The following is a 66521-nucleotide window of genomic DNA, read 5'->3' as shown; positions in this document are numbered from 1 at the left end:
TTTGCCAAGCTGCTTCTTAGAGAGGTTTTCTTTTTCTCCAATTATTTTACTCTTAATGTATAGGTTGTTAAGCACTTGATAATGTTATTTTATCTAATGCTTATAACAATCCTGAGGGAAATCATATTATTTTAATTTTATAGATCCAGAAGCAGAGATGCAGCTAGAAAGAGAGCTACAAGGTGAGTAAGTAGCAGAGCTGGACTCTGAATGTGGCCATGTCTTCTCTGTCCCTTCGCTTTAAATTGCTGCCCTGCAGCTAGTTAGAGGCACCCTGGGGTGCATGTCAGTGGCCTTTCTTTCCTACAGTCCTCAGCCCTTTGTCTTCTGAGCTCAGTGTGGTTCTCACTGCCACTCAAGCAGAGGGATAGAGGAAGGGCATGAGGAGGTTGGAGAGGGCTGAGGACTTGAGACCAGGCAGAAGGAGGGGTCTCTTGGGTGCTAGGTGTACTCCTGGCCTTTTCACATTAATATTTTAGATAGGATTCTGATGTCCATAAATTAGCACGTTCCTTGTAGCTTTATATTTTCTTGGTTTGTCTTCCTCATTTTCTTTTGTGGCAGGCAGACTTCTCAAATAACTCCCAAGATTCCCACCCCCTTGGTGCACATATTCTGTTGCAATGGACCAAAGGTTTATTTCCCCCACATTCATATTCAGAGCCCTGATCCTCAATCCTCAGTGTAATGGCATTAGGAGGAATGGCTTTGGGGTAGGGGGGTGGGGTTATTAGGTCTTGAGGGTGGAGCCACTTGTGATGGGGTTGGTGTCTTTGTAAATAGAGAGATTAGAGATGATTCCGCTCAGCCTTGTGAGATTACAGCCAGGAAGCAGCTGTCTACAAAGCAGGAAAGGGGCTCTTACCTGGAGCTGAGCCAGCCAGTACTTGACTTGGCACACCCAGCCTCCAGATCTCTGAGAAACAAGTTTTTATTTACGTCATCCAGTCTGTTATTTTTGTTTTTATAGCAGTCCAAACTCAGATACCCATAACCCCCTCCCGTGACTATGATAGGATATTACTCCCATTATTAGGCTTCTTATCAGTGGGTTTTGAGTTAATCAAAAAGGGGATGATCTGTGTGGGTCTAATCTGATCAGATTTTGAAAGGATTTTGAAAGACTGACAATATGAGAGGGTTTCTGGAGGGAACCATGTGGCAAAACCCAGAGCTGACTGGGGTCCTTGGCCAATAGCTAGCAAGACTTTGGAGACCTCGGTCTTATAACCACAAGGAAGAGAATTTCTGATAATAATGTGGGCATTATTATTGTCAGAAGTTGGGAGTGGATATTTCCCTGGTGGAACCTCCAGATGAGGATGCAGGCAGTCGACACCTTTAGTTCATCTGTGTGACATCGAGAAGAGAACCAAGCATTCAGATGCCCAACTCATGGAAACTGTGAGATGAGAAATGTATGTTGCTTTAAGCCTCTAAGTTTGTGGTAGTTTGTTCCATAGCAATGGAAGATTAACACATCTTCCTGAAATTCATATAAAGGAAAAAAAAAAAACAGTCTCAGTGGAGCTTGGCAGGAAACAAACAGACCCAACTCTTGTTCAGATATTGTTTTAAAAGTTGAAAATCACAAAACAACTTAAAAAAACCCCAAGAGGTGAGACAAGCATTTCTATTTATCCAAGGTTTGTTTTTACACAGATGTTATTCTGTTGGTTTGCAAACTGACCCCTGTATATGGAGGGCAGGGAGAACAGAGGAAAGAGGCCAGTCACTCCAGATTAGAGGTGGCAGTTTCAGCAAGTGGGGACTTACTTAGGAGGCTTGTCTTGAGATCTGTACCCACCTGCCAGATTCTTCAGTTTATTAGAGACCTTAACTGGCTTAGTCACTCTTATACATCATTCAGATGGTTTCTACAACTATTACAGTCTCAAGGTTGTATCTCTAGGGCTTCTAGTTTGGGAGGGCAATTGAAATGCCCCCAGGGAAGGGAGTGAGGAGTCCCAATTGCCCAGGTCTAACTGGAGGGTCCAGCGTGGTTACATTTTGGTGACATCCTCCAAGAGTCCTTCACTGATGTAAGTTACCATCATTGATCAGTTCCTTCCAGGGGGAACTGTGAGGCAAAAGCTTTTTGGGGAACCCCAAATATTGTCACAAAATGGATAGAAACTAGTTAACTCCCAAAGTGTGATTAGAAGTTTTTAATGAGGAGGATCTGGGCTAGAGGGATATCCCCAAGCTGCTCCCAACCCTCTTTAGTGGACTTTTCTCTTGGGAAAGTGGTCAGTTCTTCAAAGATGCAAGATTTTTCTCAGAAAGAAGTGTAGTCTGAAGATTCCATGACAGCGCCAGAGGCATTTCCATCAGGAGAGGCTGGGTTGTCTTCCTTCTGGAACTTGCACCTCTTCTAGGGATTCAGGACACGGTTCATTCAATCATTTATCAAATTCCTACTGAGTTATTAATATAAAGAAGACTATGCTTTGTGTAGGGAGTGGGATGAGCTGGGGTGGGGGGTGGGGTCCAGGAATGCATCAATGCACTGTGCTGTTGGCAGGAGGAGGATATTGGTGTGGACAGAGGCACCTGAGAATAAGCACCACTTTCTGAAGGCTGGGCGCCTGCCAGGAGTGGGCTAACAGGTCTGCTTGTATGATCTTGCTCATACCCAAGTCACTCCTATTCAAATATGCACACCAGGAAGGCAGAGATTGGGCCCAATTGGATTGTCAGGTTATCCCCAGTGTAAAGGCAGGAACGGACACAGTGCAGGTTTTCTGATCCAGCAGACCGGGTAAAGGAGGAGCCAGAGTCCTCAGTGGTTTTACAGGTCTTTTATTGGGGTTCACCAGGCATATGGCAGGCAGAGGTGCTGGGGGTCCGGGAGGCTGGCAGGCCTCCCAGCCCCCAGCAGGTCTTCACTCTGTGGGCTCTCCGGCCTTCTCTCAGCTTCTGCTCGGCTTCTACTGGTGCTCAGCTTCTACTGGCGTCCCCATGACGCCACCCTTAAAAGCCCAGTCTCAGCCCAGGTGAATCCCATCTACCTATGCCCACACCCTACTCCAGGTGCCCGCCATCAGGCATGCACTCAGGACTGCAAGGATCCATCATCTATCCTGATGGCGGGAGGGCAGAAAAGCCTGACATTTTCCCTCACCCTACACCCAGTGCCTCTACAGTATTTGGTACATGGCAGGGACCTGAAGTTATAATTTTGAAATTTTTTACTGTCCACGGTATTAGTTAACTCTTTAGCAAAAGAAAGTATTCCTTAGCCCAAATATTCATGCTTCATAGTTCAGAAAAACAGGTCAGGGACAAACATCCATGGAAATCATCCCAAAGAAATTATTTACACTACAAAATAACTAAGCACTTTGAAAGATACCAACCTTTCTCATATCTTCAAAATATTTCAGGGACTCTTACTTTCTGTGGAAATCTGCATCCATCTTCTTTCCTGACTCAGTCACCTAGAACTTAAAGAAAGTTGCAGCCCTCCCCCATCCCTTCCCCATCCCCCAGGATACAATGAAAACTCCATCAACATGAATTCCCAGAAATTTGGCCAGAAGGCTGCACACCTGTTTCTCAAAGCATGGAAGCCAGGTAGTGATTCTCTTTGGTAGCTCAACACGAATGCCTTCCGGATTGAAGGAGAAACAGGTCACGGCACATCTGGTCTGAGTGAGCGTGTGAATGAATGAATGATTATTACCGATTACTGTGGCTTAGATAGATCCGTGTCATCACCATTTTCTTAGGTGAGGAACCCACAGCACAGAGAGCTTCAGAAACTCATGCGCTGTGTCTAGTGGTCAGACTCTCTTACCCATCAGCTCACACTGCGGGCTCCCTGGACCTCCTGGGTCGCGGCACCTGACCAGCTGAGGGCAATCTGCAGGCACCTGGCCACAGGAGCCTTGGAGAGCTCTGCCCGTGAGACCCGCCCCGGGCGCCCCCTGTCGGTGGCTCGGGGCCGCGGCAGGCGCGCGAGCGGGAGCGAGTGCGCGCCCAGGCAGGGAGCTGCCGGCCAGGGACCTCCGCGCAGGGCCTCACCTGCTCGCTTCACGTGTGGGGTGCTGAGTGGCCCCTGGAAATCACCTGTGAGTGTCAGAAGTGTCTTTCTAGGCCAAGGAATTGGGGTCGGGGCGGAGGTCGCTTTGGGAAGAATGGGCACGGCCAAGCTGCGAACTTGGGGAGTTAATTGCCCCCTTGGTTTATAACCTGAGGCCTTAGGAAGGTGGCAAGGGTGAGATGCTAGTAACTTGGTGCCCTTGTGGGGTTGGGACTCACGTTGCTTTTGGACTTTGGGGCGGAACCTGTGATGCAGCTGTGGCCGATAGTAGCCCTCATTCTAGAATCTACTTTTCCAGTCCTAATAGGCAACACAGGCCTGCGCTCTCAGTGCACAGCAGGGAATTTGCCTGAAGGCACATCCCACTGATATTTGGGTGTATTCTACACATGGATGGAGGGATAGTAATTACGCTGTTCCTATGCACCAGCCTTGCTTCATTATTTCAGTCTTTACTCACTTTTCTAAAAGACACAACATTCAGCCATATCCAAGACAAATTTACAGTCAAGAAAATGTCTTCATGCTCTTTTTTAAAAGTGGTGGTTTTGTTCTGGTTTGCACATCAAGAACTTCTGGGACTGTTCTGCTTTCGATATCCCCCACCTTCTCTGTCCCCTTAACTCTAGTCTTCTTTTATATATATTTTGCATATTGAAATTCCAAACACACAAATTCAATTTGATTATTTTCTAGCTCTGATAGGAAGTACTTATCTTTTACTTCTCCCACTGGAATATATTCCCTAGATTAGGAAACTAGCTGCATTTATTAGGAATGAAGTGTAAAAAGACAGGTCAAAAGAAAAATAAAGGAGACAGGTGGTGAATTAGTCCGAGAGGTGCATTTACTTAGTAGTCTAGAGGCTTCGCTGGCTCCAGGAGTGCTGGCCAGTGTGGTTTGAATTGGGTAGGCCATGTTCCCATGCAGGGTGCCAAACGAGAGTGAGGATATTTGATTTGGTACTACCGTTCTTTCTTTTCATAATATTCAGCACGTCCCTAATCATTGTATTCCAGATATTGAACACAAGCTTTTAATCCCTTCGACCAAAATGTTTTGCGCTCATTTGAACACTTCTAAATTGAAATTCTAAATTAGTATTCATTGAAAACTGGTTTGACACAAAGAAAGGAACATGAATGAAACCTTCTAAGCCTTCTTTGCATTTCCAAGTGCCTGCTCAATTCTTTAGGAAAGTCATTGTTATTGGTTTAGGGAAGATTTATTCAATTCCCAAGTGCACCTCCAGAGGGCACAGCTGTCTCAAAAAAAATTTTTTTTTTTTTGAAGTTCCTTCAGTTTTGCTAAGAGATGCTTTGATCTTTAATTGTGATGTCTGGTATCCACATGTGAGATATTTTTATCTAATATATTTTTATGTTCTTTTAGATGTTATGATACTCTGTTATTTTCAGCGATTATTTAACATTTCTTATTTTTTAATTTTTGTAAATCAAGATTTAAATGGTTTGTTATTGTTAACAGTCCCAACTTAAAAATCTATCTGATTCTCCCAGTTTTGATAACTCCTGACATATTCAAGCAGCACCCTTTAATTTTTTAAAAAATACACTTGGATGTTTATTTACTACAGCCTAACTTTGTATTCCCAATAGATTGCACTTAGTATCCAATCCATGGTCTTCATAAAAACAAAGTATGAAATATGCTGTATCTTCTGTCTAATATTATATTGGATTTCAGGCCCAGAATATTTTTGTAGAGTTTGCTATTACGTTCAGAGTAAATGCTTTGGGGGGTTCTTACTCATGAAACTATACTATCTGGGGGATTTATTTTTGCAGCATCAAAAATTATGGTGACTTTTTATTTAAAAATACTTTTATTCATCTGCAGAGGAGGGTATGTTGACATGTATTTGCTCAAAAAAGAATTGGGGTTATTTTCTTCTAGAATGTACATTAAATGATTCCCTCACTCCCTCCTTGGTCTCAACCATCCCTGCTATGTTTAGTGTGAAATTGAATCCTGTAAAGCTAAAATTTAAGAACAAGGAGAACTAGGGATTCATGCAAACCATTTACATCTATTTCTTTCCTGTGTTTTCTTCCAGGCTTTTGCTTGCTGCTCACTTTGGGCTATTTTTCTTTTCCTGTTATTCCCCCCCCCCCACACACACAAAGAAACTGGCAACAGGGTGTGAAAAGAACTGTTTGTAAGTATTTAAAACTGCTTAACATCTATTTATATGAAAATGCTTTTTAGGTTTTGGAAGCTTATTTCCATGCTGGCATAGGAAATTTTGGAAACTAATACAGGGTAGGTGTTGAAGTGTTTAACTTTCATATTTGCTTTGTATAAAATGGGAAAAAGCTAGAGCAGCCACTGAAACAGAGTGTGTTCTGTAAGATACCAGTCTTAGGATAGGGTGTCCGCTAAACATGCCTAGGAATCATGAGGGGACTTGATGAAATACTCCTAAAGTCAGGTTAAGCTGAGGATGAGCCATTCAGGGCTAATGTGTATGGCACTGTAGTATAATTAGCAAATCCATGAGTTATCCATCTTCTATTTCAATTCAAAAAACTAAATGTTGGTTTAACAATTTATTCCTTGGCCTTATGCATTAGTTCTGTATCCCCAATGGTCTGGTGGAAGACCTTTGATGGCAAAGAACCCCATCTGATATTTACATTTTTGGTTCCATCCTTGTTACTAGCCTAGGGTTAGAGCAAAAAGGCCTTTTGCAAATAGTTGTGAATTCATTGTTAGCCTATGGAGTGGTTGACCAAGATCTACTCCCAGTGGGACAATACCAGATTCTTGAAATTTCACAGCATTTATGAAACCCAAAGTCTTTTCTCCACTGTGTTTCCATGGGGTTCACGACACTCTCAGCATTTCTTAGGTGAATGGATATGCTACTATAATCCAAATTTATCACAAGGATTTGGATTTTTTTTTTTTTTTGGATGCTGCCATTGTTCTGACTGAGATAATAAATCTGAGGAAAATAGAGTGAAAGGGATTCAAATGCGGGTGAAGTTATGTAGAACATTCAAAATTAAAGTGTCAGGAGACGGAGATGGTTAAAAGGAAAATACTCTTTCCCCCTGGCTGCTGTGGGCTCACTCTCCCTGAAGGGTGAGAGTGGCTTTTCTCAATGTATTCAGAGGAAGGCCTCTTCCAAGACTTGCCACCTTGGTCCAAGGAACTGAAGGGTGAGGAGTCCATCCGGACCTTGGGAGGAAGTCTATTGCCATTCTTTAAAGAATGCGGAGGATTATAAGAATAGTGAAGGTCCTGGAGGCTGAGAACAGCTTTCAGTCCTTTGTCCTTTATTTCCTAATTGAAGAAGAAATCACTGATGCCCCTTCTTATGACTTAGAAGAATGTGGTCTGTCTGATGTTCATCCGATGAACAGATGAAGTGGGGGGATTTTCTCCTGTGCCCTGGCACTGCCCCTCCCTCTTCATATGTTATAGAACTTCACTCATTCATCTGTAAATGTTAATTGTTCCACCTGAGATCCTGAACACATCGGAGCCTTGAAAGATATTCATCTCCTGTCAGTGGATGTGCTTAAGCAGAGGTATCAGGAAAGTACCTGAGGGATCTCTAACCTTGGAGGAAGGTTAAATAAGGTGACCTCTTAAGTTACCTGCTAATGAAAATGTGATGTGATTCTGTGTTGAGCTGGCATTTACACTTATTTTATTACAATCAGAGACAGTTCTGCAAATGCTTGTGCCTCATAAGGAAATGTGAGATGAAGACCAGCTGAAAGCATGGCATCGTTACAAAGGGTGAATCTCCCCCACCCGGGGTCCTATTTCTAGGCCTGTTGGCCTAGGGATATGTGTTAATTACATGGGTAGTTGAGATTTTCTGTTTCTGACAGTTGAGTCTAGTTTGAAATGTTTAGAATTCTAATCCAATTAGAAATGCATTCATTGCGCTAATGTTATCTGCAAGAATTTAAAAGTAAATCTCTTTGTAAAGTAAATGGACCTTTGGTAAAGTGAATCATAACCTAGTTTTGAATGTCTGCATGTTGTTCTATCAGCTTTGCTCGAACTCTGGCAGAACTTGTAGGAGAATTTTGATGTGAATACAGCGTTCATCTGTTCTCAATTGTATGATTTAGTTTGGAATCTATGTTAAAGGTTTGTCTCTCCCAGTTGCCACTGCATTCTCCAAAGATGATTCATTTATTTAGAAAAGGTCTGTAACCTAAATAGTTCCTATTTTTTCCTTCTCTTTGTCAAGATACCCAGTCTGGTTGCCAGTACATTGGATAGATTAGTGAATTCCTTGTTAGGGGCCGTGTCTAATTTTGTGTTGCTGGTGGAGTGTAATGCAATATTGATGTTTGATAAATGTTCAGACAATAGTACTATCACCTTCCCTTGGTTACGTTGGGTGAGTTTTAGTCCAAATCTAGTCACAGGCTGACTTCATACAATCAGATCCTAAAAGTCAGGAGGATGGTGTTTAATCTAAGTGGCCTCCTGGTGGCACTAGAAGGACACTTGGTCTGCAGAGAGAGGTCACAATTTGGCAGGTAGAAAAGATACAGGGGACAATCTCCGGAAAGTCACATTGTACCTTTTCAAAGCCTGTTTGATTACATTTGCTGTGATGTGTACGGATTCCAACAATTTATCTTCAGCCTCAGAAAGTGGTTTGGGCTGGACACACATTCTGGTGTTTGTTAATTCCTGAGGTGACACTTTTAAGTCCCAATGTTTGATGTTGCACAGTCCCGGAAAGAATGATTTTTGACTCTTTGATCTTATAAGAAAAATTCAATTGTTTTTTATCTTGCAGTTCATGCCATTGGCTTTTTTGCCCCTTTCGTTTTGGTGCATATTTTCTTTTTCAAGCCAGAGTGATTGTTGGGGGAGGTCCTTTAGGATATTGTAATAATATAAATAACAAGCTGGTTAAATTATAAATATAGCAGAGTGAGCCTTAAGAGGTTAGAGCAAAAATCAGTTACGGTTATCAAGCTGGAGGACTCTTTTGCATGGTTAAGAGGTTTTTTTTTTTTAACATAATTTCTGTAGCATGCCTTACTATAAAAATCATCTTCTGTTTGCTAGAAGAGAAAACACAGGCTCTGGACATGTTTCACTTAGTTAAGTTCCCCCTCATCCACCTTCCCCCGCCCCGTCCTCCTGGTGGTTTTCGACCTCTCCAGCTCTCTAATGATGTTACTTAGAAAATTAATGACAACCCGAAAAAGCAAAAACAATTGCAAGGAAGAAGGGCAGGGACAATAACAATGAGCTGAATTCTCCAGACTGCTCAGAGAATAGCAGCAAAGACAAAGAACTTTCTTTTCTTCTTTATAAAAGCTGCCTTTACCTTTTCTTCCCTTTCAGATCTTTTTCTTCTTGTTCTTGGCTTCCTTGCAGCTTTCTGGGTCTTATCATGAATGGCTATTTCAACTTCTCCTTCTTATTAATGAATAAAATAATGTTATGTTGCTAATTTTCGTGAAGTAGAGACTTTAAAGTGGAGCTCTTGAAGATTTTAGAGTAAGAGTAATTTTTAAAGTCTTTTTCTTTTTTCATCCATTGAATCTGATTTTCTTTTCGCCAAAGTGTTTTGCCTATTCTTTATGACTGTTTTATTTTTTTTTAATTTTTTTTTAGTTTAAGGATAATTGAAAGTTGTTCTACAAATATAGCTTCAAGAAAAATCATGTTTCTCAGTGAAAAACAACAACCCTGAAATGAAAGCCAACTTAAATCATACCAGAACAGGCTCACAAAATGAAGCTGACATTCTGGAAGGAGCTGGAGAACACTAATGCTCCCAAGTAATCAGTTTGGGCCATTTCAGTGCTAAATGACAGGATCAAGAAGAAAAATTTTGAAATTGATTTTTAAGACTGTCTGAAAAATGAGACCGAAATGAATATTAAGTGATTTCTTTGGGGCTGTCAGAAATAATAATGGCAGACGAGACAAGCCCAGTCCTGCTGCTGATGGTTGCAGGATTGGGGAATTTAGAGTTAGTGCAGATTGGAGATGAAGTTCTGCACTCCAATTTTTAAGAAATGTTAATGAAGAGAAGGAAAAGGAAACATCAAAGGAACCTAGTATGTGTAGGTATGAACTGGAAAGGAGAGAGGAAAAGGTGTAGCATCCCTGTGGGAGAGTTAGGAAAGAGGTCCCAGATGGGTGCATGTGCTCTTGGAGTGTGACAGAGTCCCATTTCTACAGAATGGGCCACAGGCGGTATTCTAGGGCTGGGGGTGCTTATGTCTGCATGCACCATTCTCGTTTGTCTTTCCCTCCCTACTAGGCTCCATATGCTCCTCTCTATTGGTTGGCTGGTTGGAGGGGCCTCCAGGCTGGCTGTTGAACAAATCCATATGGTTGGGCGAATTGGATTCATGTCTTTGGTCTCATTAACACCATGTTGGAACCAACAGAGTTAACAAATTAATACAGAGATGCATTGAGTGTTCTCTGGAATTTGGAATCAGTTTCCCTTAAATTAACCATGTCAATTACCGCAAGTTTATAGATACCAAGATCTTGGAAAAAGATCTGGCAGGATATGAAAACAGATATTAACTATTCCAACATTGTGAAGGACTGATACAACATTTTGATGGATTACTTTTTCTGCTGTCTGTTTTCAGCAATATCATATGTTCCTTATTCATTGTTCTGTGATACATGGACTGGAGAACTTAACCTATTTCAATTTTCTGCTTACTAATGTGGAAATGGTCATGAGGTATGATGGGAATGCCCAGGGGGCTGTTGACTGAAATATAACAAGGGACCCCAGAAGATGATCAGTGGAATGCTTTGTTGATAAGATTGGAACCACGGCTGGGGTCTCAGGTCTGGTTTCAATTATAACACTTGGTCATCAAGCAGATAAGAATTATCTGGTCAGCAGACTCATGTCCCCCTGAAGCCCTAGATGACATAAGCACATTTTCAGTTTCACCCATCTTTTTCTCCTACCCCACACAACTGACAATGTATGATTATTCTATTAATAAAAAGGCCAGGATCTTGCTCATTGAGCAGCATCCTGCATTGAGCAGCATCCAGCATGCCTTCTCCACAACTCCCATTTCTTTATCAGTGTGGTGTTGCTGACTCAACAAACTCAAGAGCTGAAAGTTTGTTAGCACATAGGTGTGAAGTGACTAAATAGGTGATATCTCATAAAGCCTAGCTGTGGTTATGAAGTGACTGGTGGTCAACAGTCAAGTTATAGCAAGCAGGCAGTAGAACAGAGGGTCCCGTGTGTTGAGATCACTGAGTGCACCTACCACTGCAGTGGTAAGCAGAGCAGCAGATAGCTTGTGACCTCAGTGCCATAGGGAGATGAAAGTCTTCAGTTGGTGGATATCAATGGCAGCAGATCAAATGTAACTGTCAAACAGTAGGATTATTTTTTTACACTGATATCTTTATTTGGTTCTCCATATTCCTGCTATAAGTGAAACTATCTAACATTTTTCTTTTTCCTTCTGATTTATTTCACTGAACATAATTCCTTCTTGCTCCATCCATGTTGCTGTGAAGGGCATGAGTTTATCTTTTTGATTGCTGAATAATATTCCATTGTGCATATGTAAGAAAATAATAACAGTACAAAACACAACAAAGCAAAAACAGACAATTATAAATCAGAGACATCCTGCGGGGGAGGAGGTGGGAGAGGGATCAAAGGGAGGGAGGAAGGAGCACAGGGGACTGAGGTGATGGTGCACGGGTGCCTTGGGGAAGGAAACTCTATGGGGACTACACCTAAAGGGGTGGGGGAAGCAAATATTGTTTAAAAATGAACAATGATGTAAAAAAAAAATAAAAATAAATTAAAAAAAAGAGTAGGATTAAAGCAAAAAAGAAAGTGACCTCCTCTCTTTTAAACTATGCCTGTCTTTGACCTCCATGGGCTGCAGTACAGTGTCCACGCCAGGGGCTGAAGATGAATACTTTCTTATTAAAAAAAATCATTCTTCTCATTTCAAACCTCCCTTTAAAATAATGAAGGCATATATGGCATACCTTACTCCCAGGCATAGAAGTTTTCGTTAAAGATTTTTAAACTCAGGGCTGATGCTAGTGTGGTGCTAACACTGTTAGACAGGAGAAACTGTTCTTAAATTAAGCTGATCGGTGAGCAGAGTCTCTTGATTACTCAGGCTGGAATAGGCAAGAGTGGGTGATTGTTTGAGCATTTTAGCAGTGGGAGACCTTGGGGGCCACCCCGTAAAAAGACCAGTTTTGTTGGAAGCGTTTCTTGAGCTAAGTGCATGGGTTGGAATACGTTAAACTGTTCTCTGGTGAACAAAATCATAAAAGTATGTGAATAGACAAATAGAGGATTTGTGGTGGAGCTCTCATGAGGTTCATTGTACTTCTCAGAGAGGGTTTCTTTTTTTAAGATGCCAGCAAAATGCCATGGCATTTTATTTTTGTCTCCAGTAAATTAAACTTAAACAAATTAAACATCCTGTTTTGTGTTTCTGAGACTCACTGGGGAAATTTGGTCTCTCTAGTATGATGTTTCCGGTGGGAAGTAAAATATGTGTGTAATCACTTCTTTGAGATAGTTATACATGTGCCGCGCTAATTGGGGGTGTGGGGGTGCGCAAGAGCTGTTTAGTATCACCTGGAACACTGAGCATTTGTGTTTACTACCTGAAGAATAAAAAAGAAGTGAAGTTTTCGGAGGGATGAGTGATTGTGTGTGTGTGTGTGTCTTTTGTTGTGCTGCTAGATGAGAAATCTTTTGTGCTGCATTTTATGCTTTAGTAACTGATTCCTAGTACAAGATTTAGTGATATGCTATGAAATACTTTGCTGAAGCCATTTGGAAGCAAATTTAAAATAAATCTTAATAAAAATAGTAATGAATATTCGTCATTCAAATGAAGGCTGTGCACCAGAAATTAACAACTAAAAATTGAGAACCTCCCTTTGGAATTTAACAGGTCTCTGTTGTCCCGAGTGCCCAGTCACCCCAAAACATTGTGCTTCATTTCCAGCATTGGCAAATGGAAAGAGTTCTGAGATGCACAACCCGTTCCTCCACAATCTCCCCTCCACACATTTCCTTGGATTAAAGGATGGTTTCCTTGAAAACCTTCCTGCCAGGAAGCATGGAACAGTCTAGAAGGCTTGCGTCCTTGGGCCTGAGTGATAAAATTAGTCTGCGTGGCTAATTTGAGTGCTTCTTTCCCTCAGTAGGGTCTCTTTAACAATAGTTGCTGTCTGACTTTGTTTACTTTTCATGAAAACATCACACACACACCCTCATCCCTCTACCCCCATCACCATCAGCTTGAACTCTCAGTTGAAATATTACATTTAAAGGCCAAACAGAACCCAAATGAATGGATGGTTGCAAACACCTTTCAAATGTCACTTAAAAAAAATCTATGAAGCTCAAGTCCTTTGGGAAGGCACAGAAATGAGCTGTCACCCGTATCCTCCTTTGCTTCATATTGGCTCTCTCCCCGTCTGGCTCCCTGTCTCTGCTCCCTCCACTTCCTCCCCGACCTCCTCTCACACACCTGAGTTATATGAAATTCTGGTTTGGGTGTATGCCCTGGAGGCTGAACTATGCAAGAAGTGTCATCTGCGGAGGTGTTTTCTTTTGGAATGTCATTGTTTAACTTCAGGGTCCTGTTATTCTTGTGTGAATGAAATGTCAGAAATGAATTTCACTGGCATTGACAGGTCTTTGCCATCTGTCATCGGATCATGGTTTCGTGGTTTTTCCTTTGGTTTCCTGCCATGTTTAGGCTTTTGACCTATCCCTTTGAGTGGTAGTAATTTTACTTCTCAATATAGCCTCCAATGGAGGTCCCTGCTGCTAGGTGTGACTTTTGTAACGTTAAGGTATGGAGTAATTTCTTCCACCGGCTTTGCTTTTTATTATTTTTTAAACCTCAAGTGTCACATGAATCTTGTCACTTGAACAGGGCTGATTTGCCATTAATCCCGTGTGTATTATCTATTTTGGGCCTCACTCTTTGCTGATGAGGAGGACCCAAGTTGTAGGAGAGTCTCAGCCTTGCTTTTTGAAATAGGACTGAGTTCTGTTTGCTGTAAGCAGCAGTTTAGGGGAAAAGAATTGGGGTAGGAAGACAAAGAAAAGTGTAGTAGTTTTTATAAAGAACCCAAGTTTAATTGGAAAGAAGGAAAACTGAAGTTTTTCATTCCCTACATGGTGCAGATTTTGAAAAATCCTACTGCTCTGAAGTCAGAAGATGGATTTTATAAAGTACAAGCAGATTGTTTTTGAACTGAATGTTAAAGCTGTGCTGTCAGCGTTGACAAGTTCCCGAATTCAATTTTCAAACTAAAACTTAGAAAACTGAGGAGACACTGTGTCTCCTCGGTAGCTTATCAAAAGAAATGTGGTGGCAGGTTCTTACTGCTGTCTCGCTGGCCAGGTGGAGGGAGGTGGTGCCCCCCATCAAATTATCTCTGCTCTTCTGTGGATGATGCATTTTTGAGATGGGCTTCAGCAGTTTGAGCTTGTTGTGTTGGGGTGGCCATGACAAACGGCCCAGCTATTGTCTCCAAAATGAAGAGAATTACCATTTTTAGAGAAGCTTCAAGCACCAGTGAGTCTTGGCCAAGACTTATTGGTCTTCATGGCTGGAAGAAAGAGGATTAAGTGGTATTGATATTAGTGTACCAGTTATTGCTTTACAAGAGCAGTGTTCACCTCTGTAAAATTCCAGGCACATTATCTCATATGTCTTTCTTTGGGGAATAAAAATGGAGTAGTTAGGGCTCCAGAGTTCTCAAGATCTTCTTTTTGCATCTACACCAGGTTGTCCTAAAAAAAGAAGCTATGTTGCAACTAACAACTAAATTAATATGTTTTAAATATTGACAATATGTCGTATGCTATATTAGCGCCCATTTAAATTTCATAGCACCCATAGGTAAGGAACAGCATCTCCATTCTGCAAAGGGGAGAGTGAGGTATTTAGAAAGTGCATTTAGGACTCCCTGAGCAGTAAACAGAAGAGCTGAGATTTAGACCCACTCTGTTTAATGCCTAACCTTGTCCTCTTAACATTATACTATAAACACACCTCCAAAGTGATCACAATGATGAGCTCAGTGGTAGAATTCCTACAGACTTTTTCAAAAGTAAATAAATATCATGACCTTTTGAATACTCTTCAGGTTGTATGATTCTATTAAGTCTTAAATGTTCACAGGCTTTATTTGTATCCTTTTGGTCTTTGAAATTTCGGATGTGTTGGTTGCTATATTTCATTTTAAAATTTCTGTAATGGTTATAAAACCTTAAATTGCAATCTTACTACCTGGAACTCTCAACTAGCCAGATGCTTCTTTCTTCTATACTCTACTTTTAGAAAGAAGAAGAAAACCACAGTAAAATAAGCTCATATACCTAAAAGAATTCCTTTAAAGGTTAAATATTTCTTATGTTATATCTAGTCAAACATGAGCATATCTCTTCACGATATTGAAATACTTAATCATCAGCAAAATCAACTGAAAATGTTAAGGGGGTTGTGTTAGTAGGGGTAAGCTAATAGTAGTGACAGAGTCCCTGCATCTTAAGAACTTATCAGAGATATTAAAAATAAAAGTTGAGAAAAAAAGTAAATAAAATTTGAGGAATAAAATTTGATTTGTCAACCATCCCACAATGCAGTGGGAGTCAGTGGGGGTGGGGCAGGCACTTGCTCTGCTCCATACACTCATTCAAGTGCCTGGACTGTTTCTGCCTTGAGGCTCTGACATGCTTTAAAATCTCACATTCTTTACTGAATCCAGGGAACCTGTCTGGCAAACAAAGAAAGGCAACCAACCTGGATGTTTCTCTGGGAAGTTTTTAGGATTGACAGTGCTACCCAGTCCTTCTGTTTGCCTCCCAGCCTTAGAGGATTAGTTGAGATGGAATCACATCACTCCATCGAACTGCAAAGGGGCCTGGGAAATGGAGTCCAACTTTGTGCCAGGAAGAAAAGGATATGGGTTTGATATCCACATAAGTGACATTAAATTCTGAGATTTTTATGGACCTGACACTAAAACATCTGATTACCACCTAGATAAGTAGTTTACCAAATCTAGGTCATTAGCAGATATCTCTGGAACTTCACTTAGACCCACCCACAAAGAATCAGAATGGGAATGGAGTGGGGGTGGAAGCAGGTACAGAATATACATTTTTCGGAAGCTCTGAAGATGATTTTAGATAAAGCCATGCTGGCGCCCAGTGGCTGTTTGGGAATCACTGACCCAGGTAATGTACTTGATAAGGCAGGAGCATGGGTTACTTCATTTTAGGGAGATTCTTAAAAAGGACTAGGAGGAAAAAGAGTGCTACTTAAAAACATGAACCCAAATTCCTGCTATGCCAACCCCTCTAATCAGTCAAGACTTCAGTCTGTGGTCAGTTGTTTTGAATGTCCATGGGGGCGCTTCACATGCTTCCCATCAGAAGAGAGCCATCTGGATGCTGTGTACTTGACCAGCTGTATTTATTACCATTATTAAAGCATTTTTCTTCATGTCTCATTTCAACATTTTCCATCTCCCTGACAGGCACAGTTGTAGATGCCTCGTGACCTAAACTACCCCAGTAGATGGGAAGGTGATTGTAGTAGTAAGACTATTTTCTAAAGCAAACCATCATGAGGATTTAAAATCAAATTCTGTTTCCTGTTTTGGTCTTCAGTATATGGACTTGCTAGTTTGTTTGTTTTTCATCAGTATGCTCCATGAAGATTTTTAGTAGTGTGTGACTTTTGAGAGCTAAAGTTAACCTCTTTAATAGAGGTAGCAGTGGGGAAATTGGTTTCATCAGCTTTGCAGAGTCAGTCCATGGTTATGACCGCAAGTGAGTGTGGGAGAGCACAGGGTGATATTTCAGGTTTCCTAGTTTGTGTTTCCATCTTGTTGGATTTATGAAAGACAGTAGAAATTTATCACCTTTCCCTGCTATTCCAAAACCATAATTTTCTAGTCTCTTGGTTGCTTGTGAACATTTCTGATAAAATGTGCAGCTCTCTGAACCTTTGTAGCATAGATTTGTTTAAGATCTTAAATTATATATTGTTGCAACCCAAGCCAAGGATGAGAAACCTCCAGGGGCTACACATTCATGCTGGGGGCAGCATTGCAAACCATTCTGCAGAAGGTTTAACCATATCACCTCTACAGTGACTCTACACTGCATCCTGATAATTCTCACCTTGCATTCAGCCCCCACCCCCCAATGAATCTGACCTCTGTTCTCTATTTCAGACCACTGGTGAGCTTTCCAGCCATTTAACTGTAGTGCCCTTACTCAGATCTCTACCCTAGCCAGCTGGTCATCAGTCTCCGGAATATTTTGAACTTCCTGCCCCTTTATCTTTGTATCTCGGATTTCCAAACCAGTCCATGGTATTTTGCATGTTAGATTGTCTACTGGAGTGTGAGCTCCTGTAGATCATAGATCCTACTTTCTACATTTCTCTTTTCTTATAATGTTTTAACTATAGTGAGCACTTGGTGAATAAACCTTGCAACCTTTATTCACTTGGTGAATAAACCAGCATTCAGTTGAAGTTTATGATGCACAATGAAAACCCAACTTTAGACAATGAACCGAGAGCCTGGTTTCCCAAAGTGTAATAGTTACTTTGGGAAAAATTAATCCTGTTACATTTACCTGGGTTGCTTTACTGTAGAGCTTTTCAGAGCTCTATGGTATCTTAATATGGATATACAATAATGTGTTAATGCAAATTTCTAAGACAAAATACAGTAGGCATCATATTTCATGTTCTTTCGACCAGCTAGCCCCCCTTTTTTGGTGAAGTATATTGGTGAACCATGGTTTCTAGTAACTCAATTTGGGATAGAATGACGGAGTAGTATTTCACTAATTACAGTACTCTTGGTTTTGGAAAGTGCTTTCACTGTTATCTTCATTTTCTCTAATTATCATTGACCACTCATAAGAAAACAAAAAATGGTGTTTTCTAGGTTTTGCTTCTAGATATAATTATCTTGGATATTATATGGAAGTGTTTGTAGGCAGCTAAAATGCATCAAACAGATCAACAGGTTCGTCCTGGGGATCTAAAATGAGCCTGTAATAGTGAAGCCATCCACCTGAGAGTCATTCCCTTGTCAGACATTTTTGAAGATATATGCAAAGGCCTTTGTCTTAATCATTTTCCTGAAGGTCACTCACCATTCAGACTATTTATGTAAATCTCCATTAACACAAGGTTTACTTAATGATTTTCTGACTGAAAAGTAAATGATTAGATTTTTTTTCTTTTTCTGTCATTATGGATTTATCTGGTCCACAACTTATTTCTATGGACACGGATTTAAAAAAAAATCAGGTCATTGTGTGTTTAGATTTCTCTCTTTTAAATGAGGTCCATTATCATCAACAGTCATTTGGCAGGCCTGTAATTACATGTACAGTGAATAAGATCGAATTTCAGAGCAAGAGGAGTTAAAGGATCTTTTAAGTTGAAGCTAAACCTATGATTTTTTTATGAACTTTGGGGCACCTAATTAAGAAATTAGTAACAGGAAGGAGTTTCCAATTGTTAAGTGTATAATTATGATATAAACAAGAGTTTTTTCCAATAAACTTCTATGCTGTACTGTTACCTCAGTGGACTCCATCTAAAGTCTTCTGATAAGAGAACCATATTAGAAAGGGTTTCCTTTGCTGATGGCAAGATATCTTGTCTTCTGGAACAGAACTACTATATATGTATGGTAAGAGTAAGTTTGAATCTGGTCAATCTCTGGATGAATAGTAATTTCATCTCTCAAACAGTGCATTTTATTCCATTTTATTTATTTCTGTACCTTTTCTTTGCTCCCTTCAGACTCTAATTGGTGAGTTCATCACCACCACTTTCCTCTCACTTTAGAATTCAAGAAAGAGTTATTTTTTTAAATTGAAAGTGAATTAAAATTGGTGGGGGTGGGGAATAGGGGCTGTAAGAAAGGTCAAATATAATACTATTTATTTATTGAGAATAAAGTCTCCTATGTAAGTGGAGAGTGAGCAACCTTGCAGACTATAAAATACTGGAAAGTCATTGAGGACACGGGATTTCATTTCTTCAGTCCCCCACTCCTACCCCTTCATTTACTTTTGTTGTTTCTGTGTACACCCTCTGTGCTTGACTCATTCTCATAGACAGTCAGTTATTAGAACCAATAATATGTTAGGGAGAATACCAGACAAGCAAATTAAAAGTTCTTATTTCTGCCTCTGGGAAGTTTAAATAATTATTGAGGATATAGAGTACATACAGAGTAAAAATAATGAATATTTTTCATAAGTTTTACATTCATTCTTCTACTTAAAAATATCATAGTACACATGTGGGTTATATTTCTCAGATAAAGAACTTGGTAGGTAGATCAATTGGTCCATCTAGTTATTTTAACAACCTTCATACAGTGTGCTTTTATTTATTAATTTCTGCAACGATTGCCATTTGCAGGGTGTTCTTACTTGGTTGCATTAAATTGAGAAACCTAAATAGGAATTGTTTAAACAAGGTAGCTCCATGATGCCGGTAGATAGCCAGGCTTTTGCCAGATTTCTACCTTGGCAAGTCCTTGTTCTCATAGTCCAACATGGCTGCTATAGTTCCAGAACACCATCTGAATTCCAGGTAGCAGAACTGGAGGTATGAAGGAGAAAATATCCCTCATTCTTGTTGACCATAATTTTGTTCTGTGTCCATAGACCCAGCTAACAATTTTTATAATAAAGAAGAGAGAGAATAGAGGAGATTGGGAGGCAGCTGGCATCCTCTCAAATATTATTACCAATGTTTTACTGTTATAAACAGTGCAAAAGCAATCATTCTTGAACATAATGGTGCTGGCTCATGCTAGCAAGTGATGTGTGCCTCGTGAGTTACAGAGAATATCCTTAGGAGGGGTTTGGAGAAAGGTGAGATTATGGTGGGCTGGGGTGGCTGGGTGGGGCATCATCATTGAGAGACATCTGAGTTTCATCCTGAGAGTTGGGTGAACTGCACATAGGAGGCCTGGGGTCTAGCCACACCTGGTGGGTAGTACACACCAATTCATTCACTGATTCATTCAACAGCTGTTTATGGAGCACTTACTATATGTCAGACACTGGGCATATGGAGATGGGACAAAGGCCCTGCTCTCATTGGAGCTCAGAGATGAATAATTCATACCACTTTGATAAACAGGACATATGCCTTTGAGAGAATCAGTGAGGGATCTAGACTGGTAAGAAAGCTAAGTGAATACTTTAAGGGATAAATAAATAAATGCCTACAGAGAATTGGAGGCTTATGCAAAGAGATTATGGAGGAGAAATGTCTGCCTTTTCCTCACTGACCAAAATTTAGCCCTGTGGCCATATTAGCTGCAACGGGGAATGGGGTGTTGAGAAGTGATTGTTTTTCCTCTTTAATTGGATAGCAATAGATCCAGCTAAACATCAGAGATTTTATAATAAAGGAGAGGAAAGAAGAGATTTTGTACCACTGGGAAGCCACTGAAAATTTTGATAAGAGGAATGATCAAATGGTGTTTGAGGAAAAAGAACCTGATATACACAGGTTACCTGGAGAAGGACAAGGAAGATGGTGCATGAAGCTGTTACTGAGCTGATGAGGGCCTGAGCTGGGGAGCTGCCTCCGAGGGCCATGTAGTGTGGTCACATGCTTTCTGGAGAGTGTGGTTCTGGCTTTGGGTCCTACTCCGTCCCTTAGTGATTAGCTGGGCATAGCCCTTATCTTGCCTGCTCATCTTGCCACAAGAAAATACCACGGACTGGTTGCTTAAACAACAGAAGTGTATTTTTAGTTTTGGGGGGTAGGAAGTGCAAGGTCAAGGTGCTGACTAATTTAGCTCCTGGTGAGGGACCTCTTCTTGCCTTGTAGATGGTTGCTTTTTTGTTATTGTCTTTACATAGGTCAAAAGGGAGGGGGCAGGGAGGGAGGGAGAGAGAGGCATGCAAGTGCTATCTCGAGATCTGGTGTCTCTTTCTTCCTGGGGCATAAGCTCTATTGGATTAAAACACCTTCCCTATGATTCATGTAGCCTTTATCACCTCCTGCCAGACCCTATTTCCAAATACAGTCACACTGGGGGATCAGAGTTTTAATACATGAATATTGCTAGGCACACCGTCACTCACTCCCAGCCAGCCTTCACTGCTTTCTGGACCACAGTTTTCTCACCTGCAGAATGGGGGAAACACCATCAACTTTTTTATAGGGTTGTGATGAGAATGAAGTGAGGTGATGTGTGTGGAAGCCCTGAGCATGGTGTCTGACACGTGGGAAGTCTCCAAAACTGGAAGCCAGAAGAGACAGGTGGGTCAGCATTTCAATGGAAAAATTTTAAGACACAGAAGACAAGGGAGAGTGAGGGCACAGAGATGACTCTGCGAATCTAAGCCCGGGAGATGGGGAGAATGATGTCAGCTGACAGAAATAGGCGAGACTGGGAAGGAGCCAGCTTTGGGGAAGAGATTGATGGATTTGATTTCAGGTGTGTTGCACTTCGTGAGATGGCTGGATATGCAAGTGGAAATTTCCAGCAGACATTTGGGGTTTATTTACAGGAGAGGATATATGGCTGCTAACGACAGCTCCTGGGGGACACAAAATTGGTAGAAGCTGAAATTCAAGAGGAGAGAAACAGAGAATTCAAATGAGCTTGCACAGACCCAATAAAGTGGAGGCCCTTGTCTATGCAGTAGGAGCTTAGTGTTAAAAAGTTTTCTGGTTAAACAAATGACTAGTCTGAGGCAAACTTGGGAGTTGAATTTTCTGGATCATTTCCTCAGTCTCCCACTTTACTTTGCATATTGTAGACACAAGGAGATAGTTCAGGGTTTAAAGCCAAATAAGCCCGCCAAAAAGAAATTCACCTCTTGAGCTTCGGCTTGTGGATTTCACGGCAGAATGTGGTTTTCTCAGTAGTCGACAAAGTAGCTGGGAAATTTCTGAGCTAGGATGTTGTCTCTAAACACTGCAGTGTCTCGGGCAGTCTGAAAAGCCCTTAGCACTTCAGGATCCAATTAAAAGGGAATTATTTTCCCATTCCACAGCTAAGGAAATGGATCAACAAAGAGGCTGAATGACTGTTTTAAAACCTGACAGATGTAACAGGGCAGACAAGGGAATGGGATTTCGAAGACTCTCCCGTTCCGAGATGCTAAGTTATTTTCTTTTTAGTGTGGTCTGTCAGTTCTCCCAGCAATGAGTCAGTTGAAATCAATCTTTGATAGACTCATGGAGGTAAATAAAAAATAGCCCACCTATATCCAGTTGCAGGCAATAAAAAAGAGCAAGTACTTTGAATTTATCACACTTCCTAGTAGATTTTCATTTTCTATCTTTTTGTGCTCTTTCCACATAATCCCTCATATACGTCCAAATAAAAGTAAAATACTGTTTTCTCATTTCAGTATGCATCTGTTTACTCTACTGAAATTGTTCTTGCTAATAGCCCCGATGTCTTTTAATTACCAGATTCATTGGAACATTTCTCTTAGTCTCTTTCTGGATTATTTTGCTGTTCGACATTCAAAATCTCTCTTCTGTAGACTTCCATGAAACCTCACTCTCCTGTCTCTTCTTGGCTTTCTACAGGGGATCCCTAACTACTTACCAGCTAAATTCTGGCATTTTTCATCCTAAGAAAGCTGTTATTTTATTTTTCATTCTGCACATTCTTTCATCTGGTTGATCTAATTCACTCTCATTATGTCAGTGATCATTAATATACCCATGACTCTGGAATATTATATCTGGGCCAGATTCTTCTTCTGGGTTTCAGATTTACACACCCAATCAGACAGCTCTATTCAGGTGTCTCCTAAATATCTCAAGATCAAGATATCTGAAACCAAGAGAGTCTTTTCTCCTCAAGTTCTTTTTCTTCTCTCACCACCCGTCCATCTATGAAATTGGAAATGTGGGAACCAGGGTAATCTCTTTCTTCGTCAGCGTTCTCGGTTCCTACATAGTAGTTCATTACTGAGTAGGTAGTACAGACATTACTTTCTTTTCTCAACAATGTCATTTGGGGAAGATAAATGTAGCATGGTTTATAAGGAGTGGAATAAGAGACCTACCTTTTTTTTTTTGATGAAGAAGAAATAGTAACTATGACAGTTAAAAAAAAGGAACATTAAATTTTGTATCTGATAGGGCAAGGCCTTCACCCATTTCCAGAGGAACATACAGGAATCCAGGAGAGTGGAATGTGTTGCCCAAGTTGGAGTAGACTCGGAGGTGCAGTGGATTTGGAAGTCTTTTGATTTTCTATTCTCTACTCTTTCTCCCACCACTTCACAGCTCCTTTTGCAACACATGGTGGTCAGCACCTAGTAATAACATAGGAAACATTCATAGTTTAGATTCACTGGAAGCTCTAGAAGTTTGACAGCTGGATTTCATTCAATCCTTTAGATTGTTGATGTTGATTATCAAAGTGGAGTTTGGGCCGGACCAGATCTGGCCAGACAGTGCACATATCCTGTTCTCTTCCATCCCTAAGCCTGGTGTCACTGATCAGTTTAGCCAAGTAGTCATAGTGAAGCCAGAAACAGCCCCAGAGTCCCGAACACAGGGTTCTAACAAGTGGTGTCCATTGGAGTTTGTAAGAGAATTGAACCCACTTTTTATCCCTGCAGGAATTGTTTATGCCACCATTTCTTTGTTGTAAAGACCATTGCAGTAGGCAATGCTGCTTGTCCTCCATTCTTCTCTATAGGTTACTGGTCCATTGAGACGATCCATTGTCTCAGTAGCACCTGCTTTTCCTGTGCTGCACTTCTAATCACCTGTGAGATGGAATGCTGAGGAGTTTTGCCTACCTATTTTATTCTTCCCCCACCCCTGCCTCAGTCCAACTCTATGCTGAAGTCTGTGCTGGGTTCTGGATTTCTGAAAATTTGTCACACCAGAGTATTTCCCCTTAATAGACAGAACAGTTCAGGCACCAAGAAAGAAAGTGAATCGGTATAAGACAGAGAGTCAATGAAATTTGAGCTCCTGGACTTCAGGTTTAATTACCAACATGATGTACCTTCTTAACACGTACAACTTGGTATTTCCTGAACTACTTCTCAGCTTTAATATGCAATTCTTTCTTTCTTCATGTTAACTTTTTTGAAAGTATGAGAAAAGTGATATTTCTAAATTGATAGAGTCTCTGGGACTCGAGATAACTGAGCCAGATGGCAGGAGCAGCAGGAACCACACCCCATCAGGAGTAGAGAGGTAATTGTGGGGAATGGAGAGAAGGTGGGAGGGACTGTGAAATGATAATGAGCAACTAGTGAGGAGACTAGGTTATTATAACGATTTTAAAAAGAAATTCCTGTTGGATTTCATGACATTTAATTAATTGGTCCTAGGTATTCATCATAGGATTTCTTTACCTTCACTGCTGTTCTAGGTTTCTTAAAAAATGTAAATGCCATAGCTCCTTTTTTTGAAGCTTAAAATCTTACCAGCGAGATAAATACAGCCATCTGTTACTTCATGACATTTTGTTCTGCAATGGACCGCATATGCAAGGTAGTTCCACTCAGCTATGTGGGACTACGTGTTATGTATATGTGGACAGCTTTGGTGTGGCGTAGGCCAAACCATCTGGGTTTGTGTCTTACACTATGATGTTTCTGCAATAACAAAAGCACCTAATGACACCTTTCTTAGGACGTGCCCCTGCCATGAAGGATGTATGCTTATATTTAGGAAGAGATTAAAGAAAAATGTGAGTTTTCACCGCAGCAGCTTACACATCTGGAATTAGTATCTTGCCCTTCTGATTTAAGTCTGGGATGACACCACTTCTAGTCACCTGGACACCACCTTGGTGGTAAAATCGCTCAACTTCATTTTCATCTTGTTGGTGATTTGTCACCCCATTTAGGTTTTATTTATCCTTTCATCCTCAGCCCCTTGCACCATTCCGGGCACACATAAAAGATACTCAGCAATTGCTGAATTGTTATTTCTCTGTATTTTTGGCTTTTGTAGCTCTTCTTTTCAGTTCAGCTATTTGGCAAACTTAGATTCACCCCCTCCAGATCTCACACCTGGATTATTCGATTTTCTTCCAATTTTTCACTCCTGCCAGACCAGACTTTCTAAAATGCCTTTTTTCTCAATGTGTTGTTTTGCTCAAGGATTTATGGGCATTCCCCTTTTACTCCTTCCTAGCCAACTCTGTGCTTCTCAGCTTAAGATTTTAAAGTGACCCATTTATTTCCATTTATCTCCCCTATCTATGATTTATCACACCTCTATCTATGATTATTCTCCAAACAAGCCTGGGGCTTCATTAAGGTTAATCTTTTTCTTAGTTCCTGTGTATAGATGTGTTAAATCCAGTCTCTGCATATGTAGGCCTGTTACTCTGCTTGTCCTGTGTAGCTTCCATTTTACTGGTCTATAGTCTGCTGATTAAGCCCCATATCACCCACCCAGGCTCCTCTGGGAGTAAGTTAACCAACAAATTCATTTTGTAAGTTAACCAACAAATAATTTTTTTAAAGATTTATTTATTAATGTGTATACGAACTGGGGTACAGGTCAGAGGTGTGGGGGTTGAGAGGATTCACCAGAGACAGAGTGGGGAACAGAACAGGCAGATTGACTGAAATACATTGCTGAGGGGAGCAGTGGGCGAGTCTGGAGAGTCTGCTGCACCATGTGGGTAGCTCCCTGGCTGGGGATCATGTTCCAGTGGCTGTGGACAGCTTCATAGGTTGTGTCTCAACCCCTTGTGCCACTAATAAGCAAATGTTAATAGACTGTGTGACCTGGACATAAATATCAGGAAGATGGGACTTCTGCCCTTAAGAATTTCACAGTACAGTCCAAAAATATGCACTCTCACATTGTCTTACAACAGTTTTGTTCTCTCAAGTAGCCTGGAAGCTTTGGAGCAGGTTCTGCCCTTGCTCTGGTGGTGCTAGCTTGGTGCCAAGGACAGGGGTCTAGGAGGCTGCTCTTAGAAGGCTCTTGTGGGTGAAATATAAACTCATGTGGGACCCTCCATATCTTCTGCCATAGCTGGCATGGAAAAAACTCTGGGAAAAGAGTGGATTGGTCTCCTCTGAGAGGTAGGCCAAGCAGGACAAGGAGGAGAGTGAGTGATTATGAAGGAGAGGACATTCTGAACTTTTCTGAGTATCCAAGTTCACATTAAAAGGGTTGTAGACAAGAGACAAATTTTGAAATTCGGGTAAAGATTAAGAACCTTTGTGGAGTTCCTCCAGTGTGGGAGACTCTGGGCTACTGCTTTCACATGCACCATCACATTTATTCCCCACAACAGCTCTGAAGGGCCAATATCCTTGTCTCTAGTTTGGGTTGGGGTACTGAGATTCAAAACAGGTGTTTGGCTGGCAGAAGTCACACAGGGAGTAACTGGCAGATTTTTCTGATACACTTTAGTGTGTATGATGTTTGTATTCTGTGACAATTTCCAATAAAGTTTTGGAATGTTTGTACCAGTTATCAAATTTAATGGGGACACATACATAATGTGGCAGATAACCTATTAGCAGCTTCCACTCTGTTACGCATGTGCTCCAAAGAGTTCACACTCTGCCTTCCTTCAATCACTTTACCTCTTGGCATCTCAATAATGGATAAGTGAGTGAAGAGGCCTTGGTGCATGTGAAGGGGGTAGTAAAGACTCTTGGCTGGACATCCCTTCCCCAGGGCAAGTGGATCAGGGATGATTTGAGAAACATCACTCTTCTTTCTATTCCATCAAAGACCATGCTGGGCTATTTGGAATTTCTCTATTACTTGGGTAAAGATATTGGACCTTTTGAAATTATTGGGCCTTTTTAAAAATAGTTGTGCATCTTAAGGGCAGCCACATGGAGCGATTATTAGCCACCAGTATCCTGGCTCAGTGAGTGAACCTGACACACCAGGTCTGGCTGGGATGGGCATAAAGACAGGTCTTTTTATTGCAAAGAGAAAAATGGGGAAACATGGGCACTAGAATTGGGATCCTGCTTGGCCAGGAAAAGTAGGAGGTTGCCACACACAAAGAGGTGGTGATATAATGGAAGGTGGACAGGTAGCAAAGATAAGCTTTAAATGCTTTATGTTCTTTAACTTGGCACAGACCCTGATCACTGAAGGGATAAAAGCTACCATTACTGGGCTCCCTGGCTTTTTGGCTGCAGATTGCTGGGTAAAGCCTGACTTTGTTTTGTTGAAGGATTCTTTTCCTTAGAGCCATTTTTCATGAAAGCCATGCTGTTCTGCATTGCATTAGGATAAGAGCATCTTCTTTAATCTGGAACAGCCTGCTGTGTGTGTTCTCTGGAGATGAGGCTCATTAACTGTCACGGTAAAGGGATTCTCGACGCCTCTCCTGTAGGTCAGAAGGTCCTCCTGGGCCCACGGACTGTTTATGAGTGTAGGAACAGTGAGGACAGTGGATACAAAATGATGCCCTCTCCCGCACCAGAAATGCACCCTCCATCACACTTCAGGATTAAGACAGTAATTAAACAAACCATGCAACTGTTAGGTTAAATCAAACCATACAACTCTGGTTTCCAATTTCCTAAAACCCGTGCTGGGGCAGAGGAAGTAGAGAACATGAAAGCAGTCCTTTGAAATCTAGCAGCTGCACATCTGTTTACCTGGGACATGATAACATATACAATTATCAGCCTTGTTTCTACTCCCAATTATTTTGTGACATAGATTATGGGGTGGGGAATGCAGGGAATAAAACTGAATGTGTTATGTTCTATGTAACATGATAGCCCATTATTTGAGGATCTGATCTTGTTAAGACTTGGAGCTGAACAAAACTAAGTTACTGCATAAAAATCCTTTGCAGTGGAGTGAAGCAGGATGTAAATCTTGCCCATCCTTTCTTCTAGAGGAGGAGACAGAATGAGCATACCACTGCCCTTTGCAAGCCTTGGTCATTGATTAAAATTTGCATTCTAAATGTGCTCTAAGGGGTTCTTCTGTGAAAGTATGCCATGTAGGCTTTAAAGAGGTTGGAGGTAGTCCTGTTCAGCTGGGTAAAGAAGATCAGAGGTCGGAGCACACAATTATTCTAGAAATCTAAATAGATTAAAAATGGGCAGCAAGAGAATATTGTCAGAGGATGAGTCAATCTTCATTATGAAAAAACTTTTTAGCATGTATGTGCATCTGTGCATTTCATTTAGGCCTGTATGTAATTCGTATTTCAGGAGGCTCTTTGTTTTATGAGTTGCTTCGTTTACATAAATAATCACACTATCTCAAAGTGAAATGTGACCCAATACAACTTCTTTGGAAATTCTTGAGGAGGAATTTCTTGGAAAAACTGATTTATTTTTGTAGCAGAATTAGAAGGCAATATGCCTGGAGTACAGCTTGTCATCTTTACCAAGAAAAGGGGAGAAAGAAAACCTGTGCTGTCACAGATTCATTTGCATTTCTAAATAATAATCTCATTCAATAATTGTCAACATTAAATCATTTTTTAAATTTTTAAAATTTTTATTTTCCCCATACAATTGCACCCTCCTTATTAACATTAAAACATTTTTTAATCTCTTAAGATTTTTTTACTTTCTATATTTCTTTTATACAATACCAGTAAAATTTCTTTTCATTTCTCTTTACAATTACTAGAAGCTCTTTGAAGGTCTCTCTATAAGGCTTTCCCAAGAAATAAAGCATTAGAGTATGGACTTTGTTTACCCTGATACCTATAATGTAAAATATAAAGCAATTTATAATATTAAATAATGTACAATATAAAAATTATATATTTTTTCTTCACTAAAGACTGCATTTCAAATATAGTTCAAAAACTTACCTGATTGGCAATCTTGGCTCCTTTTCTAAGATACTTTTGTCACAAGAGAGAGCTCTTAGAAAAGGGCTCTTTCCAGTGAAATCTTCTTTGGTAATGCAAGTATATTTTGCCTGCAGTGTTCAGTATAGTAGCAGATAGCTACATGTAGCCATTGAGTACTTGGAATATACCTAGTGTAACTAGGAACTATTTTTTTTACTTGGTTTAAGCTCATTTAAATTTAAACTGTCATGTGTGGCTAATAGTACTGTATTAGACAGTATAGTTCTGATGCTAGAGGCATGGCATGGAATCCTAGTTTTACTGGATTCCTGTGATTTCAGATTTATGACTTTATATAAGTTGTTTTATGTCTCTGTGCTTCAGCTTAGTAGGCTTTCATTAAATTCAAAATACTTAACGTAAGTTTAAAAAATTCTTTGTTCATTCCACACCTAACTTGACTTTTCAACCATATCACTTATTACTATCTTCTGTGTTCCTTATTTTCACACAAGTTAGACTACTCTGAAAATGAGTCATATTTCCCACATACTTTAATAAGTGCTCTCAACTCTAAGTTGCAGAAAATTCACATTTATTTAAGAGAATTTATTGCCTCAGATATTAGGCATGACTGGATCCAAGAAGTCATCTTAGTTCATCTTATTCTCTTTCCTACTTTCCATTGAGTGTTCTTTATTATGTGGATTACAGAGAAGTTATGCACAGCCAGCAGGAGTTGCAAATATATCCTACTGACTTTGGAACACGAGATAGGTGAAAACAAACACCTATCACTTTCTTGTTAACTTATGCGAAAGTCTTGAACATGAATCTCAGTAGCGAGTCCTGGTTCCTTGCCTACTCCTGAATTAGGAAAGTGGTAGGAAGTAGAATGTAACCACTTAAAATCAAGCCTGGTTTCCAAACCCAGCCTTGATATTAATCCTGACAGATCACCTGGAATAGGAAGAATGATGGTTAGCTTCCAAAAGGAAACAAAATCAAATGCAGACAAAAACAACAAATTGCAGTTACCCTGTACACCTTCCAATGGTTCCTTCAAATCTTTGATTACCTAAAAGTGTACATGTTTAAATCTTAGGCAGGAACAGATAGCTGTCCATGTGATTTGGACTTCTCTCTGATGGGAAAGAATTCTTGCCTCACCGGGGAATAAATGTAGCAGGATCTCTTCCCCCATCTCCCTACTTTTAGGAGGAGCTATGTGACTCATTTTTCTCAGTGGGATGTGAAAAGAAGTATCTGTTCCATAAGTCTTTCCTATACACATTTCTCTCTTTCTCCATCTGCTGACTGGGTGTTGAGCTAGAACAATCTGGGAACCTAAACACTGATGATAGTAGGACCCTGACAATTTGGATTCCTAAATGCTAATGATTATGTAGAGCAGAGTGTACTTCAACTTTTTCTCCTAATCTTCCCATAGGATTGGTTTTTCTTATGTGTGAGATATAAGCTTCTATTGTTATTCCACCAAAAACATCACATTTATTTGTTGCAGTATCTAATTTTATCTTAACACTGAGGCTCACTTCTAATTCCAACACCTTAATTATTATTATTATTATTTTGTTCTTCCTAAATTCTGTTAAACTGCTTCTTAACCCTCACAGCTGTCCTAAAAATCTTTGATTTTTTGGACTCTCTTAGCTCAGGGTATGGTTTACACTTGCCATCTTGACTTATGTTATATTTATGTGTGTACCTTTGTCTTCCATTATGTTATATAGAAAACAAGGTAGAGGGCCTCCCCGGTGGCACAGCGGTTGAGCACTGGGTTGCGAAGCTGCCCGCAGCCTCTGAAGTGCTGGTTTGATCCCCAGCCACCGGGCGAAGGTCCTACATGGTGCGCAGACCTCTCCTGCCATGCCCGCTGCTCCCCTCAGCAGTGTACTTCGTCAGTCTGCCTGTTCTGTTTCCCACTCTGTCTCTGGTGAATTCTCTCACTCTCCCGCGCTTCTGACTGCACCCAGTGCTTGTATAAATAAATAAATAAATCTTAAAAAAAAAAAAAAAGAAAACAAGGTAGAACTCAGAAGAGACAAGAAATAAAATAAGTTTATTTTTTCTTTTTGCATGAATACGATTTTGTTGTAGTGTTTTTTTTTTTTCCACCTTTGTCTTAATACTCACCTGTCTCATTCAAACCTGTACAGTCAAGCCAATAAATGGTTGTATCTTGAGTACAAGAAATGGAAGATATTACCTAACCTCTCATTTATTCCAACCGAAGCTTTGAGATGTTATGATTTAGCTTTATTAGCTGGAAATAGGAACTGGTTCATTTTACCCCTCCCTGTTGGTTTTTCTATCAAACTTTGTAATGACAATATATAAAATAAATTGTAGGTTTAGATCAGAAAATATGATTGGGATGCTTATGATGAGGGGGATTAGGCACATAGAAACTGGCTCAATGTTAAAGAAATGGGGCAAGATAACCCACACAGTCTAAGTAATAATAACAAATTAAGTTTTTTGAATTATAAATAGTGAGAATTTGTCCCTTGTTTGTTTGAAATGGAAACATTGTAGTTTATTAACCTGTTCACCTGTAAGATGTGACTTTGTGTTTCAGTCTGATATGAATGTATCTCTTAACTTTCATGTTTGGAAGAAGAAAATATTCTCATCATCTCAACCCAGGTTGACTAGTAAGAACAATATGTGGATGGGCTAAACCCTTCATTTAGAGTATTTGGCAAAAGCTTGAAATCTTATTAACTTAAAGTGGCAAGCTTAGTGGTAGAAAAAATGGTGGAAAACTCACAACTTTACTAACCTGGGGTTGTAGTCTTAATTGGGTGATAGATCAACCGGATTTTTAACTGAGGAAACCTGGACATTATAGGACAAAGAAGAACTTAGATAAACTCTCTGTGTATGCTAGTGAACTGGGGCCAGTGCAAAGTAAGCTTTAAAGGCATCCCCTACTTCATACACACACTCTACCCCTAATAGATATTGTGGAAGCTTTATAATTTCAAAACATTTGACCACAATCTCTACCCAAGTTATTAGCTCTTCAGTAAGCTAAATTGACACAAGGATGGGCCTAGGAACTCAGATTAAAAAATGCTAATAAGAATTAAGAGCTGAGTAGTGATATTTTCAGCTATATGCTCTAGGGGGAAAGATTCTATACTGTAAGTACAGGCAACTAGCTATAAAAATCCCTTAGAAAAATAACCATAATCTATACTTGCTATGATATATTATCTATAATGTTCAGTTTAAAGCGAAAAAAAAAATATGAGTCAAGTAAAGGCCAGTATGATGTATATTTAGGGGAAAAAATCCATAGCAACTGATCCTGAATAGGCTGAAATAGTGGATAAAGACTTCAGAGTAACTACTATGAATATGTTCAGCTAATTAAAGGAAAATACGATGGCAATGATTCAACAAATAGGAAATTGCAATAGAGAAATAGAAACTGTATTTATTAGATTGGAAATTTTAGAGTTAACGTAATATAACCAAACTGAAAGATTCACTAATAGACCGAGTGAACATATTTGAGAGAGCAGAAAAATCAGTGAACATGAAATTAAACCAATAGAAATTATCCAATTTAAATAACAGAGAAAATATTGTAAGGAGAAGTGAACAGAGAATCTGAAATCTAACATACAGGTAGAGGGAGTCCCACAGGGGAAAAATGAGAAAAAAAGTCACAAAAAATATATAAAGAAATGATGGCTGACTTCCCAGATTTGAGAAAACAGTTTATTTATTGATAAAAGAAATGCAGTATTCTTCAGAAAGGAAAAATAGAATGTGCTCTACACTTACATGCATTATAGTCAATGTATGTTAAGTGGCCCAGAAATTCTGGAATCCATGGAATGACATAGAGTGCTAAAACAGGAGAAAACTTTCAGCAGAATTCTATTGTTCAGATATGAAAATAAAAGTCATTTTCAGGTAAGGCAAAACTGAGAAAGTTCCTTAGTAGCAGACCTGTTTCATAACATATACCGAAGGAAGTCCTTCAAAATGAAAGGAGATCGTACTCACAGGAAGGAATGAAGATATTGAGCTGGTCTCAGCTTGTTGATTGTGATGGTCTCACCTAGGAAGGCCTGAAGCACTCACCTAGGAGCATGGGACTTGCAGTGAGTCCCTACAAGTATTTCTTCCACTGGGACTAATGCTGTGGCTGAATTGGCCCTGGTGGTTGATAGTACAGCCATAGGATGCACTTCCAAAAGAAAAAAAAAAAAGATCTTCCAGGAACTTCAAGGAAGAAGATATATTATGCGCAAGTCCTGGAGGGTATATGGCAAGCCTGAGGCCACACAGCAAGGTTACAGGTAGAGAGACAGAGAGAACATCGGCCTGGAACTCTGCTTTTATTAGAGGTCTAGGTTGGGGTGTCTTTGGTTTCTTGGGTTCACTCTTCATTGACTAATTTAAAATATAAGAGTGGGAACTGGGGTACAGGAGGAGAGAGGCAGGTCATTTATCTAACTTACCTAGGGCTTCTTGGGTGGGGGTGCCTAGTTCCTTACCTGGTTGTTTGGTTGGTAGCTGTGTCTGTATCAATATCTTCTTTGTCTTTTATTCTTCTAATTTCTTTTTTTTAAAGATTTATTTATGCATATAAGAACTGGGGTACAGGCCAGAGGTGTGAGGGGTGAGAGGATTCACCAGAAACAGAGTGGGGAACAGAATAGGCAGATCTACTGAAATACACTGCTGAGGGGAGCAGAGGGCAAGGCAGGAGAGGTCTGCTACGCCATGTGGGTAGCTCCCTGGCTGGGGATCAAACTTATGCTACAGTGTGCAGCTAACTTCATAGGTTGTGTCTTAACCCCTTGCACCACCAGGGAGGCCCTTCTTTTAATTTCTTTAGAATGATATGCTTGTTTAAATCAATAATTGTAATGCTGTATTATTGGATTTATAAAAGAGAGATGTAATATGTCTAACAGTAATAGAATAAAGTATCAAGGATGAAATTAAGCTGTAATGAAACAAAGTTAACTTATGAAGTCACCATTAACCTGAAGTAGATTGTGAGTAGTGAGAGATATGTACGTACAGCCTAGAGCAACCACTAAGAAAATAACTTAAAATATAGGGCTAAAAAACCAACAGAGGAATTGAAATAGTATCCTATAAAAAGTTAACGGAGAAGAAGGCACTAAAGGAGGAACATAGTAACAATAATGGTAAGCCATTGAAAATAAATTAATCCAACCATATCAATTACACTGAAATTTTAAAATGTGAAGTCTGAAGCAAATAAATTTAGCACATGGAAGAACATCTCTACCCATAGCAATAATTTCATTAAATGTAAAGGCAGTAACGCTCTAATCAAAAGGTAAACACTATTAGATTGGATAAAATAGCAAGACCCAACTACATGCTGTCTTCAATACACATACTTCAAATTCAAAGAAGCAATAGGTTGAAAGTAGAAGTATAGAAAATGATATGTCACACAAACAGTAACCATGGGAGAGCTGGAAGGGGTATATTTATATCAAAAGTTAACTAGATGATTCTGATGTACAGTCAGAAATAAGAACCCCTCACTTTTACTCACACTGTGACAACAGAGCATCAAGGAAGCCTTCTAGGATGAGGTAATCCTTGAAAGAGAAATTGATATCAGGTAAAGAAGGTAATGAGTTGCAGGGAAGGGAAAAGATGCATTGTGAGTCATCATTCAGTGTTCAGTGAGTTACAGTTGGGGATTATTCAGGATAAAATGAGGGGTGAGGGATGGTGGGAGGTGGCACATCTCCGAAGTTGATAGGGGCCTGATGATCGATGGTGTTGCCTATCACCTACATAAAACAAAAAGTCTTTTAGGTTGGCATATTAGATTTAGAGTTTAGTCACTATGGAATGTGACAAGGTGTTTTGTGTGTGTGTGTAGGGGGGGGATCTCTAATCACATAATGGCAAAGGACTAAGAATAGTGCCAGTAGAAAGGAAGAAGGCCAGTGGACTAGTTGCCTTAGACCCAGAGACCCCTATTAGTTTTCGTACATTTGTTAATTTGCTGCTTTGTGTAAAGGTGTGGGTAGGTTAATCTGGCTTATCATGCTTCCTATCAACAGTGACATACTTCAACCTATTTTTTCCCATAAAAATAATTTGTGAATTTGTACAGAGAAAGTCTAGTCAGTTTTATCTCCATCTATTTCAAATTTAAGACTTCAGTAACTGGAAGTGACCTTTTTTGGAACTCTTGGGCTATGAATATGTGCACATGTTTGAGTCTTTACAATACCACTTTATGGGGAATTGTCTGTGGTGGTCATTCCTGAGCTTTTGTGTTTAAAGTGTGGGTAACAGGTCCCATAGCTGGAATCAGTATCTCTGGGTCAAGATTCAGGAACCTGATTCTGATGTAGGAGGCTGTTGGACCCCATTTTGAGAAATACTTAAATTCAGAACTTTCATCCTTGGCCCTTTTTTCTGTGTATGATAAGGTGGCCTTTTCACTTGCGAAGGAAACTCTTCTTTATAGTTACGACTCTGTTCTGAAATTCAATGACCTAAAATTTTCAAAAGGCGTGTGGAACTTAATTTAAATGTCAGCAGATCAACAAAATCTTTAGCATACTTAAATATTGGAAATGTTATCAAACAGAAGTGAATGTTACACCACAAAATACAGATCAGTTACTTGAGCAGCTGCCAACACTATTTTCAGAGGTAAGAGTTGGAAGATGTTATTCAATGCCAAATTCAATTTCCTTAGCTTGTGAGGAAATCTGTGTCTTATCAGCCTCCACGGTATTGAAGAAAGAACAGAGCCTTTAGCATTCAACCTGAATTTGAATCCCAGATCAATTTTTTACAAGTGTTTCTTTGCACAAGGGTCTTACTTGGCTGTTCTGAGTTCTGTGTGTCTCCTATACATAGATGGATCGAGTACAAAGTCAAGGAGTAGGGAGGGAATTAAACAAGAAATGCACATAAAGCACTAGGTCCAAGAATATTCTTGAGATCCATTGGTTTCCTTTTATATATATCCCTAAGTTAGCACATATGAAGCTAGACCTGGAGTGACCATGAAAAAGGACACATTCTAACAGCCCAGATAATTTATTAGTAGTTGGTATAATAGTCCTGGTAGTATAAAGGTGCAGTTCAAGGTGCTGCCATTCTTTATCTGCTTCTCAGAGCAATAGTTCTCCTTCCTCGATAGTGAGAAAGGAAGCTGGAATCCTGGTCTTTTTGGGGTGGGTTTGGTGAGGGACATTCCTGTCTATCTCGGGGCTCTTCAGTCCTGTGACCTGAACCAGCCACCCCCACCCTGCCCCAGCCTTCAGCTCCAACTTTAGACCTCTATCCCTTTTGCTCCCCTTCCCCCAGACTTCTGCCCCTCAAGTCCCTGACAGGTTTTAAGAAAGACTTTAATTACTGTGTTCAAGTGCACAGGAGAATTGACAAAAAGGCAACGAATCATGAGTCTTACATTTTAAATATGGCAATCCGAGGCACTCTAATAAATATTCTTTCAGTAATAGAATTTTTGACCTACCTGATTTCTGACCAGATTCAAGCAGCATAAGAAAATGCAATAAAGTGAAAATGTAATTACTTAGGTGTCCACTCTGAGAGTAGTGTTTATTGCATTTAAACTTTTTTGGGGAAAAGAGTTGATAATGATGTTTAGAGTAGAAAGTTCTATAACTTTTAATAAATTCAGGCTTCAAGGCAGAACCAAGCATTTTCTTCACTGAACAAAGCAAACAAACTTGGCCTTGACTTTGGGGCAGCTCCAGGGGGACTGGAAGAGGAGAGGTGATTCATGGGATCAAATAGACTAAAGCAGGGTGCCGTTAATTCATTTTAGTTTCACAGACATATTTTATGTGTGTCTTGAAATTTATTTAAGTATGAATTTATTACTGAATTTACATATTGCAAATTTAAAATCATATATTTTCATTTTAGAGAAATAAGCATTATCTACAGTCCCACTTATTAGAAACACACTAGGCAGTATTTGCTAATTTTAATTCAGAGATTTAATTCTGAAATATAACCTGATTGTTTTCTGCATGAGAGATTACAAAAGAAAACAGGTTTATAGTCTGTCTTTTTCTCTCTTTCATTTATTACCTGATTCTGAGAAATGGAGATAATTTTAGGCAAACAATTTAAAAATAAACCTTGCTGGAATAAAGAACATCACCAATCAAATCATAGCAGGCAAACAATTAATGCTTTTAGAAAATTTTATTTTAAAAAATCTAGCTAACTTTATGTCATGTCTTTATTACGTGAGTATTACATACTTAAGGGAGTGGGAGGGAGCAGGTATGTATGTATATAAATCTATCTGTGTTTTGAGTCAACACAAATTTCTGTGATAAGACGTACAATTTTTTCTAATGGGTATCTTTCAAGTGTGATTTTTGTTGAAATGGCATTTAATAAGAAATTACCATTTTAATATGAACTAAGCTTAAAGTTATGAGAAGACTGTACATAGACATGATGTTTGAAACTCCAGTCCTAAATAGTAAGGAGGTTGATAAGAATATCATTTTTGTTTTAACAGAAGTCATGGAACAAAATTAAAGCTGAACAGATTTCATAGCTGATAGTAACTTCTGTTTTTGTTCAAACAACTCTGATGATTTAGTAGTCAAAAGACCTTTTTATATCCAGACAACTTAGTAACAATCCTATCAGGAAAGGGCTGGGTAGACTGAGAAATTTTTTTCAAAAGGTCATGGAGAAAACACAGCTATATCTATTTTACAGCAGCACCTTGAAAAATACAACCTATTATTTCATTTTGCTCTTTTAGAAGGGTATGGATGCCAGATACTTATTTTATAAGGTTGGTATCAAGCACATAAAATTTAAAAAATATGTTTCAGAAACATTAATTCAAAAGGGCACCTGCACCCCTATGTTTTTTTTTAAAGATTTATTTTTATTTATTTATACAAGAACCAGGGTATACAGGCCAGATGCGCGGGAGGGTGAGAGGATTCACCAGAGACAGAGAGGGGAACAGAACAGGCTGATGGATGAAATACACTGCTGAGGGGAGTATCAGGCACGGCAGGAGAGGTCTGCCATGCCATGTGGGGCTGGCCGGGATCGAACTGGCACTGCAGAGGCTGCGAACAGCTTCACAGTGCTGCGCTCAACTGTCTGTGCCACCAGGGGAGGCCCATGCACCCCTATGTTTATAGCAGCACTATTTACAATAGCTAAGTTGTGGAAACAACCCAACTGCCCAAAAATAGATGACTGGATCAAGAAGATGTGGTACTTATATGCAATGGAATATTACTCAGCATCAAAAAAGATAAACTCATGCAATTTGCAGCAACATAGATGGAGCTGGAAGGGATCATGCTCAGCAAAATAAGACAAAAAGAAAAAGAAAAATACCAGATGGTCTCACTCATAGCAGGAATTTAGAAAATCTAAATAAGGGATCAGGAAAAAGGCTAATTATAATAAAGTAAAAATCAAAATCAATAAGCAGCTATAAACCAGAGACACACTATTGGGGGGAGGGAAGGAGGGAGTAGGATCAAAACAAGGAGGGTGGGAATTTTATGGGGGCCAAGATGAAAATGCATACATTGTGCAAAAATGAAAAATGATGTAAAAAATATATAAGATAAAAAAAAGCTGACCCAAAAAAAGTTTAAAAAAATAAATAAAATACATGTCCATTTCATTTAAAGAAATTGCATGTTGACTCTCGGTCGTAGCCCCACTATGGAGAATATTGTATTTCTTTTCTAAAAAAGGTGCAGGTAGGAAGAAAGTTTTCCTAGCTCTTTCCCTGATGAAATTTGAAGCTGCCTACTTTGTCTTTTTTTTTTTTTTTTAGTGTTCTGCTTGAGTTAAGTATACTTTAGATGAATTCAAAGATGCCAAATCATAAATAATAGACACAGTTACAAAGCTGTTGGAAATTTTATAAAATTGCTCGTTTGAGCTTCAATAAGCCACCAGGTCAGAAACAAGTTCCCATTGCTCCATTCCTGAGGCATGCAACTGTGTACAGCCTGGCGTGAACTCCAAAGGGTTGAGTAAAATGTGTTTTTCTCTATATTCATAATCATGATATCAACACCAAAGACAAAGCTGAAATTTTTTTTTTTTTTTGCTATACTCATAATCAAGACAAAATCCCACTGATTCTTTCCAGGTTTAGAACAATGTATTTGTCAACTTTTGTGTAAAATTAGTATCATAGATACACGGTTTTAAAATTAAGGACAAGAATATTTACTTTGTTCCCTTGCATCAAAATTACTGCACATGCAATTTCCACATAAAAATAGCTTCTTTAGGGTAGGAAAATCACTCAAAAAATTGCAGGAGGTCTTTAAAAGAACAATTCTATGGGCTATATAAAAGGCCAGCATTCTTATGAAAAGATCTCCTATTTGTTTAATGTTTCCAAAGAATAGGGGAGTTAGGGACTCTTTTTGAATACTTGTCTCCTCTCTTCCTTTTCTTTCCTCTTCCTCTCTTCCTTCCATTCTGCCTCCCCATTAAGTGCATTAAAATAAATAAAAGGGAAAATGATGTCATCACAAATATCAGATAGCTTTCCTGTAAACAAACAAACAAAAAATTAGTTGCTACTTTGAGTCCTTAATGCAAGCTAATAGTTAAATTAGAAAAATAAAGAGCAGAGGCATCATTTTCTATACTCAGGGACTGAGAAACTATAGCATATTAAATATATTTTGATCATATTTATTAAGGATCAGAAGGTGGTTGAGAGCTGGTTTTTGAAAATCCTGTAAGACCTAAAATTCCAAAGACCTTTTCATTTTGAAAGAATAAACAGGATTATGAGTACAGGTAACTTTTTCCTGGAGGAGCTGTAAATGCAAGTCATTAGCAAAGTTCATTCACTACATCGGAATTCATTTTTTATAAGGTCTGTTGGATAATTATTCTTTCTAAACATGACAACAAAACCTGAACAGATGTTTAGGTAGATAACAGAGTTGATGGATCAGATGTAATGATTCTGTTCTTTTCATTGTTTTTAATAAAAAAGAAATATTTGATGCTAAGATTTCTTCAAGGTCCTTAATAGGAATGTGTTCCCTAGATTAAAGAAGAAGAAAAAAAAGGTGGTATAGAATTTGATGTGATACTAGGATAATGAAAAATGTATCACTTAACAAGGTCTGCATTATTCAGAGTTATGCCCATGCAACTGTGTGCTCTAATCCCCAGCCAATACGTTGCCTGGTAACCAGTTACCTGCACACCTGCTCCGTAGCTATAAGAGACAGTGCATGTATGGTTATAGGCCGTATTTAGTACCAAAGAAAGAGATAAAAATACAACAAATATTAATATTTTATGCAACAATATATCTTTTACCTTATTGTTGCACTCACTCACTGTTTAGCCAAAGATTTTTTTTTTTAATCAGAAGAATCACTGCTTGCCATCACACTGTTCCCCCCCGAGTAGCATGAGAAAATCCCTTTCAGAGCAGCTGTAATCAACTCTGTTTGCTGCAGACAACAGATGCTACCATTAGAAGGGATTTTGCACTTAGGTGAGAGGGAAGGCTGAATGGAGAATTTCAGTTTATAAAAGATTCCAGCCGTGGAGGCAGAATCATTCTAGAATCGGTTTGACCATAAGGGTCTATCTCCAGGAAAGCTTGATTAACACAGCCCTAGAAATATCAGCCATTGTGATTAGGCTGTGGTGTAGCTGGATTGTTCCTGATTATTTCCCTCTCAAGTTGCCGTTCAGAACAGTTCTACCATTGATTGTGTGGCAATGACCCGGCGGGGGGGCCCTAAGAGGCAAGCTTTGGACCAACATATGAAGCTTGTGTATTTTTTTCCCATTAGAAAGCTGATTGCACACTATGCATTTCAGTCTCGGGTCTGCTAGAAAAGATGTCCCAAGGGCCTCAAAGTCATTTCCTCCAACTTCTGGCAGAATCACAGCAATTTATTTATTTTTTAAGAGTTGGACGGTACCTTTAGAGATCATTTAGTTCATTGGTTCTTGGCCTTGTCTGTATATTAGAGTCACCTGGAGAGCTTTTAAAACATGCTGATGCTTGGACCCATCCCCAGAAGATTCTGATACTACATCTAGACTGGATTCAGGTCAAAGGAGTAGAGAGGAATCAAAATCAAGTATGTTATACTAATTGAGAGCCCTTCACCTAAAGAGAAATATAGGGAGTGAAGACGACATATTGCCCCCCAACTTTTTTTTCTTGGTTCTTATATTAACTTTAAGCATTGGATGGAACTAGGGTGGGGCTTTTCTGTTCCAGTGAGAGTGGAACAGCCTGCTCCCACTTCCCTTAGATCTGTCTTCCTGTGTCAAACCACTGCTCTGTGAGGGAAACATCCTGAGCCACAGGTGAACTGTGAAGACTTTTCTCTGACAAGGCTCGGCAGTGGATCAGACAAGTTCCTTCACTGAATGAACTCCAAGGCCACTGCCAAAGCTGACTCTTCACTCCTTGTTCTCTTTTGCTTTATCCACGATGATGACACATTGCCCATCTCCTGCCTTGAAATTCAGTGACAGTGTTGTATACACAGTCCAAATCTTAGCAGTAATATTAAATTCCTGTAAAATGTCTAGGGAGAAATTAAAATCTAAAAACTTGATACAATCCAGAGGACTTCAGGCCCTGCATCTCATTTTATTATCACAGTAATTAAAAAAAAAATCCATGTAAATGCAAATCAATAATCCATCCTCCTCAATTTAATTTTTCTCTCATGAAAAGATGTTCTTGATCCAGATAGTGCTGGGGATTTTTTTTTCTTGATCCAGATAGTGCTGGGGAGGTGTAACCCAGGCAGAATCTATTGAGACTGGGGGAGTTTCTTTGTGTTTGGAACTTGTGTTGAGAGAATCCATGTCTGTAAGAACATCACTTATAAAGAGTTTAAAGAGTTAATAGGACATGCAAGACCATTGGTTGTAGAATAAGCCAATCCCAGTCTTTAAGCTGTTATCCTCTGTCCTGGGCAACACTGTTCCAGCTACCAAGTTGCCGGAGGCTATAACAGAAACATTGCGACTGAGAGGAGGCCCAAAGTAGAAGGTTGGCTGTTGTCAGCTGTCTGAAACACACAATGTATTACCTTAAATGCAATGGAGAAATTAATCCCAGCATGAGGTTGGTAAATGGGCACTGAACATTCAGGTACCTGGGGAAGACCCCACACAGGCAGGACTCATCCCTGGGACTCAGGTATCCCCTCATAAAGAAAAAGTATTTGCAACAGAGGGGCTTCTGTCATTGCATCTTATTGTTAGAAATTTTTCTTTCCTCCTTTTATCCCATGTTTTTGAAACCTTTTCATTTGTCTTTCTCTTTTCTGCTGCCTGCCCATAAGGCATTGCTAACACTTTAAACCCAGAACCTCATGGGCTCTGCTGTATTGCAGTTTAAAAGAAGCACATTTTTTAACAAGTTCTACCCCACCGCAACTCTCCATGTCTGTCTCTGCACTGAGGCTCCCTTCTTTGGGAGACCATGGTCCCTGGCAGGGTCCTTGGTGTGCCAGTCTGCATCTAGAGAAAGTACTAGCATGTAGGCAGAGCCACAGAAGCTGCAAAGATCAGTCAAGGGGAGAACTGTCCATTGCCACCCATACAACTTATGGTCCATCTGAGCTGTTATAGCCCCAAACTATAGGTTCCATTAAAGGCCTGTGACCTATTCTCAATTACCAATTCTCCAAGTGCCTGGTTCATAGCGCCGATGTTGGGGTATTGAGGGGACTCCTTATAACTGCAAGCCTCACCTGCTCTATTGACATGCTGATTAGACATTTGTATCTGAGGGCAACATGCCCTAAGACAGAGGGAAGTGAAAGGTCTGGGGTACAGTGTCTTGTTTCATTACCAGATTCACCATCAGATACATAGCTGGAGGGAGATGAAGTAAGAAGGTAGAGAGGGGCCAGAAGTTTTGTATTAGTTGATGTCCTTTCATGTGTCAAGAAACATCTGGAGTGGAAAGCAGGTGTTCCCTTTTGATACTTGTCTGCTCCTGTGCTAGGCCCTGTACCCATCACTATTGACAAATCTTCCTTACACCCCCTCTTCCACATCTTGTGTTGCTGCCCCGTCAACTCTGTCTCCACTGCTGAAGTCAGGCTGTTTTCTCTGTTACTAAGAATTTTGTTCTCTTCATTACTGGGATTCAGTTCTTTGTGGCCCAGCCCACTCTGGCCCCTTCCTTGACCCACCCTCCCTGCATACAAACAAAAATCAAAAACCTTCCAGATCATCAGTGATCATTTTATTGTACCTGCCTGATGATGCCATTTTTTGCTGTGTCCATCAGGGGCTTCCCACTGCCCGCAGGAGACTTTCTCCATCTCTGTGTCTGGTGTACATGGTCCTTCACATAGGGGAAGGTGGTTAAACTGTGGACTTGAGAGAAAAATGCCTGGTTTCTAAATGAGACCTTGAGCCACTAGCTTAAGTAACTTCGTGCCTCACTTACTTCATCTGTGAAATGAAGATAGTAATAATATTTAGCTCAAAGTGTTGTTGCAGAAATCAAATCAAATAATCCATGTGAAACACCTGTTATTATACCTGGCACATAGTAAGAGCTCAAAATTCATCTTTATTTTAATTTGGTCTCTGCTTTGATTATGTAGACCCTTTCCCGGCCCTCCCTCCCAACCCCCAAGGTGAGATTTGGTCCCAACTACCTGCTTTTCTCTGCCCCTGCCACATTTTCTCAGATCTTTGTTTCTTTCATCCTAGATGGTCTGGGTGTGTCCCCTTTTCCATGTTGACTGCCTGGCAATGTCGGCTTCATGCTTCAGCGTTCAGTAGAAATGTTTTCTCCTCTGTGGACAGATGTAGGAGTTTCTTCCTTTGAGATCCTTCTTCCCAGAGCTACTAAAGCCAATACCCTCATTCTCCTAAATAAGCACTTCCTGAAGTTGGGGACTGGGTCTGCCTTTAGTTCATGGTGCCAAACACAAGAGTAGGCATATAGGAAAACTGCTCAGAAAGTCTTGCTGAATGAGTAAATATGTGAATGAGAAGATCCTTTTCTAGAGCAAGTAATTTCAAGTTTGGAAAGCTTTGCATGGACAGCATTTTATGGAGAACCTGCCTTCAGCATATTTTCTGATGCAATTCTGTGGAAACTTTAAATGAAAAAGAATTATAGAATATAATTGCTACTTTTTTAAAAGCAATTTTTTAAAAGATTTATTTATTTATACAAGAACTGGAGTACAGGCCAGATGCGTGGGAGGGTGAGAGGATTCACCAGAGACAGAGCAGAACAGGCAGACGGACGAAATACACTGCTGAGGGGAACAGCGGACGAGACAGGAGAGGTCTGTTGTGTCATGTGGGACCCTTGCCGGCCAGCGGGATCGAACCGGCTCTGTAGAGGCTGCAGACAGCTTCACAGCGCAGTACTCAACTGCCTGCACCACCAGGGGAGGCCCCATAATTGCTACTTTTAAAGTATCAAAACTAATAGAGAATTTTTTTTTTAAACCCATTCTAATATATTGTGGGTGTGGGAGGAAGAGGAGAATAATTCACATGTAACCTTTTAACTGCCTTCTTTGTTGAAATAACTTTTCTAAAACTAATGATAGAGTTGATGAAATCTCTTACAAACGAGTTGCAGTGCAGTGATGTATGGCCCTAAGGAAGCTGGTTAGTCTCAAGGCAAATCATTCTTGTATACTGATCACTTAGACCTTATTTTTTTTTTTTAAAAAACTTTTTAAAAGGTCAATTGGTTTATTTTCGTGTATTTAGCAACAGTTTACAAAGCACTCTTTTAGAGCTGTCATTGTATTAATTTTCATGGTTTTAGTAATTGTGAATTTTATATTTCCTTGGGAAGCAATTAATACATTTAAGAAACTCTCCTGGGCTTCATAAACACTTCCAATTAAAATGTATTGATTTGGCAGTGGTTTCTCCTTGGTATTCCTTTACAGAGACCAACAAGCATTTCATGTGGCTTTGTCTAACCTGAATGTGAACAAAAATGAGACAGCTGAAGATATTATCTCTTTTTTCCCTTAGAAGTTAATTAGTTCTATAGGTATTGTTAGCCTGTAAGCACCTGGAGGGCAAGTGTAATGTCTTATTCATTATTTTATCTCACCCTGGGTCTAGCAGTGACCCTGCATATATTAAGGGCAGCAATTGGCACCCCCAGCAGAGAATTTGCATAAGTGAAGGAGCTTTGCCACTGGCCAATGTGGAACTAGGAGGAGAATCAGCAGAGGTCGTGGCAGGAGCTTTGTGAGTTCATGGGAAGCAGGACAGACTGCACCTCTGGGGCACCGGGACTGAGTCAGGACCCAGAGGCAGCAGAGAAGCACCTCCTGTAAAGCTCAGGAGGACACAGTGGGATCCAGTCAGGAGACCTCTAGGTGGGGTGCAGTGTTGTGAATACATTTCAAGTTGGAATCCTTTGGAGGATTTGGGTGAATAGATGTTTGTGGGAATTTGGGGTGGGGAAGATTCCAAAGTCTGAAGATGGTAGTTCTTGTGAGCATTTGCCATGCTTCCTCATGGCGGTCTGTGGGGTGTGTGTGTACGGTGTGTATGTGTGGGTGGGTGTATGTGGTAGGTGTGGTATGTGTGGCATGTGTGTGTAGTATGTAGTGTCTATGTGATTATGTGTTATACTGCATGTAGTGTGTATATACAGTGTCTATGTAGTATGTCTGTGGTACATGGAGTGCACATTGTGTATGTGTGGTGTGTGTGAGCTGTGTGTGGAGCATATGTGATGTGTGGCAAGTGTGGTGTGTTTGTGGTGTATATGTGTGGTATGTGTAGTCTCTAGTGGGTGTGGTGTGTGTGTGTATGAATGTAGATATATGATGTGGCTTCTCATCAAAAATTAGCCCTCTGATTTTTCAAATGAAAGGATTGGATTTCTCTCAGAGGCCGATGTTTATGTAATAAGAAGCCTCATTACCATGTGTCTAATGATGGGTTAAGTCCTGCAGGGAATACAAATAGTATATAAAATGTGGTTTGTTCATCAGTAGTTTATAATCTCATTAGATGTGTGAAAAAGATCTGGTTTACAATGGAATAATATAGGATTTTTAAAAATTTAATTTAATTATATATATTTTTTGTATTGTTCCTCCTTTTTGTACTTTGCATGCTTTCTCCTTCAGGGGTAGTCCACACAAAATTCCCATCACCAATTCACCCACGCATGATCACCATAGTCCTTGTTTTGATCCTTCTTCCTCGCTCTCCCCTACAGAGTATCTCTGATTAACAGTTGCCTGTTAATTTTGTTTTTTATTATAATAATTTTTTTCCCAGGACCCCTATTTGGTTCCCCTACATTCCTCCTATAAGTGAAACCATCTGATGTTTTTCTTTTTCCTTTTGGCTTATTTCACTGAGCAAATCCCTTTCCGTTCCATCCACGTTGCTCCATGGAATAGTATATGATTAATGATAAGTTGTGGGCTGGCTCTATGAAGAGGTTGAGCAGGACCTGAGTTGTGAGGGATGAATGGGTGGCATTTCCACAAGTGGAGAAGGGCTGTCACATGTACGACTTGGGAGCACACGCTCCAGTTCTGAGTGAAAATGGTTGGCCGGTGTAGCGATTCCTACTGTATGAGGAGCTGAGAGTTAAAATATTACTTAAAACCCATTACAATCTGGACTTTACTATCAGGTAAAGCTCTCTCAGCTTCACCTTTAGGCACAGGGGAACTGCTTATGGTTTTTCATCCAGGGATTCACATGATCAAAATGTTCTTTTAGAATACTCTAGCAAAAGTATCCAGGCTGGACTGGAAAAGAAGAATCTGAAGACAGTGAATCAGATTGTGCGTGTTCATTTCCTCAGCCCCTAGAACGTTCTATGGCCTCCTTTTATCCAAATATCATCAGGTTACTATAAGGTCATTTTTGCATAGTTACAGATAAAACATAAAACATGAACTAAATTTTTACTACATTCTATATTCTATTGATCACATTGCATTATACATATAAAAATCTTTAAAATTCTCTTCACTCATTTAAAGGATGTTTTAAAATGTATAAGACCATGACTCTCATATTGATATAAAATGAACATTTGAAAAAGATTTTATTTAACTCATTAATGGTGAACTCATTAATGGTGAACCCTGATAGCTCTTATAACCAGTTCCAAAGAGTCCAAAGAACAGACACATTTATAGATAGGAATATTGAAAAAAAAGTACAAATGGAGCTGAAACTGAGGAAAATCAATGCACTTCTAAGGCCCAGAGTTTACATGTCTCTAGACAAGAACTATTTTGAGTTGCCACCAGTGGTCTATAATTTACAGATTTGAATAATAGCTTAATGGCAATGAAAGGCTAGACTGGATAATCCAGAAGGGTGTATTCTAGACAATGCAGAATTTTAAAGCATAAAGTTATTTTTTTTTATAAATTTCAGAGTCTTCTTTTCCTTTGCTTGATCCCAAATTTTGTTTCAAAATGCCACCCATCTTTATTCCTTTTTACACTGAGTGATTTCTTGACACCTCTAAATCAAGAGCAATTCTAGACCCTTCCATTCTAGTGCAAATTATTCTTCCATTCTCTCTTATTCTTCCTTCTCCATTACTGCATCAGCTCACAAAGATTCATGTTGTTGTATGCCTTGGCAGGCAGAATGTGCCAGCTTTCATATTTTCTGTCATACCTACACAGCCAAATTTTTATGCAATTGTTTTATATCAAAAATATTTTGGGATTGTGATCCTGATTATTTACTTTTCCCTTAAGAGTGCAAAAGACCAAATGTAGGTAGGATAAAGCTTAGATATTCTTTTCTTTTTTTTTTTTAAAGATTTATTTATTTATACAAGCACTGGGTACAGTCAGAAGCACGGGAGGGTGAGAGAATTCACCAGAACCAGAGCAGGGAGCAGAGCAGGCGGAAGGACCGAAGTACACTGCTGAGGGGAGCAGCGGGCAGCAGGAGAGGTCTGCGCGCCATGTGGGACCCTCGCCCGGTGGCCGGGGAGCAGCCGGGGATCGAACTGGTGCTGCAGAGGCTGCGGGCAGCTTCGCAACCCAGAGCTCAACCTCTGCGCCACCGGGGAGGCCCATTAGATATATTCTTTTCTTATTGCACTATAAAGCTCCCACTAAGGGATCTTTTGGTCCAACCAGAGCAAAAGCATCTGAGGACAGTTTGGCAGTTGAAGCAGAAATGAGACTGGAGCTTGGCTTCCTTGGTCTAGGAGTCAGTCAAATAACACAGATTTATTGAGTGCTTGCTACGTGCCAGATGTCCATAGAGCTTAGAGTGCATGTGAGAGAGCTAGGCAATATATAAATATATAAATAAATTGTGCAGTGTTTTGTATATAGATAAAATACTGTCTTAGGTACAGTTGTATTGTGTATTATTGTGTTATGCAGTATGTGAAAAACATTGTGAAGGAAAAGAAAGTAAGGTATTCTAAACAAGGTGATTAGTGAAGGTCTTGGTAAGAAGGTGGCGTTTCATGAAGACTTGGAAGAAGTGGGGAGTGAGCCATAGGACATAGGAGGGAGAACATTCTGGGAAGAGGCATAGGGGTCAGGAAGTACAAAAAAAACAGAGGTAGGAGCATACCTGGTATGTGAGGAGCAACATGAGGCCAGAGTGACAGGGTGTTAAGTAGCACAGTCAGAGGTGAGGTCAGATAAGTGTGAGGAATGGGTGCAGATCATAGACTCTTGTAGCAGATTGTAGAGCTTTCAGATTAAGTTGGGAAAACGTTCTAAGAGGATTATCCTGAATGTTATGTTGAAAATAAAGTGTAAGGGGACACTGAGGCCAGGAGGGAGGTGATTGCACTAATTCAAGAGAGTAGCTTGGGGCCAGGGAAGGTAGCAGTGAGGGTGAAGAGGTTGTAAAATAATGATGGCCACAGTGTTGACCTCGAGTCAGTTTACATCAATTATCAAGTTTGGGTGGTGTTTGCTAGTTTTCTAGGCATATTGTTAGGAGAGCCTGTGGGTGAAGAGTTATATAAAAGCTAATTCCTATCCCAGAGGACCTCAGTGCGGTTGAAGAAACAACCATAAAAATATTAAAACATCACCATGTGTTGTGGCCAGCACACCAATACAGACCTTGATGTAAAAACAGGGATGGCAGTCAGTGAAGGCTTCTAAGTTATATTTTGAAAAAGGAAGGACTTTTCAGGATTCCCTTCCCAGGGAGGTTTTTTTTTTTTAATTTTAATTTTTTTTAATTTTTAAACAATATTTGTTCCCCCCACCCCCTCAGATTGAGTCCCCATAGAATTTCCTTCCCGAATGCACCCGTGCACCATCACCTCAGTCCCCTGTGGTCCTCCCTCCCTCCCTCTGATCCCTCTCCCTCCTCCTCCCTGCAGGATGTCTCTGATTTATAATTGTCTGTTTTTGTTTTGTTGTGTTTTGTACTGTTATTATTTTTTTTTACACTGATGTCTTATTGGTTCCCCTATATTCCTGTTATAAGCGAAACCATTTGATATTTTTCTTTTTTCCTTCTGTCTTATTTCACTGAGCATAATTCCTTCTAGCTCCATCCACGTTGCTGCAAATGGCATGAGTTTATCTTTTTTGAATGCTGAGTAATATTCCATTGTGTGTATATATAACACATCTTCTTGATCCAGTCATCTATTTTTGGGCATTTGGGTTGTTTCCAGGTTTTACCTATTGTAAATAGTTCTGCAATAAACATAGGTATACAGGTGTTCTTTGAATCAGTGTTTTTGTGTCCTTTGGGTAGATCCCTAGAAGTGGAATTGCCGGGTCATATGGTAGCTCCATTTTCAGTAGACTGAGGAACCTCCCAGGCAGGTATTTTAACAGGAGAGAATGACAAGATGTAAGCTACTAAGTTGTTTCTGTTTTCTTCTTGGAGATGTACCAGATTCAAAGCATTGAAACAGGATTCTCACCTGTTTCAGCCTTACACCTGAGTTCCAGCAACAGCCTGGCTGCTCTTGTGAGTTAAGGTCTATCTTGGGGGACAGTTCCAGGCAAAGAGAAGAGCCAAGTATGAGACCCTAAATATAAACTCCAGTGTGTATTAAGGAACTTCAGAAGACTAGGGGACTGGTCAGCGAAAGTAAGGGGAGCGTGAGAGTCCCAGAGATTGAGATCCCTGGGGTCATGGAAGGAATTTAGGGTTATCAAGGAGTTCATGAGGAGATTTTTCCAGGGGAAGGGGAACAAACTTTCCTACTATAAATTAAAAAGGCAAGTGACCCAAGAGGTAATTCCTTAGAATTTGAGAAAGAAAGGGAACTCTGCTATTTGTTTAAGTATAGAATATGAAAACCTCAAGTGGTGGGGAAGGGGTGCATAGAAGCTTGTCTAGGCCCATCAAGAAACCCTTGGGAGTGACAGGGAAGTTTCTGTGGTCAATCCTCGCAGGCCGTGAAGAGCTGCAGAACAGGTCAGGGAATCCAGTAAGAGTGAGAACTCCAGAGTCAGGCTAGTGGGTCTAATTCCTGCCCCACCACATACCTGGATAACCTCCTTAATCTCTGTGTCTTGACTTTCTCACCACTTAAATCAGGCTGGTAGTAATTGTGGCTACTTCATGACGTTGCTATGAGGAACATTTGCAAACTGCTTGGAACAGTGGCTCGCATGCAGTATAAGTGCTATGTACTTGCTGTTATATTACTACCCTCTGGGATATTTGCCTGTGACCTGTGGTGGCCTTGAAAGAGCCATTGACTAGCAGAAGGAATACTCAACAATAAGGCAAGTACGTGGACTTGGAACAGGGCCTCTTCCTGTGAGAGTCCTGGGGTCCTAACAGAGCTCAGGGGAGGGGGGAGGCCTGGGGTTAGGACTAGAACTCCCAGTAATACTGGCAAAGAAAGTCTGGGCCAGTTTTAATTTTATCTTGCAAAATAAAGAAATGTGATGTTTCTCAAGTGTATCATGAAGCAAATGCTTAGCAGTTACGTGTGCTCAGGGAACTATAAGCAGCTATAAATTGCTGGAAGATAGAAGCTGAGGTGGGGACAGGTAATGGTGAAAGGTGGGCAGACATCAAATGAAGATGGACCTCAAATGCCCTTCAACTCACCTTAGCCTTTATTCTGCACATTGCTGGGGAGCCATCGGAGATGTTTTTAAACAGAAGTGGCATAATTCAATTTAGACCTTAATATCTTTGTTGGTCGCAGAAGCATAGCTGTAAACTTGTCAACACAAGAGAGAGCAAGAGCAATCAGTTGAAAAGGCCATTGCAGCAATTCCAAGAAGGAAGAACAGGGCCATGTATTAAGACATTAACAACACAGGTACAAAGAAAGGACAGCAGAGCTGAGACACAGTTTGGAGATTTGGGTCTGATATTGCAGACAGAGAAATCAGGCTTCTGGCTTTGGCTACGGGGAGGCCAGGAGAAAGAACAAATATGTGTATGACTGTAAGTTCAGCTAGGGTACCATTAGCTTGAGATAACTAAGTTTCAAAATTGGCCCATGACAGAGGTTTTGGAATCGTCAGGATAGAGATGGTTAAAGAGGGAGTGAAATTGCTTAAGACAAAGGCAGTGACATCAGAAGAGAATTCTGCAAACCCCAGAGACTTGGTGAGGATGACTTGGAAGAAATGGTCAGCTCATAGAAAATCATCAGGGAGAGGGTAGTTACCACACAACAGCAAGCTGTAGAGGGTAAAGGAAGCTATTAAGTTGTTCATTTCTGTTTTATTCTTGGTGATGTATAGAATTTGAGAAAGATAGGGACTTGGGTAATTCCTTAATATACAATTTGAAAGCATCATGTGGTAGGAAGGCGGACAAAATGGATGCTTGGCTGGACAAAGGTAAAACAAGGGAAAGAGCTTCGAGGCAGTCTCATGATGACATTCGGAGAGTTCAGAGCAGAGGAGTTCTGTTGATAGGTTGGTGGAAATAAAGTCAGTCTTCAAGTCCAGGTGGGAGCAAGAAGCAAGGATGTAGTAAGGTGAGCATGGACCGTACTTAGGTCCATACTTATGGTGTGGACCATACCATACCTAAGTACGGTCCATGCTCACCTTACTACATCCTTGTTTCTTGTAAAGATGAAGATGGAAGCTAGAGGGGCAGTGCTGGGTCAGGAATATTGCCCTCGAGTCCTCCACCTGGTAACAACTTCAAGCCATGGGGAAGTTCTTGGGAGAGAGAGAGAGCATTTGAGGATTCTTATATTTATACTCAGAAGGACATAATAGAATATTTTCAGATCTCTTTCTCTGAAAGTGAGGCTTAAAAATTTACCAATTCAACCAGCTGAAAAAATTCACATAAGAGGACATGAATGGGATATTAAATGAAGAATCCCTCTATTTAATTGACATTTTCATTTTGTTTTCATCAAGAGTTGGGCTTTTGTTTTCTCAAATATGATTTTTCCACATAAAAGTGAATCTCTGGCAGCCTCATCGCATGACAGGCTGTCTGTTCTTTGTCCCACCAAGTCCTACTGAGACACTCTTTAAAGTCTGATATTAAACTACGGAGCTTATCCTGTAGCACATCTTAGAAACTGTAACCCCAGTTGTCAAATGTTGAACGGTGACGAAATCTACTTTTATGATTCAAAAGGGCATGTGTTTCACGGGGACAAGGAGCAGAGCTTTTATTTTGCAGAAATGGTGAGAACACTGTGGGAGGTATATTTGGGATAATTGTAAATATGGTTTTTCCCTGAATGAATGAATCTTAGATTGTTAGTTAGGGATATTTAGAAACAATACAATTATCAACAAGAAAATACTCAAATGCCTCATTGCGTTCAGTGGTTTCTTTGATTAACTGTAGAACCTGCCATTTCTCAGCCTGTACTTTGTCTCCAGACTGTGAAGGAGGGTCCCATGGCAAATGTTGGGCTAAGTTAAGTCTCCAAATAATACCATAGCCATCAAATTGTGTACCGCAACCTCCTTAATCTGGAGAGTTCAGGTACAAGAAATTTTCTTCTTGATGCAATGAAATGTATTTTCTGAACCGGTTGTTTAACAAATATTAAGGACGTGACCTTTGTGTGTTAGGCATGGTGTGAAGCTCTGAAGTTACAGTCTCGTTATGGACAAGTTCCCTGGCCTGATATCATCAATGGTTTTGTGTAAGAAGATGACACTGAAAGAAGATAATTGTGGATGTGCAAAATAAAAGGAAAAATGCATGGTGGTGGGGTAGAGATATTCAGCAGGCAGGGATAGTGACCTAAATAACTGTCAGTTCTGGACATGTCCATCAATTTGTCTGCTGCAGAGGGAACAGCTACCTCCTTCCTGAGCCTCCATGAGATGACATCTGCAGGGGTATCTTCTCTCAGCGCTGGACAGGAGGGAAACACAGAGGGCAGCAACTGTCATAACCAAAAATGAGCTTCCTAATGTCTTAAAAAACTACTATTCTCCAGTGAAGCTGGACATTAGGTGGACATCTAGCTATGCTTTGCATGTTTGGCTGTGTTGTTAGTTGCATCTTGAGGATTCTTACTCCTTCGCCTGTTATTATTCATAGCTGTGAGAGGTTCTAATAACCTGGGTTCTCTTTTCAAGGAACTATAGATATTCCTTCTCTTTCTCCTCCTCTGCTCTGCTCTTCTCTTGCTTTGCTACACTTCTATTTCCTAATTTTTCAGTGTAACTTGGAATAAAGCATTAGACATCATTTATTTATTTATTATGTCAGCCAGCATTTGCTCTGTGCCAGACACTGTGTTGGATGAATGTGAGATATCCTGTCTGTCGCATCATTTGCAGATTATGAAAGAGATGAACGTGTGAGCAGACACCTGTACAACCCTCTGTAGCACGGTGGAGATGAACACGAAGGCAGTGGCACAAGAACTGGAACTGAATGACTCTCAGTGTGTGTGATCAGGGTGGAGGTGATGTGGAGAGCAGTCACAGCAGACTGAACTGAGGGTGTGCCATTTGAACTGGTTCTCTCAAGGAAGCTTTCTGGGTTCAGATGGAATAGTGGCACGGAAAAAGTCAGTGGAGGGACTTCTACTTTGGTAAAATCACTAGGAGGCTTTTTAAAAACCTCAATTCTCAGACCTCAATAAAGATGCATTGGGGTTGGAGCCTGAGCTCAGGTGGTTTTCAAACCTCCCCGGGTGGCTCAAATGGGCCCTGCACATTGGATCCACTGATCTGGAGAAACTCCAGTCCATGAACACTTGACAGGAGGAGGGTATGCAAGGTCCTCGAACTCCATGGAGGGAGAGACTAGCCCCACCTTTTGAGAGGTAGAACAACTTGGAACCACCAGGAAGATAAGGTTCTCCTAGTTAGTGTTGATGAGGGAGCAGATGGGGGACCTTGTGCCCACCCCAGTGTCCCAGCAGCTGCTGGTGGATACCCGGGAAGGACTCTGCACACAACCTGGGGTTTCGTTCTGGATGCTGGTTGACCTGCCCTTTCATTTACTGCGTGAGCTAGGTAGACGCCGGCTCTAGGCTCCTGTCCTGTCATCAGTGTGACTAAGGGAAGTCCCAAGGGCAGGTGTGTCCCAGCCTTGTCTATGTCACCTTTAGAACTCCCTGGTGGTACTGTTGGGTCACTTGGAGAGGGAGGGCATGTTTGAAAAGGAGCTCTCAACCTTGCCACCCCCCAATCAGGGTAGCTACCCTGAAGGATTTTTGTATATTTAGGGTCCATGTATGATTTCATTTCAGGAGAGGGCTCTGATGTCTAAGCAACACAAAAGCAAACAATTAACAGTGTGGAAAGTACTGGTCACAGACTTTCCCATCTATCAGATGAACTTGAGGAATTACAAAAATAAAGACTCGCTAGACCTTACCCTTGATTTACTGAATCGTTACTCCAGGCGAGGTCTCCAGGCTCTTTGGTAAACAGGCTCTCTGGGTGGATCTCACAGCGGCATCCTGTCTCATCCATAGTCTGGTTTTTGAAAACCTCTGTTGTGTTGGAACTTTCTAAGCACTAGCATACCATGAGTCTGTGTTTATATTCTTCCTGTGTATAACACCTTCTGTTCCATTTGTTTATTTTTTCCTCATTTCTACAAAACAACAGCTTCTAAGAAGCAAAATATCAAAATGAAGCTGCCACCATATTTGTATTTTTTCCCTATGTACAAAAGATAGGGCTGTTTTTCTGGCTTTTATGTCTCCCCCACCCCCTCTGTGAACATTGTGTTTAAAAATAGGCTTTTTGTTTTTCGACAGCGCCTACCGCTGTAGCTTCCACATGCTTTGGAAATCATGCCATTCAAGTTTGAATAGATACTAAAGGAGCCCGGGGAGTAATTTCCCCTTGCATCATTTGGGCAACAAAATATTTCCAAACTGTGCTCTGACAATGACTTTGACATATTTCTCCCTGTCTGTTTGCCCCCACCTCTGAAAACATATAAGTATGCTTGATTGAATAGCCCACTGGAGAGAGTTAAAGATAAGCCTGGAACACCTGCTCTTGAAATAGTGTCTGTGCTTTGTACCCCTTAACAAAGAAATATGATTCTTAGAAGGGCCAGTGAAGGGCAGATGGAGGAATTAAGGGAGTATGTGGGCTGAAACATGAGGTCAAACTAAGAAGATTAAGACTTTCAGCCTACAGAGATGAAGGCTGCATGGGGAGATGATCAAAGTCGATGCAGCCACGAAGGGCATCAATATGTTTGTGTTGACCAGATTCCAAAATACGAAAATGGACAGGGAGGATGCTTTGAAGCTTGAAAGAAAAGAAATTTAGGACAAATAGAAAAAGGAGTTTACACAGTGAGTCATAAACTCTTGAAACAAGTCACTCCTAAGTTAAAGTCTGAGTTGAAAATAATCAAGGTTCACAGAAGATGTAATATATGTATTAGCTGGAGAGACACAGTGGTTTCTTGAGAGTGAAGTTTTCTGGCCTGTGGCACCTGTCTGGCATGTGTGTTTGGGTTGGTAGCATGTCGGAGATACAGTGCTTAGCTGCTTGCTCTGCAGATGCCCTAGTATGACAACATGTATGTCCTTAGGGTGCAAACACATGATTCAGTTAAGTGCCTTGAATTTTTTAATTAATAGAAATGACATCCTCACAATGTTGGGATGTGTTGATGTATGAAAGCTCCTCATTCTTTTTTTTTTAAAGACTTATTTATTTATGCATACAAGAGCTGAGGTACAGGCCAGAGGCATGGGGGGCAGGCAGTGAGAGGATTCACCAGAGACAGAGTGGGGAACAGAACAGGCAGATTGACCAAAGTACACTGCTGAGGGGAGCAGCAGGTGAGTCAGGAGAGGTCTGCTGCACCATGTGGGTTGCTCCTTGGCTGGCCGGGAATCGAACTTGTGCTGCAGAGGCTGCGGATTGCTTTATAGGTTGCATCTTAACCCTTGCACCACCAGGGAGGCCCAAAAGATCCTCATTCTTGAAGCCCTGTGGTTTGTCACTTGCCCAGGCCTGTCTTCAGTGGTGCTGTGAAGACACCACTGCTGTAATGGTAGGTGCATCGTGTCACCTCCAATCAGATGGAAGGACAGAGAGGGACAAGACATGAGGAGACTTGAAAAATGACATGTTAAAAGAAACAAAAGATTATTTTTGAAATGTTTTGGAAGGAAAAAATGAATACAGCTGAGACTACAAAAAACTGTCAGTTACCTTAAAGAGAAAGTTCGGAGATTCCTTTAGAAATGCAGAGGAAATTATCAAAGAAATGGACATGATAATAGCAAAGCTGATCAATATGAAAGAGAATAGATTATGAAGCCATGAGTTTCAGGGGCTACTGACAATAAAACCAGCACAAATGGTATTGAAGCAGTAATAGAAGATATAAAGAAGGAAACTCCCAAATGGAAGAAAGATTCAGCCAGCATTTGATAGCATTCAATAATTTCCAAAGAAGTAGCAAAGTAAGACTTATTTTCAGACATTTTCTAACAAAAATTTTTGACCCTTATAGACAATAAAAACATTGGTGGAAAACCTTAAATCCCCAAAAGTTTTTGTGCAGAGGAACAAAAGCAAGCTGAATTGGGATGTCAACTCTGTAATATTAAATACCAGATTGGGTAAACTCTATACAATGAAACACTAGATAATAATAGAATTATGAGAAAAAGACATTTGACCAAAATATTATCTAAGTTTTTATGAATGTGTGAAAGTAATGGAAAAGCCTTCTCAAATATTTAAAGATTCAGAAAGACTATCACATATATATGATTCCTAGATAATTATTCAAGATATGTCAGTTGATGATCTCTGGGCTGAGAAAATACACATTACATGACACTTCACAATAATTATGTGGATTTCAGATTTCATATTGTATTAACAGAAGCTGACAAGTATGAATAGTTTGTGGAGAGACAATGTTGATATCCTCAACTTACATAGGGAGAAATGACAGATGTACTGTTCCTACTTCTAGAAAGTAAATTGAACATTGCTAGAGCAGGGTGAGAGAAACTCCAGCCATAGTATTTGCAGAAGAGATTGCAGCTGATGAATGGGCCGTCTTACCTAGAATATTTCAAAAAAGAATCTAGATCCCAAGCTCAGTGGTAGTAGATAACTAAGAGTGTAAGAATGATCATATACAAAGCAGAGCATTCATTAAAGGTTTATATTTAAAGATCTTTTCAAATAAGGACACATATTCTAGGTTCTCCCTGAGAAGACTTAGCAAACAACTAGTTGCTTCTGGGCAGAACATCAACTACAGTAAAACAAACCCCAGACAGGTCTTTTCTAAATAAGTTGAACAAATATCTTGTGAAAAGTTGTGCTTTTAGTGTGGGTTATCATCACTCTGGAGTAAAGCCCTTCACTTGCTGTCATTTAAATGTCACATAAATAAAGTTGCTCTCACATCTTTAGCCATCATAAAGGGAAGCATGTGAGCCAGGAAATTCTGTCCTTAGCCTTATATTTTAAAAGTTTCCAACATGGAAGAGAAACTAAAAGATAACCATAAAAAAACTGACCCCTGAAGAAACAGAGAATTCAGTGAACTAAAGCTAATTTAAAAACAATAACTATGACAACTCAACTGTCCTCAGAGAGATTTAAGGACCCTGTTACCTCCATAAAAGGGGAACATGGTTCTCTGAAAATGAAAAATATGAAGAAAAAGATGAACACTTGGAAATTAGAGAGATGATTCCCCAAAATACAACGTCTTTCCTAGTGTGATTGGGAGAAAAATTTGAGGAAATCTCATAAATGCAGCCCAATAAAAGAGGATAAAAGAAGAAAAGGTAGAAGTTAATTAAGGTGAGGACTTCAAAAGTGTCCAGTGGATAGATTTTGTAACAGTGAGGTCATTGGTAATATTGCCAAAAATAGTTTCAGGGGAACTATAGCATGAACACAGTGTAGATATCCAAATGATGAGATTCCGTGTAGCTGTCTAACGAGGACTGGTTTAGTGGTTCCAAGTTAGTGGAAAAGAATCCTGTATCTCATTCCAAATATATGGTTCTAACTCATCTGTATAGTTCAGTGGATAGTGACTTCTCAGTCTTTAATTCAAAGCTCAAAAACTATCCTACCACATTATTTATTGCTTCTCATTCCAGGTGAGTGGCAATGACCTCAAACCTGATACACCCAGGGCCAAGGTTGTCCAGATCGTCAATTTTTTTTTTAAGGAATCTAGGTTACATTCTTCAGGGATCTTAATTATATTAATTGTATTATTTTGTAAATTGGTGACCTCTACTAATTGAAGGGTATGTGAATTGACTAGTTTATGCCTTACTATATCATAAATTGGTACATGATTTCTTATATAAGCAGTTAGAGAATTTCATTGAGGTAAACATTTTATGTTCCTGGACATAAATAAGCTCAGATAAATACTGGAAGAAACAGTTGAAGATTTTGTAGCAGAAAAAGGACCCTCAAACCGTATTTTTCAAAGATTTTCATGAAGTATTCATTGATGCTACAAGAGTACATCACTATTATCAGCATCCTCAGAAAGGTAGTATCTTGTTATATTGATATTTTTATTAGATTTTTCAGGGGTAGAAAGTTGCCTTCCAGGTAAGAACTATCTTGGAGCTCATTGTTTAAATACAGATGAAGGTTTTCCAAATCTGTGATTCTCTTTAACTTTATACCATTGGCAGGAAGCAAAATGATAATGGGTAATAACTAAAAAAAAAGTCACTTTTTATATAGCAAGTGAGCTGGAGACTTTCAGTCCTGCAAATTAAGTTAAAATGAATGGCTTCTGAACAGCACATTGGGTGACAGGAAGTTTATAAATGTTGTCTCTCGAGGTGTTCCAGTAATAGTAAGTTTGGGCAGAATAAGCTTTCCTGTAACAGTCTCCTTGGAAAGACCAGCAGTCTCCAGAGAGACTGGTTAATAAGTCAGTTACCTGAGTGTTGCCAAATGAAATAGAAGCTGTGGAGGAATAAAAAGCAACTTAGAAAGAGAAAAATGTTAATTTAGCCAATTCTGTGTTTCTCCATCCAGAGTGATACTCAAGGCTGGCTAATACACTGTCTGTGATTTAACTCTAATTTCAATCTGTATGCCAGCCTCCACAGACACAGGGTTTTGTGTTTTGGTCATGAAGAGCTGGTACGGAGAAGACTGCTGATGTGAGCCTTAGGTTGGTGCTGGGAGAAGGCTGGCTATGGTGGTGGGAGGACCACCAAGTGGGCCTCTGTGACTGGACAGCCCCGTGTATGGACAATGGTTCTGTCGCCATGTCCCCTCGTTTGCCAATACTTTTTCAGATCTTAGCAGGAATCGAGACATTGCTGAGTGGTATATCTGTAAGTCACAATCTGACCGTCATCCCTACAAAAGCATTTTCATTTTCTCCTGGAAAGGTGCTCTTAGAGGAGACACAATAAATTGGCTTCTGAAATGCCTCGAGACTTTGAGATCATTGGACAAATGGTGGAATATATAAGTTCATGAACAGAATGTGCTTGGATGTGTACAGAGAGAGCATCTCTCTGAAAAAGACAGTGTTGTTGACCTGAGGATTTTTTTTTTCTCATCCTTGGCATTCGGCATGTTCCGAAGTAGCAGGAAGGAGAGCAGATTGAGGTCTCCAGATTTCACAGGCCACCAAGCCAGCAAGTCTCATGGTTTTGTTTCATACACATAATCCTACACATGTTTACACATAGTTTCTCCTATTTTCTGGTAACCCAGAAGTTAATAGTGTTGTTGTTAAATAAATGAATGTATTAATTTTAATGTGAAATGATGTTTGAAAAAGCAGGAATGTTTTCTCAGGAAAGCTTCATGAAGTATTCATTTTTCTATCACTACACTGTAAATCTATATACCAGTTATAATCATTTTAAGATTTACTTTGTTTGATCTTTGGTTATTATTTTGAACAAGAGGGCAGTGAGGAGGACATGACATCATTTTACCACCTCTCTCCTACCTTCAGGCCTCCTTTCTCTGCTGCAGTGCCATTGTCCCAGTGCAAGTTTGCATCCCCAGCCCCTGCCTGGACTATTGCAGTAGTCTCCTCCTCACACCAGCTTTGTGTCTCTGCAGATCGTCCATACCAAAGTGATGGATCTCAAGAATATATTTGGTCATGTCAATTCTTTCCATTATTTCCAGTGCCTAGAAGAGGGTATGCAAATTCCATGCCAAGTCCTTTACAACTGGACCCATTTCTACTTCTCTTATATAGTGATTCTGAACTAGGATTGATTTTTACCTTCTAGGAGATATTTGCCAGTATTTATGGGCATTTTTGATTTTCATTGTGTGTGTGTGTGTGTGTGCGCGCGCACATATACATGCGTTCATGTTTCTGTACTATTGGTTTCCAGTGGGTGGAGACCAAGGATGCTACTAAAAAGCCTATAGTGCACGGGGAGGCCTCCACAAAAAGGAATTATACAGGCTTAAAGTGTCGGTAGTGCTGAGGTTAAGAAACCCCCCTTCTGTCTAATCTGCTCATTTTTCTCATGCTTCCAGGGCTCCAGCTATAGGGAATTGCTTGCTCCTCTGCGAATGTGTACTGTTGTCGTCATCTTTGCACATGCTGTTCCTCTGATTGGAGTGCCTCACTCCTCTTTTACCATCTGGAGGTAAAGTGTTATCATCCCTGGGCTGCCATAGTGCCTTGAAAACCTATCTAGTTTGTGCTTATGTTATACTGTAATGTTGGTAATTTTTTTCCTTGTTCTCTACTGGGCAGAGTTGTTCATATCAAGCATCGTGCCTGACATTCTATCCCTACCATCTGGTACAAATCTGGGCATATAGTAGGTGTTGGCATGTTTGTTGGATACTTGGCTAAAAGCATGGTTGGATAGAATCTGTATTTAGATCAGATGATAGTCAGAGTCCAATATTGTTTATAAGCTAAGGTTACTAATGTCCCATTTTGGAAATTAACTCTTCTCTTATTCCCTTCCTTCCATTTTTCCACTCTCTGGATTATTTTCTCTCGATTCCTACTTGACTGCTGGTGTGTTGAATGTAGTGGGTGATCAGTAACTGTTGTTTCAAGGAAACTTGGCCACAGGTTTTGGTTTAAACAGATGGTAGCTTTGGCTAGCCTTAGATTCTTTCTCTTTAGGGAGGCAGGGAAGAGAATTTTTTCCCTTAAAATTGATTCCCCCCAAGTCACGTTATCCCTACTCTGTTCCTCTCCACCACAGTGGTATCTCCCTATGCCCTACTTCACCCATCAGAGCTCAGCATGCCCTGTAAGTTTGGAAACAGAATGGAAGATTCCTGGAGTGGAAAACCAGGGGGCTTCCCACAGATTAAGCTGCCTTAACTCAGTTCACCCCACTCATTTCAGAACATTATATCCCACTCCTGCTGCACTTGTAATGGCAGAGACCTGCTTCCTCTTCAGGCCACAGCCTTGGCATTAAGTTCTGTCCCCATCAACTATGAACACTGTTTGCTTCACCTTACTTCTACCCTTCAATCCTTAGTGTCGTAGTTTCTATCTTTCACCTACCTTTTGTCACCTGGAAGAGAATGGTCCGTCCAGTTTCTTCTGAATGTTCTTTCTTCCTTTGGCCTGAGACATGGCTGCATGAATTATCTGGGGAAGTGAATTTTTCAAGGTCTGTGTTAGGTTGCTATCCCATTCACTCATCCAGCCTCCCCATTCCTACCTCTTCCCTCTCAGTACAATTTCGTCAGCTATTTATAGTCCCTGGTCTTGGACCCATTTTTTTGTTCTTTGGTTCTGTTCATTTTTATAAAGATTCTGGTCATCCTCTTTGTGCAATGTAATCATTTTCTTTCTCATGAAGTCTTTGGTTTTCCTCCTGAATTCTTGTTCTTTGCCCTCATTGCTCTGTAGGAATCCATTAGCTCATCCATCTCTTCCTTCCAAATTTACCTGTCCTTTTTAGTGGAAGGTATTTTTTCACAGGCCTTTTAACTTAAGCCTTTTACCTATTGTATCTCTTGGGTAACAAGTGCTTGGTGGTCTTAATCTTCAAGTTTTATTGTGCCTAGAAAAGGGGGATGGGTCGTGGGAGAAAGGGAGTAATTGAGGAAGAAAGAGTCAAGAGAACTTCATTTCACTGTTATCAGAAAAGGACAAGGATCACAGTGTCCTGGATTCTTGTCTGTTACATTCAACTCTGGGTTTCACAGAATTTCCTTTGCTTTCTTAGCACCTTGATTTCTATTTCCTCCCATACACAAAGTGTCAGTAATTTGCTGGCATCATTTGAAAAAGCAAAGACAACCTCAGGAAGCTTGCTACTGGAGCCGATTTAGTGTTAGGCATCGTTTGATAAGGCATAGATACCTCCTGGATGGTCAGCCAGAGGGAGATTAATGCGCCCAACTCAGAAAGAAATATATCAAGTTTTCAGCAAGGACTCCCACCAGAAAGCTGTCCTTCCCACAAATAAAAAATAAGCAGAACCCAAACCACACACAAACAAACCTTTCACTTTCATTTGCCCCAGACAGGCAATATATATAGAATAACCCACCCAGAACTCAGAGAGTAGACAGGCAGGAAGTCACTACATGTCATGAGCTGAGGCGAACAAAGATCTAGGGCTTGAATCAGAAGGTAGGCAGTCAGCATGTTGCAGGGGATATTGGCAGGAAGCAAGGTATCCTTGGCCATCTGGCTGATTATGAGGATGCACAGAGTCAACTCTGATGTGCATTAAGAGACACTCAACAAAAGGATGCTGGTGAGAAATGCAGCAACTCGTCTGTGGACCAGGGTGGAATAAATACAGGATGGAGCACAGAGGGAGAGCAGCAGTTCTGATTACATCAAAAGGACAGTCCCCTACCCTCCAAGTATAAGGGGTTTCAGTATTTTTTTTTCTACAAGAACAAGTTATTTCTTTTAGAATACCACTCTCTTTCCTTTATATTTGTGTATGAATAAAGTTCAGTCCTTTTCAGCATCCTTGTCTTCATAGAGTCTCATGTTAACCTCGCTTGGCTTTATTTCATCCACACAGTGCGTCCTATTTCAACCAAGAGTCTGGCATGCAGAGTGGGAGGGGTGGGTGAGCCGTACCCTTAGGGGTGTTGGCAATATCAGTTCCCTCTGCCTAAAATTCTTCTGTGTAGGGTAAACCTCCACCACCAGATCCCCATTAACCAGAGTGTCTGAACAGTCCCAGTTTCCATCTCTGTTCAGGGTGGTTTTGAATAATTTTAAAATTTCATCAAAAAAATCAAATATCAAGAAAATTGATGGTGGTAATACTTAGTGCTGAAAAGATCTTGGAAACTTTTATGATCAATGAATAAGTATTCTGGGATTAGTATAGATTCAATTCCGTCTCCTTTACATGATTTAAATCAGTAGCTATGGAAACTCCTACTTCAAGTTTACTATAATAAGCCTGAAATGATGACCTCAGTCATCAAAAGAAGACTCATCAGTGCTCAGGATGGTGAATGTTCTTAGGTTGGAAAGGGAACTAATATTGCATCTTAGAAGGTTTAAAACAAAGGTCAAAGCAAAGATTCTACAAACATTCTGAATACCTATTTTTTAAAACTTTTTTTTTAATGAAAAGTACAAAAATACTCAAAAATAGAGAGGATGACATAATGATCTAGAAATTTAATTCTATTCAAGCTCCATTTTAAGCAAGCACTCGTTCGCGTGCTGTTTGTGCTACTTGTTGCTTCATGTCATAAAGCTCGAAGGTCTGCTTGTCCCACTTGAAGTGATATTGAGATTGGTGAGTGGGTGCAGATGTGGCAGCTTCATCCCTCCATTATAAAGTCAATGTTCCTCGATGATGTTGTTTAGATCCATTATTTCATTGAAGGGCTTGCAAAAAGTGATTTTCTGTTTCTACCACCCCTTCTGTTTTTATTAGTGGATGTTTTCCCATAAAGAAGCAAGTCCCCTCATTAATTATTAGAGTGCACTGAAACAAGGGGAGGTGTAAAATACAGGGAGAGTAAAATAAATGCCCACTTTACTCCTTGTGCTAATCAGACCTCAGAGTCATGTATGGCCTCAGACACTGGATTTGTGACCACCTAACAAATGTGACCAGAGGCTTTGTTTTTAAACTCTATTTGCTAAGGTCATTGGTGAATGCTTGTGTGCTTGTGTTTTAGAATTATGTTTTTTTTTTTCCCTTGGCAAAATGTAACTTTCCTCCCTGCACGTATATACCTGCCTTCAATAAAAGCCAGTACACATTCTCAAATAGAAGTGACACTAGAAGCGTTGAGTCGAAGGAAGAGTTATGATTTTTGTGTTCATTCTTCGAGTATTTTATGATTTGTGTTGACTACAAGGACCTCCCAGACCTGACATTGGAACTGTAGGTTTAAATATAAATTCTAGATGGTAAGAGGTGATAGATGGCTTGTCCCTTCCCTCTGACAAGCCTACTGTAAGGATGTGCACCTGGTTACGATATATGGACAGAGAACTGCCCTGGCATGGTGCCTGCTAGGATACCTGTGGTGTGGCCAGTGTGCCCCTGCAGGTATTTTAGGAAGTCACCGTAGCATGCTTCTATAGGCAGTTTCCCTGTGCTGTAAGCTGCATCTGTAATAGTCGTAATCCAAGGTACCATCAACAATAGTTTTAGTTCCTTTATTGGAGGGAGGGATGGCATGAGGCAAAGTGGGACAGGGGCAGGGAGAGAGTTATTTGAAAGAGAAAATTATTGTATTTTTTGCCTTTTCTCTTTTCTATCATCCTTTTTTTTTTAACTCAGAGTTTGGGTAACCCAAGATGGTCAAAGTTTAAATGCTTACAGGCATTAGATATAAAGTGTGGTGAAACTCTTTAGGCTGAACCCTTTCAGGAAAGAGGACTAAAGACAATGCCAGAAAGATCTCAGAGAAGAGGGTTGCCATATAAAATACAGAATACCCAGCCTGAAATAGAATTTCAGATAATGATTAATGTTTTTTAGTAGAAATAGATCTCCAGTATTGCTTGGGACATATGTCTACCAAAAAACAATGACTTGTGATCTAAAATTCAACTTTAGCTGATCCTGTACTTTTTTTGCTATATCTGGTAATTCTTATTTGGAAGACTGAGGAACCAATCTGAGAATTGTATGTGGTGCTGTGTGTTGAGCCTTCAGTCCTTTAATTATCTGGAAAACTCAAGGGAGTGCCCTCGTGGTGATGAATATTCCTGTGCAACATGCTGCTATTCATCAGAGCAAAGCCTGCTGTTCCTTAATAGGTAGGCTTTTTAATGTCCGTCTTACTATATAAAACTGAGTATCAGTAGACAGTCTTTTCTGGGGGGGTCCAAATACTCCAGAATAATCAGTCTTTCTCACTGAGCAATCTCGGTGAGGCTGTAGCCTGGGAACCATGAAATGCTAGGGGCTAGGGTAGCTGTCTTTACATTTAACCAGGCGAAACAAATATTAACTACAATTTTGTTTAATTTGTTCAGAAATCCAGGGAAGAGACCAGTGTGAAACTTGCATTTTTCATGACCTGATTATAGAACTAAAGAGATTAAAGGAGATGTAAGAAATGTAATAAGATGTGAGTATCTGATTATTTAAATGTTGCTGCATTAAATCAGTTACATCGAACCTGTATATTCGGTGATCCCTGAGAAATCTGAACCTGGAATTTCTCTTTACTTTCAATATTAGAAATGCCAAGAGAAGCTTCCTCTCCCGACCCTTACCATTCATGTTGTTCTGTTGATTTTTGTAGTGTATGTAAACCCGAAATAGAAACAGGGAGATGACTGCCCAGCTATCTTTATGTGATAGTGAATACTTCTTTTTTTTTTTTATTTTTGTAATGAAATTTATTTATGTTCTTACATTGTTGTGCATTTTTGTACAGTATTTGATTTTCCCCTCAGGTGTAGTCCCTGTAGTTCTCCCACCACATCACTGTGATCCATCACCACAGTCCCTTGTGCTCTTTTCTCCCTACTTCTTGAAGAATTATTTGTAAGATAAAGAACTAAGAATTTATACAATTTAGCTAGTAGGACTGTAAGGTTTTTACTTTCTTTTTGAAAACTGTATTTTCTTTATGTCAATCTTGTGGCTCTTAGGAGCTGCCATTTTAATAAAATATATTTGTATGCCCAGCTTCTTTTGATTGGTCCAGTAATAGTACATTGGTAGAAATGGAACCAATCATAATACTGCTCTGCCCTTAAGCTACCCTGTGATCATTTGAGATGCCTCTAGTAGTCTTCCAAAACATCAATAAATTTC

The 66521-nt window shown here is 40.1% G+C and overlaps 1 long non-coding RNA gene across 1 annotated transcript; it reads left to right on the top strand.

The window, feature by feature from the left end:
- Positions 1–6128: 6128 nt before the first annotated feature.
- Positions 6129–65751, top strand: LOC129145941 (uncharacterized). The gene is made up of 4 exons (XR_008552162.1): positions 6129–6224; positions 60811–60923; positions 65357–65512; positions 65732–65751. It is a non-coding gene; the product is annotated as an uncharacterized LOC129145941 (long non-coding RNA).
- The last annotated feature ends 770 nt before the right edge of the window (positions 65752–66521 follow it).

This window comes from Talpa occidentalis, unplaced genomic scaffold (assembly GCF_014898055.3).
Source record: "Talpa occidentalis isolate TD23 unplaced genomic scaffold, MPIMG_talOcc4v2.1 talOcc4.16, whole genome shotgun sequence".
In the NCBI taxonomy this organism is placed as follows: Eukaryota; Metazoa; Chordata; class Mammalia; order Eulipotyphla; family Talpidae; genus Talpa; species Talpa occidentalis.
Note: the sequence above shows the minus strand (reverse complement) of the source record. Positions and strands in the feature narration are given on the sequence as shown.